The 72089-nt window shown below is 42.4% G+C and overlaps 1 protein-coding gene across 1 annotated transcript; it reads right to left on the bottom strand.

The window, feature by feature from the left end:
• Window positions 1–26016: 26016 nt before the first annotated feature.
• On the bottom strand, window positions 26017–43746 carry LOC125456479 (regulator of G-protein signaling 21-like). Its single transcript, XM_048539611.2, has 5 exons — window positions 43678–43746; window positions 34304–34361; window positions 34005–34066; window positions 31529–31695; window positions 26017–26745 (listed from the first exon to the last, which is right to left on the bottom strand). The coding sequence occupies exons 1-5, from the start codon at window positions 43697–43699 to the stop codon at window positions 26566–26568; spliced, it is 489 nt and encodes a 162-aa protein (XP_048395568.2). The 5' UTR covers window positions 43700–43746; the 3' UTR covers window positions 26017–26565.
• Window positions 43747–72089: the final 28343 nt, after the last annotated feature.

The raw sequence follows: 72089 nt of genomic DNA, 5'->3' as shown, positions 1-72089 counted from the left end.
AACAAGAGGCAAAATGATCTGATAGTCGTAGAGTTTGTACAGCAGAGAAGCAGACCTTACAGTTCACCTCATCAATGCCGACCAGATATCTGACATTAATCTATTCCCATTTCCCAGCATTTGGCCCATATCCTTATAAACCCTTCCTATTCATGTACCCATCCAGATGCCTTTTAAATGTTGTAATTGTACCAGCCTCCACCACCTCCCCTGGCAGCTCGTTCCATACGCATCACCCACTGGGTGAAAATGTTGTGGTTTGGATCCCTTTTATATTTTTCTCCTCTCAATTTAGACCTTTCCCCTCTAGGTTTGGATTCCCCTGCCCTGGGGAAGAGACCTTGGCTATTCATCATATCCATGCCCCTCGTGATTTCCTGTCTCAATGTGGGTTATAGGACCTTCGTATCACTCTGGTATGAGTCAGGCAGTGAGTTCAAGCCCCACACAGGAACTTACACTCTTAATTGAGGTTGGTAGCCCCGTTCAACATTGAGTCTACACAGTCTACAAAAGATGTTAAATTCTATCTGGCATCTCAGCTACAGGAAAAAGATCCCAAACCCTTGCACAAAGTAAAGGATGATAGCCCTGTTTCCTGATAAATATCTATCCTTCAACTTTTGTCACTGAAACAGATGTTGTATTCACTTAACTTATTGTTGTTTATGGAATCTTGCTGTACAGCTGCTTCTTTATACTGCAGCAGGGGAGTGATACTTTTTTTTAAGCAAAGCAATTCAATTTCTGGAAAGCATATTGGGAAATTATAAAGTCACGATTAGCATCTTAATGCAAGTTAAACCAAGTTGTCAGAACTCACAAGTCCCAGCACAACCTTGCTGATCATTCACTATTAATTATTGTTCGTCTCATTCTGACAGATCAGATGGATGGATGGGCAATGGAACGATCACTAAAATACTCTGGCATAAAGCAGTCATAGTCCATTTCATGCAAAAGATCAATCATTTCTGTCACTGTCACAGTACATATTCATTGATGACAAATGCCTGCATTGTGGGTGAATTCCCAAACATACAGTTAGAAAAAGCCTGTTCATGGACGAGCCTGGAAACTCTTCTTCATACAAATGTTGTGGAAATCTGTAACTCTCTCCCTCAAGAACCTTTGAGGTTAGGGGCCAATTATACATTACAAAACTGAGATTGATAGGTTTTTGAGATAATGGGAACTGCAGATGCTGGCGAATCCAAGATAATAAAGTGTGAAGCTGGATGAACACAGCAGGCCAAACAGCATCTCAGGAGCACAAAAGCTGACGTTTCGGGCCTAGACCCTTCATCAGAAAAGGGGGATGGGTTGAGGGTTCTGGAATAAATAGGGAGAGAAGGGGAAGCGGACTGAAGATGGAGAGAAAAGAAGATAGGTGGAGAGGAGAGTATAGGTTGGGAGGTAGGGAGGGGATAGGTCAGTCCAGGGAAGACGGACAGGTCAAGGAGGTGGGATGAGGTTAGTAGGCAGGAAATGGAGGTGCGGCTTGAGATGGGAGGAAGGGATAGGTGAGAGGAAGAACAGGTTAGGGAGGCAGAGACAGGCTGGGCTGGTTTTGGGATGCAGTGGGGGGAGGGGACGAACTGAGCTGGTTGAGTGATGCAGTGGGGGGAGGGGATGCACTGGGCTGGTTTTGGGATGCGGTGGGGGAAGGGGAGATTTTGAAGCTTGTGAAGTCTATATTGATACCATTGGGCTTCAGGGTTCCCAAGCGGAATATGAGTTGCTGTTCCTGCAACCCTCGGGTGGCATCCTTGTGGCACTGCAGGAGGCCCATGATGGACATGTCGTCGAAAGAATGGGAGGGGGAGTTAAAATGTTTCGCAACTGGGAGGTGCAGTTGTTTATTGTGAACCGAGCGGAGGTGTTCTGCAAAGCGGTCCCCAAGCCTCCGCTTGGTTTCCCTGATGTAGAGAAGGTTGGAGATTCCAACCTCTCCTCCGCAGAACGGGCAGCCCTCCGCTCCCTCCGCTCCAACCTCAACCTCACCATCAAACCCGCAGACAAGGAAGGCGCAGTGGTAGTATGGCGCACTGACCTCTACATCGCTGAGGCTAAATGCCAACTCTCCGACACCTCCTCCTACCGCCCTCTTGATCATGTCCCCACCCCCGAACACCAAACCATCATCTCCAATACCATCCATGACTTCATCACCTCAGGGGACCTCCCACCCACAGCCTCCAACCTCATTATTCCTCAATCCCGCACGGCCCGTTTCTATCTCCTTCTCAAAATCCACAAACCTGCCTGCCCTGGTCGACCCATTGTCTCAGCCTGTTCCTGCCCCACCGACCTCATCTCCACCTATCTGGACTCCATTTTCTCCCCTTTGGTCCAGGAACTCCCCACCTATGTCCGTGACACCACCCACGCCCTCCACCTCCTCCAGATCTTCCAATTCCCTGGCCCCCAACACCTCATTTTCACCATGGACGTCCAGTCCCTGTACACCTGTAATCCTCATGCAGATGGGCTCAAAGCTTCTTCCTGTCCCACAGGCCCGACCAGCGCCCCCTCCACCGAAACCCTCATCCGCCTAGCCGAACTCGTCCTCACCCTCAACAACTTCTCTTTCGATTCCTCCCACTTCCTACAGACAAAGGGGGTGGCCATGGGTACCCGCATGGGCCCAAGCTATGCATACCTCTTTGTAGGTTACGTGGAACAGTCCCTCTTCCGTACCTACACAGGCCCCAAACCCCACCTCTTCCTCCGTTACATTGATGACTGTATCGGCGCCGCCTCTTGCTCCCCAGAGGAGCTCGAACAGTTCATCCACTTCACCAACACCTTCCACCCCAACCTCAAGTTCACCTAGGCCATCTCCAACACATCCCTCACCTTCCTGGACCTCTCAGTCTCCATCTCAGGTAACCAACTATAAACCGATGTCCATTTCAAGCCCACCGACTCCCACAGCTACCGAGAATACACCTCCTCCCACCCACCCTCCTGCAAAAATTCCATCCCCTATTCCCAATTCCTCCGCCTTCGCCGCTTCTGCTCCCAGGATGAGGCATTCCACTCCCACACATCCCAGATGTCCAAGTTCTTCAAGGACCGCAACTTTCCCCCTCACAGTGGTCGAGAACGCCCTTGACCGCGTCTCTCGCATTTCCCACAACACATCCCTCACACCCCGCCCCCACCACAACCGCCCCAAGAGGATAACCCTCGTTCTCACACACCACCCCACCAACCTCCGGATACAACGCATCATCCTCCGACACTTCCGCCATCTACAATCTGACCCCACCACCCAAGACATTTTTCCATCCCCACCTTTGTCTGCCTTCCGGAGAGACCACCCTCTCCGTGACGCTCTTGTTCGCTCCACACTCCCCTCCAACCCCACCACACCCGGCACCTTCCCCTGCAACCGCAGGAAGTGCTACACTTGTCCCCACACCTCCACCCTCACCCCCATCCCAGGCCCCAAGATGACTTTCCATATTAAGCAGAGGTTCACCTGCACATCCGCCAATGTGGTATACTGTATCCATTGTACCCGGTGTGGCTTCCTCTACATCGGGGAAACCAAGCGGAGGCTTGGGGACCGCTTTGCAGAACACCTCTGCTTGGTTCGCAATAAACAACTGCACCTCCCAGTCGCGAAACATTTCCCCTCCCCCTCCCATTCTTTAGATGACATGTCCATCATGGGCCTCCTGCAGTGCCACAGGGATGCCACCCGAAGGCTGTAGGAACAGCAACTCATATTCCGCTTGGGAACCCTGCAGCCCAATGGTATCAATGTGTACTTCACCAGCTTCAAAATCTCCCCTTGCCCCACGGCATCCTAAAACCAGCCCAGTTCGTCCCCTCCCGCCACTGCATCACACAACCAGCCCAGCTCATCCCCTTCCCCGACTGCATCCCAAAACCAGCCCAGCCTGTCTCTGCCTCCCTGACCTGTTCTTCCTCTCACCCATCCCTTCCTCCCACCTCAAGCCGTACCTCCATTTCCTACCTACTAACTTCATCCCACCTCCTTGACCTGTCCGTCTTCCCTGGACTGACCTATCCCCTCCCTACCTCCCCACCTACACTCTCCTCTCCACCTATCTTCTTTTCTCTCCATCTTCAGTCCGCCTCCCCCTCTCTCCCTACTTATTCCAGAACCCTCTCCCCATCCCCCTCTCTGATGAAGGGTCTAGGCCCGAAACGTCAGCTTTTGTGCTCCTGAGATGCTGCTTGGCCTGCTGTGTTCATCCAGCTTCACACTTTGTTATCTCGATAGGTTTTTGTTTTGTGTAAGGTCATGCAAAGGCCTAACATATGAATCAGCTGTGATTTCACCAGCTGGTGGAACAGACGCAAGGGGCTATACTTGTTCTGGTGGACTTAACCCAAAACACAAAGTAAATATTAGTGCCTGGATCATTTTCTGACATGGCACCTATTTAGGGGCGATTGTGGCAATCTGCCCATATCAGAATATGCCCTTTTCCGAGCTTCGGAAATAAATGCTTTATTTAATTGGATTTCATAACCTGATGAGGTGGGATTTGAAACAAGGTTTGTAACTTCATTATCCTTTCCAATAGGCTCTTTAAAACCAGTAAAGTCATGATCAAGCAGATCGTGGATTTTATCACATCTACAGGGAGTCACATGATGGCTCCTTCCTATAACACTGAGTGGGAGAAAGTTAATACAGGAAAGACTAGTGTTACGCAGCCTTGCCATCTCCTGTGACAGTTTGGTCACATGCACAGCTAAAGGTGGAAACTATTCACCATGCTAAGTAAATTTCATGCAAAGGCGTTTTGTTTTGTATGCCCTCCTTAGGGATTATTAGCAGTCAAATGAGAGGAAATGTTCCACACATGTTGAATGTCCTATGGGCTCATTCCAGCAACAGGCAGCTCCGAAAGAGGTTGGGCCATGGATGTTTAACTCCTTCACTGCCAGAACAACACTAACAAATTGCAAGTATGCTGTGTTCTTAACAGAATAGAATCTCTCACATCACAAGGAGAAATGTCAAGCAACAGTTGACGGTAAACCACAGGAGATAAGAAGTCAGATGAACAAAAGTTTTGGCCAAAATGTTAGGATATAAGGAACGTCATAAAGAAGGCAGTCGAGATAGACAGGTACATGGAGGATTTTGAGATCTTATTGGCTGACAATACTCAAAAGGCCAGTTTCAAAGTAATAGAGACATCTTTATGGGTTGCGGGCTGGAGCAGATTATGCAGACAGAAAGGGGTGAGACCCTAGAGGGGCTTGGAAGTAAATGCTAATTTAAAATTCAGGACATTGCTTGACCAGGAGTCCATGTTGGTCAGTGACCGGAGTAGTGAAATTTAAGTTTATTAAGGGAGTCAAATTTGCAAAGAATAAAATATGATAGACCAGCCAGCATAGTCAAGACTAGAGGTAACAAGTTCACGAATGAATCTTTCGATAAAGTAGAGCTAAGGCAGGGGTCAGGATGAGAGATGTTACTGACTAGAAAAAAAGCTCTTATTGATGGTGCAAGAATATTGCTGCAAACTCACCATAGATTCAAATTTCAAGTCAATGACCTTTCAATTATTTCTGATGAGTATTTCTATTTTTATTAAACTAACTATCAAGATTTTTTTGTAGAGGCCATCCAGGTGCTTGACAATCTTCCCTGAACTCAGTTGGGAGGCTACACTGTACCCCAAATATAAATGCCCTGGTGATGCCCCACAGTCATGTTGTCTACATGGCGATTCACTGTGGTCACAAGCAATTAGGGTTTCTGTTGAGAAGTGCAGCAGGTTTGCCGAAATGGCCTAACATTTTTGTCTAGTGAAAGGTTTTCAGGAGTTTCTCACATACCATTCTTTGTCTAAGATTCCTGAAGACGTTAATCCGGGGATTAAAATGTAACATAGGAAATTGATCAACTTCAGATAGCATAAAGTGAACAAAAACAGTAGAGAGAGAAAGAATGAATAGCAATAAATATTTCAGTCAAGTCGGTGATAACATTACATCTGGTGCAGAATGGTACTTATTGACATCAAGGTTTCAATTGCCCTACCAGTTGTGGTTTCCTACTTCCCACTGCGATATCAGAGCACAATGAAAAACATGTTAGGCTTAGAGATATGTGGAGAGCCATGGAGCATACTTTGGACAACTGAGGAAACTACGTGAGGGGGAGAGAGAGGTTTGACCACACAAAACCTCTGACTGAACCGATTGAAGGCTGACGTCAGGTAGCAAGTTGTATTGTCTTTATGGGAAATGCTCGGTCACCTGTGAACCGTTTCACCCTGCTTTATTTTTCATCATTTACAGCCAGTGGTTTCCTGCTAGGTCCTTACAGCAGGTGCACTATGTGAAGTGGGAAGTCTAGTGAATGCCACAGAGACGTTGTTTAGTAAGAGGTGTTAACGTATGAGCGAGGTGTTGGACTGCTGAGAAAAATATCAATGAGCAGGGGAATAACGGTCACATGATGGCTTCACGGGGATTTCTTGACACGTGCTGCCCCTGTTTTGCTGAACCTTATCTTTGCAGCTGTTGGTGATGAACTGCTGTTTATCTTCAACGATGAAAAGTTTTCTTTGCCTCTTCAACTTGTATGCCATTTTCTTTCCTTCTTTGTATCTTCTCTTGTGAAAGCAACATTTTTACTGTAAAAAAACCCTCAAATTCTCAGGGGATCTTCAAAGATGTTTCTCCTTTGCTATTCCTGACAGAAATCTAACTTTAGTTTCTTCAGCTGGATCATTCTCCTCCATAATATTGTCCCTTGTTTTATTGCTGTTGGCTTCAGCTAGACTCTCAGATTGAGTGCCGCAGTACAGCACAACACATCCGTGACAAATGTGCAAATTCCTTTGAATCGGCACTAGGAGAACGAGCATTAAGAGCATATTACTGGTCCAAGTACATTTTGTTTGAAAGGCATTCTCAGGACTCAAAACAACCTTTGCCTATTTGAGTATAGTTGCTAAATAACAAGCCAGTGTAATATACCCTGCAGGATGCTTGCCTCTCAATGTGGTTTTAGCCTGTGAAATCCACTTCAAACATATTGACTTGGTTGTGAAGAGGTATGGATTATTCACTTGAGGAAGTTGAGATGTCAAAATTTCAAGTGACCACTGTGGAGATTTCACATTTAATGCTGTCCCTGGCCATTCTCCTAGTACTGTGCTGAAATTATAAGAGTGGGACTCCAAACCATAAACTTCTGACTCAATAGGAGTAAGGAGAGGGCTGCTATTGGAATAGGACTGCTATCAATTGTAACTGCATCTGACTCGTGAAAACTACAAACAGGGGCAATTAAAATGAGGTGTCTTAATGTCTTTGATCCCACTGCCACCTTGCCAGGGCCCTCAAAAGAACCTATTCTTTTGTTTGAGAGAATAGGCGGATGAACTCACTGGAAGATGGGGACACGCTATCTCCCAAATAATTGGGAGCCAACTTTGGAAGTCTGAAAGATTAGCTTAAAGGCTCTCTTTTTAGGTTTCCATGCAGACCAGAAGGAGCAGCCCCAGTCACAGGTGGAAGGATTGGAACTCTATGTTACCAGCCTATTTCATTCTCTGTAATACAGCCAGTGTCTTCCACTTCTCATAACATAGCAACCAACGCCCACCCTCCCCCGACTCTCCCTACTCTGTGTATCAGAAACTGACTATAGACAAGCTGTGCCCCATTGAAGGCTGTTGATTGGGGAGGGTGAGGTGCAGTTTTGTGATGTAAGCAGTTGAAGATTAGTAGCATAGAAGCAGAGGGATGGCACAGTAGCTCAGTGGTTAGCACTGCTGCCTCACAGCACCAGGGACCCGTGTTCAGCTCCAGCCTTGAGCGACTATCTGTGCGCAGTTTGCATGTTCTCCCAGTGTCTGCACAGGTTTCTTTTGGATGCTTGGATTTCCTCCCACAGTCCAAAGATGTGCACTTTAGGTGGATTGGCCATGCTAAATTGTCCAGGGGTATGCAGGCCAGGCAGATTAACTGTGGTAAATGCAGGGTTATGGGAATAGGTTTGGGTCTGGGTGAGACAATGGTTGGAGGGTTGGTAATGGGCTGAATAGCCCCTATCTGCACTGTAGAGATTTTATGAAAATTGACTTTTGTGTACTATTCAGAGTAGGTCATTAGAGATTGGTGTTGTTACAGAGAAGTGTCATTTGTAATTTACTATCTGTTGTTTCTTTGAGCTATTGATGGTAATCTAGTTTAAAGGGATCCATTAGCCTCTAGCTGTAATGCAGCAAACAAATGTTTCCATCCATTCCACATTGGCCCATTTCTTCCAGGATTGGCAATCCAAACAAAGGCAGCGTGGAAGTGCTAGGCACCAGGACTATTACATGGTCCCAATACAAGCCATTGTTGAAGCATTGGAATAAAGAGGAACACACTTGGTTTTATAAATCTTGAGGACGTCTGCTCAATACTAGAGCCATCATGACTCAATGCCTCCATCTTTTTAAAGAAAAAAATCTCCAGCTGCCTCTGAGCCCAGTGTCATGCTCCTCCTAACACTGCAAGAAACAGACCTACCTCCGAACATGGTAGAATGTCCCCAAGATCCTATCCAATATCCTTATATTATCATAACCCATTGGGCAGATTTGCAACCAATAGCTGGACAGCATTTGCCCTCCACTGAAGACCAATCAGCAAAGGGACAGAGTTTAAATTACTGCTCAGTTGGTGGATGCTATATTATTGCAATGTTTTTATATGTTTGCATATATAACCTTACAATATAGAAGGTAGCCATTTGGTACTTGATCCCTGTATCAGTCCTTTGAAAGAGCTCTCCAATTAATCTCACTTCCCTCCTCTTGCCTCAGACCCTGACAACAATTTTCTCTCTTCAAATATTCATCCAGTTCCCTTCTGGATATTACTATTGAATGTGCTTCCACCATTCTTCGAGAAAGTGAATTCCAGATCACAAAAACTTGTGTTAAAATAAAATTCTCCTTCTCTACATTCCTGGTTCTTTGACCATTGAGTTTAAACCTGTGCCCTCTGTTTAGCAACCCTCCAGCCAGTGGAAGCAGCTTTTCCCTATTTAGTCTGTCAAATTCTTTATAATGTTATACATCCATTCTCAACCCATTCTGTTCAAAAAGAGAAACATCAGAACCTTCTCATATAGTTTAGCTCTCAAATTTCAATTTAAATCGTTGGTGTGTTGCTTGCCACTTTACAGGTCAGCTCAATGTTTATGCTTTCAATGTCATCATGTTTAGATTTAATCACTGTTCTTATTGATGCCATTGCTGATGAGTGGAAAAAATGTCAGGATTCCTTGAGGTTACCCATGATAGAAAGTCACGCACATGACATAGTTTCAGTTGTCACTCAAGTGTGTTGAGCTATCATCTTTCATGTACACGGTGGCAGGGAGACTGTATCATCTCTGAGTCATTGCCATGATGATGCAGTAAAGAGGATATGGGCCAGCCAAGTGATAAATTTTAAGTGTAAATTGAGATTGGTTGTGGTGTGGGACTGAGGGGGGGGTTGTGACCAGGGTGCCATGTGTGAGACCACAGTCGAGGACCCAAGGGTTTGAAGTAGTCCACAGGCAGGTGAGGGTTGTGCGGAGAAGCTATGGAGATTAGTCAGGGATTGATTGTCTGCCATAAGTGTGTGGTTGGCAAATCCAAGGACAGCAAAGCTAAGGGAAGGGAAAACCTAAAGGACCCTTTTAAAATATTTTCAAACTCCATTATTGGGGTCTGAGCAGGGAGTCTTTGTACCAACATCTTTCGTGGCATTGTGTGAATTTAGGACTTCGAAGGAGGTCATTATGTCCAACAAGTAATCCAGCCAAATCCCACTTCCAGTCATTGGCCTATTGCCTTGTAGGTTATGGTATTTCCATTGCATATTTATGTATATATTGCATGTTATAAGTTAAAAGTTAAATGAAAACATTTTGCTCGTACTTTCCTCTCAATCTCCAACCCTGAATCTCCTCTGACCCTAAAGCTATGCCCTTTGGTTACTGACTCTCAACAAAGAGGAACATGCCTTCCTGTGCACTAATTTCATGCACTTGATTCTGTCTCCACTCAGACTGCTGTGTTCCAAAGAAAACATCCATTGCCTATCCAGTCTCTCCTCATGACTGAAATTCTCCAGTCCAGGCAACATCCTTATAAATCTGCTCCATACCATCTCCAGTGCAATCATAAATATCTTTAAGTATGATGGTCAAATCCACACACAGTACTCCAGCCATGACCTAGGTGCTGTTTTATACATTCCAGCATAACCTCCTTTTTTAACCTATGTTTCAGTCAACAAGAAGTCCAGAATGCCTACTTCCCACCATATCTACTTGCTCATCCGGCTGCAGGAATCTGTGAACACAGACATTCAAATGCCTTTTTGTTTCTCTCCACTGAATATGTTTAACTAGTCACATGCTTCTTGATGACCCTGAAGCAGAAAGTCATTCTTTGACAGTAATCAAGCAGAAAATGCTGGGGTGCGGAAGTGTGTGGGAATGTGACACTAATTCCCCTCCCCACCCTCACCTCTACCACAAGCATCTGGGAATGATAGAGGTATGGATACTTATGTACTTAGGTGAAAATGCAATTGTACATTATTTAATTATACATTAGTAGTTCTGAGGAAGGATGACCCGACCCGAAACGTTAACTGTTTTTATCGTCCACAGATGCTGCCAGGCATGCTGAGATTTTCCAGCAACTTCTGTTTTTGTTCCTGTGTGTATTACTTAAGTTTGACCCACACACAAGCCCTCTTTTGACTGGTGGCAGACATTGTTCCCATTAACCTGCCCAAAGCACAAACGTTTGCACATGTTTTACAGACTTAGGACTCTTAAACTGTTGATTCCTGCCCAAGTTTATTATGTAGTTTAAGAGGCACATCTGACTCACAGCAATCACTCAGATCACCTCACTTCCTCCCTTAGCACATCTTGTGCAGACACCATTGTTCTGTTTACTGTTTGGGGTGATTCTTCCTTGTGACTTTATTTGAAAGTCAAGTGATCTAAAAAAGTGGAACTAAATTGGACCATGTGCTGTGAACAGTAATTTGTTAACAATAATAATGCAAAAATGGCAAGAATCTATTGATTTACCCAATCCTGTGCCCACCAACAGATTATGAAGAAATTGCGCAAGAGTGTGAACCTGTTTATTTTATCATTGAAAGGAGAGGTAAAGGGGATTATCAGCCATGATGGAGAATGCTTCTAAAGTTCTAAAGTAGAATGAAAAGTGAAACTGCTTTCATTTACCAGATAGAAGCTGAAGTTTGATGACTCTGCAGCAGGAAAGGAACGCTAATGGGAGATCCACGGTTTTGGATTAAGGAAAGGAATGTTTTGAAGTTATAGTGAACATAAGAAGAAAATAAAGCATTGTGTAGAGTCATTGAGTCATATAGAACAGAAACAGACCCTTCATTCGGACCAGTCCATGCCAAACATAATCCCAAACTAAACTAGCTTCATCTACCTCCTCCTGGCCCTTATCCCTCCAAGCCTTTCCTACTCATGTACAGTTACGAGATAACAAAGTGTGGAGCTGGATGAACACAGCAGGCCAAGCAGCATCTGAGGAGCACAAAAGCTGACGTTTCGGGCCTAGACCCTTTATCAGAAAAGGGGGAGGGGGAGAGGGTTCTGAAATAAATAGGGAGAGAGGGGGAAGCGGACTGAAGATGGAGAGAAAAGAAGATAGGTGGAGAGGAGAGTATAGGTGGGGAGGGGATAGGTCAGTCCAGGGAAGATGGACAGGTCAAGGGGACAGGATGAGGTTAGTAGGTAGGATATGGGGATGTGGCTTGAGGTGGGAGGAGGGGATAGGTGAGAGGAAGAATAGGTTAGGGAGGCGGGGACGAGCTGGGCTGGTATGAGTGTCTTTTAAATGTTGTAATTGCATCTACATTTACCATTTCCTCAGGAAATTCATTCCACAAGTGAGCCCCCTTCCCCTCTCCGGTGTAAACTATTTGCCCCTCGTGTCTTTTTTAAATCTCTCTCCTCTCAACTTAAAAATGTGTCCCGTAGTCTTGAAATCCCCTATCCTGGGAAAAGACACCTATCATTAACCCTATCTGTCCTCCTCACAATTTCATAAACTTCTATCAGGTCACCTCTCAACCTCCTACACTCCAGCAAAAAAAGCTCCAACCTGTCCAGCTTTTCTTTATAACTTGAACCTCCATATCCGGCAACATCCTGGTAAATCTCTTGTGAACCCTCTCCAGCTTAATGATATGTTTCCTATAACAGAGTGACCAGAACTGGATAGAGTATTCCAGGAGAAGCCTCACCAATGTCCTGTAGAACCTCTATGAGACTTCCCAACTCCTATATTCAAAGGACTGAGGAATGGAGGCAGCTTGACACTTTGGCAAGAACAAGAAGTGAATGTTCAATCATTGAGATCACGTTAGTCCATTGAACTTGTAGCAGTCAAACAAATCTTTTTTTTCTAATCTTTGATCTCCAAGCGTCCAGTTTTACAAATCAACTGTGCTAGGAGGCACAGTGAAACCTGGATGTGTTTTTAGAAGGGAGGGGAGTCAGAGTAAATTAGCAATTGAATTCCCCTTATGCATATTTCATAGAGCGACACTGGTTCAGCAGAATATGTGTCAGATTTTCCCAGCAAGGGAGGGAAATACCCCAATAGTTTCCCCAGCACAATTTGTTTTAATTTTTAAAACTCGTTCACCGGATGTGGGCGTTGTTCATTTATTGCCCATCTCCGCTTCACTTTGAAAGGTAGCGATGAGGCATCTTCTTAAACCACTGCAGCCTCTTCAATTTAGGCAGACACAAATACAGGATTCCTGGCCTCTGACCCTGTTCTTTAAGCCACACGGCTGGTCCAGTTCAGTTTCTAGTCAATTGTAGCCCCCAGGATCTGACAATCGATAGATCCATTCTTAGAGATAGTTGCTATTGTGGCATTCCTGAACTAGGTGAATGGGATTTATTTTCCTCCAATCACTGAAGGATGCATGAATTGGGACAAAAAATCTCCATCTTTGAAGACCTCAGTTGGAAAACCATTGATTTCGCAGTCTCTATTGATGTTCATCCGTTTTATTGCTTTCTGATTGATGGTGACTCCTCCATGGGTTCTACTACAGTTAATCGGGGAACAACCTACAGAGTATCAGTCATCGTGGATGAATGGCTAATGAGTTGTTGGAAATGTTTGGTCCAACATTGACAGAATGCTTTGTCATCCATTAGAGGAAGACAGAATCCCATGGATGAAGGGGATTTTGTCCTTTTGACCTTTGTCTACAGATAGCCCCTGGGGTAGGGTTTAAATAAATTTGCATATCAGTATAGTGTTGAATTTTGTGAGCTTTCTCTTCCCTTCATATATCATCTGCCTTTTGGAATTCTCTATCAACATGAACCTTTAGCTGTTTTAATGCTGCCATCATGACTTGTGATGTTGGATTGTTCTGCCAGCCTATGAAAACCATTTCCTTTTGTTATACAATCGCACATTTCAGCATTGTTTCTGTCAAAACCAGTGCTGGCTTGAACCCAATGGTTTGGACACAGTTGTCTGATGACAGCTGACTTGATATGCTTCTATATTTGTGCTGGATGTGTGAAGATGTTCAAGATGGGTAGAGCGCTACACATAGAATTCCTCACTTCAGTCAGCTTGCTTTAGAGCTGAGACATTGATCTTCTTCCTCTTGGCCTTTTGGGCCTAGCAAAATCTTGGTGCTGGGTGGATGCGCATCATTGATCAATTTAAGCTGATGATTTGTCCATCAGGGGTCAGTTCCAGGATTGAGTCACTTCAGTCTTTGGCCCAAACAACTTCAATCCAGGAGGTGCCAATGCTTTGATCTAGGATGCTCCCTCACGGTGTTATATTTGTGCTTCTGGCATGTTTATTCTAATGAGACAATGCTGCACACTATTTGTCAACAGGAAAACCCCATTTGCATTGGCTTCTTCATTCTCATCCCTACTTCTCTCAATTGTTCCTCTCCAGACACAGCCTTTAAAGATGGCAGCGAGGACTCTATAAAGATCACAATGGAATTTTCCCTTCACATCTTCATCTGAGTACAGCATCAAGGCAAATGATGGTGGCATATTGATTACAACTGAGCTGGAGGTGAAGGGTCATGAGCCTTTCATTTAAACTATTAGAGATTTCTAGCCGTGCATCCAGGATCCTTCCAAATGCAAAATATCACTGTCAGACTTTCTTTTCCGGTAGAAGGTATTGACCCCTGTTCCTTCAATTTGTCCTACATAGTAAGGGAAGTCTGACTGAGGGCAACAATGTCTTGATAGGCCACTATTGCAGATCTTCTTTCTGGAACATCACTCTTGAGATTATTATTGAGTACTCAGATATCTATAGTCAATGAGCTGAAATGTCCTCCAACCAAAAACAGTGAAGCCATCAGAAGCCATGTCTTCAGTCCCAGATACAACGTTTGCTCCTTAACTAGTGACTCCAACTCTCTGTTTGGCAATTTTATGGGGCTGAACCAGACTGAATCACAACCGTGGTGACACATTTGATCTTAAGATGAACTTCCAACCATATACCCAAGCCATTATTAAGACTGCTTATTTTAACAAGCATTATTTTAACAACGATGGCTGACTCTGTTTTTGGCTGTTCTCACCTGCTATTGAAATGGTCATCCATGCCTTAGTTCCCTCTAAACTTGACTGCTCTATTGCACTGCTGGCTGGCCTTCTTCATTCCACCTTCTGCACAGTTAAGGTCATCCAAAGCTCTGCTGTCTGTGTCCTATCATGCAATGACCCCCTTCCTGTTCTTGTGGACCTACATGGGTTCCCAGTTAAGCAACATGTTCAGTTTCAAATTCTCATCCTTGCTTTCAACTTTCTCCATGGTTTCTTCCCTGCTTACATCTTTGATTTTCTTTAGTCTTACACCTCTCCATGATACCTGCAATTCTCCAGTTCTAGCCTGGTTTCACCTTTGGACACCAAGCCTAGGGGCCCTTGGCTCTGAAATTCTCAACATGTCTCCCAGTTCTGTTTTCTCCCTTAAAGCTATCCTCCACGTCTATCTTTCTGAAAACATTTTCAGTCTTCTGTTCTAAGATATCCTCGCTATCAAAAGTTGTTTCATTGTGAAGGCTCTTGGGACATTTTATCGCATTTGTGGTATTTTATAATACAAGTTATTATTTAATATTCGACTGTCAGAGATGGCAATTTTGGTGTTCTTCAAATGAAGATGGAATAAATCAACTAGCCAAAGACATATCACCAGACTTTCTATCTTTGATAGACTACAGTTTTCATTCACTGACCATCTGAGAGTGCAGTAGTTTGATATTTCCTTCTCATTTCAAACATATTTTATGCATGAAGAAATGGACTATAATAATGTTTGTTCTGTCTACATTGTGGTGATTGGTTATGCCTCAGAGGAAAATGTTAGGATACCTTGTCAATTAAGTCTATTACTATCAGGGCGACAGCATTCCATACATATCAACTTTACAGTACTCCATTGATATCAGGTTTGCATAATCCACAACTATCCTAATTACAGATCCTAGTAATACCAGGGTTAGAGAAGCCCATTGATATCAGGATTACTGGATAGCACCAATATCAGGAAGGGAGTAAACTTGGCAACTGAACACAGTTTTGATAACCAGTGCCTCATGTACAGGTGTTTCTTCTTTGTGTTCTGAAACCCACCTGTTGGACCTGTGAGCCAATAAAAGACATTAATAAGAGCACAAGTGGTGTGTGTTGATTCTGGGCATGCACAATGCATAAAGTGATAAGGTGTGGATTTTGATGAAAAATTAAATGCAGATCAAGAACAATGACCAACAATTAACTCATGGCACTACATTTCAGTCAAGTTTTTAAGGTACTGTTATGTAGAAATGTAGGTCGCAATCAGTCTGATTCTGCTTAGCAAACTGCAATTAGATTAAAATATGACAAACCTATTTTCCAACTATGCGTATAGCAGGGGTACATTGGGAAATAACTAGAATAAACAATGAGCAACATAAGAAGGCACCTCAATACCAATCAGAGTACCACGCTCAAACTTCTGGAATTTGGGTTTACTTGAGTCCCCTGTGTATGAACTACATGTCAACTTTCCTTCCCCGATGTCAAGAAGCGTGACTTGACATACATTTGAAAAGATTTTAAACTGAGTGTGAGTTTCAGTATGTACCAGAAAACCAAGTCAGAATCATAGAATCCCCACAGTGTGGAAGCAGGCCATTTGGTCCTTTGAGTCACACTGACCCTCTGAAGAACATCCGACCCAGACCCGCCCCATTCCTGTTACCCTGCATTTCCTATGGTTACTGTACAAACTCTGTAAAGACGCCCAAGTGTGGAGGTCCCTGTTGCTGTGAGGCAGCTGCACTAACCACTGAGCCACTTTGCTGCTGGAATTAGAAGCACTTGTCATTATCAGTATAAGCAAAAGAAAGGTCATGTCATTTCAGTTTGGGAGTATCCTGTTAACATTAAGCACAGCAAGAGACTTTAAGCCTCAGGGCTTTGAAAAAAAGAAAGATTTGCATTTATTTAAGGGCATTTCTGAGCCACCAGATGCCTCAAAGATGTTTTGTGGAAACAAAGCGCTGTACTGAAGTGTATACACTGTTTCAATGTAGGATTTGGGTGGAACATGTGTTTATCATGCCACACTGTGTTTCCCCACCCTTGTGAGCAGAACATTTATAAATAAGTATAACATAACCGAAAATACTATGATTGCCATGACAACTGGTGAATACCAACAACAACTGGTTTTGTGCAGGTCAGCCAATATCCTTTGAGAAGTGAAATTAAATCTAAATATCCAAAGAAGGAACATTATTTAAGATGTAGCCAAAGCAAGTGGAAGTATCTCATCCCTACTTCTCAAGATGCTCCATATCCTGGAACAAAATAATGTTCATAAATCTAATTTACATTGTGGATGTTTAACAACGTTTGGTGTATTATTGCTCCACATGAAACTTGTTAACTAGTGGTCTTGAGTTTTGCATTCTTGTACATGTGAGGAATTAGTCATCACCATCTGTTGTCTCTGATATGAAAATGTTACATAAAATGGCTCTTGAGAGAATAGCAGGTGCAAAGATTAGATCTACAGTGGCTGTCCTCTGGTGTTACAGAAACTCTCCAACATCCAAGTGGAATATGAGGCTCAGGCACATCCTTCTAGTATGATTTTTCCAGATGTTATTGTGCTGAGGGAGTTAGTATTTGGACAATGAATTTCCACAGAAAGTGTACAGAATAGGCAGATCTCGACATCGAACAATAGGAAGTGGTTAACGCTGACATTCTGGAGTTTAACACTCAATGTAATGTTATCTCTTTATGAATGTCCAGACAGACATCCAGCAACAGGAATAATGGACTTCCCAACTTCCACACCCAACTGTGTTTTCTTTTGAATAGGTCAATAACTGTTACATTGAGTATAGGAGTTAGGAGGGAATGGTGCTACTGTACAGGACATTGGTTAGGCCACTCTTGGAATACTTCATTCAGTTCTGGCCTCCCTGCTATAGGAAAGATGTTTCTAAACTTGAAAGAGTGTCAATAAGATTTGCAAGGATGTTGCTGGGATTACAGGGTTTGGGCCATAGCAGGAGGCTGAATAGGCTGGTCTATTTTCCCTGGAGCATTGGAAATTGATTGGTGACCTTATAGAAGTTTATAAATTCATCAGAGGCATGGATAGGATGGATAGCCAAGGTCTTTGTCCCAGGATAGCACAAAACTAGAGGGCATAGGTTTAAGGTGAGAGGAGGAGGATTTAAAAGTGTCCTAAGGGACAACCTTCTCATGCAGAAGGTGGTGTGTGTATGGAGTGAGCAGCTGAAGGAAATGGTGGAGATTGCTACAATTACAACATTTAAAAGGCACCTAGATGGGTATATGAATAGGATGGGTTTAGAGGGATATGGGCCAAATGCTGACAAAGGGGACTAGATTAATATAGGGTATCTGGTCAGCACAGGTGAGTTGGACCGAAGGGTCTGTTTCCGTGCTGTATATCTCTATGACTCTACAACACTATGACTACTTTAGGGTTTGTTTCCAATTGATTTCTTCTGATGCTTGCTCTGATTGTACAAGTTTGCTCTTTTTCAGATTTGCTGAAAGTTGCAACAGTCTACAGGGAGTGGTGCCGCAAATGCAGAAATACATGGCTCTGACTTCAGGATGTAGAAGTTTCCAGGTACTTGTAAGCATTCCCCGTCAAATATAGTATGAGCTGGAGAATGGAAGCATGTTCAGCAGGACAAAAAACAGAGGAGGAAGAAGAAGATTCTCAGTGGAAGACCATATCCATCCCAGTGTGTATAGGGAGCAATGTTCCTACTCAAAGGCTCAGTGAAGAGCAATGAGTGCAACATCTGTGGTTCTCAAGGGGCAACCTCACCTTAATCTATCAGCTTCTACAGCAATAAGGACAACCTCCGCAGAGTGAAAAAAACCCACATTTGCTATGGAGGTGACCACAATGTTGAAATTTTATGCACCTGAGTAGTTTTTAAAAAATTGAATTAACTGAATGATTTATTGTTGTTTGTATTTAACAAATAAATACGATGAAATGTATTACGTCGCCATGCTCTGGCACCGTTGTGAATTCCAGAAGATATTAAGATATAACTAAAATCTAAACCAGAGTTTATGTGTGTGTGCGCACATGTGCATGGTATGTGCATGAGCATGTGCATGCATGTGTGAATTCCAGAAGATATTAAGATATAACTAAAATCTACTAAAACAGAGCTTCTGTGTGTGTGCATGTGTGTGCATGCGTGTGTGTGTGTGTGTGTGTGTGTGTGTGGGTGTATGTGTGCATGTGTGTAGCTATGAGTGTACATATGCATGTATGTGTGTAAGTGTGTGTGTATGTGTGCATATGTGTGTATACATGTGTGGGTGTGCATGTGTGAATTCCAGAAGATATTAAGATATAAGTAAAATCTACTAAAACAGAATGTGTGTGTGTGTGTGTGTGTGTGTGTGTGTGTGTGTGTGTGTGTGTGTGTGTGTGTGTGTGTGTGTGTGTGTGGTTATGTGTGCCTGTGTGTGTGTGGGTGCATGCATGTGTGCGTGTGCATGTGTGTATGCACGTGCATGTGTGCACATGTGTGTGTGTGCATGTGCATGTGTGTATGTGTGCATGTGTATGTGTGCATGTGCATGTGTGTGTGCATGCACGTGTGTGTGTGCGCGCGTGTGTGTGCGCGTGTGTGTGTGTGTGTGTGTGTGTGTGTGTGTGTGTGTGTGTGTGTGTGTGTGTGTGTGTCCACAATATACGCCAGAATCTCTATGACAGGTTCCAGGTTGGCCACCATTGCCACATCATCAGCACTGCCGCCAGGAGTCCCACTCCAGGCATACGCCACCAAGAGTATCACACCGTTCCTCCTACACTGACATCATCAACATCTGCAACAACACCTTACATTGGCTCCAGGAGGGCCAGTTCACACCTACCACAATGCTGGAGCCCAGCATCTCTCATTCCGATGCTGACTGCAGATGCCACTGAAAAGAAGAAAAGAAGCTGAAAAGGAGTCAGAAAGAAAGATTCAGCTGGCTTGGTGCTCGGCAGCAGACAGGCTCAGGAGTCCAAATGTTTTATACAGGCTAGAGCTGGAGATATTTGAAGCATCTCGCAGTTTGCAGTCTACTGTTCTTTAGAGGAAGTCCCTGCAGCTCTGCAGTTGAAGGAAGGAAAATACACTGAGTATATGGAAGAGGTGTCCGTAACTGAGTGTTGCAGACTGACACATTGTAAGATCCAGGACTGTGTGACTCACTAAAATTTGTGGAATCTGCTGAGAAATGTAAAAGCCCATGAATCTTTGTATTCGTTGCAAAGTGCAACATAATAAGAAGGCTGTCCATGTAAATATACCACAGGTTATAAACACCAGGTGACCACAGTGTTGAAATTTTATGCACCTCAGTATTTTTTTTAAAAATGAATTAATTGAATGATTTATTGTTGTTTGTATTTAACAAATAAATACAATGAAATGTATTAAGTCGCCATGCTCTGGCACCATTGTGAATTCCAGAAGATATTAAGATATAACTAAAATCTAAACCAGAATTTATGTGTGCGTGTACATTTTAAATACAACCTATAGTTATAAATATTGTGAGACATCTCAGGGCGCCACAAACAGCAATGAAATAAATTAAACCGTATTGCACTCTGTGTAACAATTCTAACTTGCCAATATGCAATGTACTGCATAAAGTACATGATTAAAGTATACTTTTTTCTGGAAAGAAAAGTAGCTTCATGAAGATTGTGGGTTTTCTTGTGGTACAGGAGTCAGTGAATGACCACACTTTTGCAGGCTCTGTACGTAGGTTTCTTTGTTCTTTCAGCGCAGGGTTGGAAGGCCGAAGGGCCTGTTCCTGTGCTGTAGGTTTCTTTCTTTGTTTCTTAGTATCTTTCTATGGTATAGCACAGCCGAAAGAGATTCTACTTCCTCAGCATCCAGCTGCTTTCTCAACACAGACAGGGAATTGACATCCAGTGTTCTGGCTGTGCCCTTTCCACCTGCTGCATCAACTCTGCCATCTACGCTTGAGTACCGTGATGCCTACTTGATGACCATCGCAATCCTCTTTGACATGTAGGTACATGCACGCGGGTGCACACACACACACACACACACACACACACACACACATAATAGCAGCTTGCACAGGATGCATGGTCTCTAGATGTTGATATTTTAATAGGTGGCTGAAACTGGGTTTCTTAGCTATCACTGCCGTTTCTTCTGCCACTGTCCAGTCAATCTCCTGACCTTGGCTATTTGAGTGGAGAAAGGCTCGAGCATGTGCGAGGTCGCTGGATATTTCAGGAGGTACATACTCACACCGTCTCCAGCGTCTAATCTGAGGCTACAGCGAGCTGGTGGTGGTGGGGTGGGGGGGGGGGGCGCAAGTGGAATATGAGAAAGGGAATTAATTTTAAGGATTCCAACATTTCTAATGTTTCAATCCCACAGCTGGCCACAGCATAAGTTGCTGCATTGCCAGTGAACACTGCCTCAGTTTTTAGAGTAAAGACACATAGGTACACAGCTCCTCCTCCTGTTAGAAACCCTTGCCATTTGTTCAAAACATGTGAATATTGCTCCTCGGTCACCATTTGCCCATCCATAACTGCCTTTGAGAAAGTGGCACTGAGATGGCAATACAAGAGGGTGCAGGTCCTGTTGGTGAAGGTCTCAGATTTTAACCCAGTGACAGTGAAGGAATAGTGATATATTTCCAAGCCAGGATGGTGAGTAGCTTGGAGGGGAACTTGCAGGGGGTAGTGTTCCCATGTGGCTGCTGTGTGGTGAATCGAGCAGCGGCTGAGAATAGTGGCGTAGTTGGTGTGATTTGACAATGCACTTAGTGACATTGACCAGGCATGTGCTATCACTGAGCTTTCTCTGCACTACATGCGGGCAGACATTGTTTGCCACAGCTAGCTGCCATTGGTGTTTCTGCTGGGCCTCCTGGTCCAGTATGGATATGGCGTATCTCTCCTCTGCACCTTAATACAGCATTGGAGATTCTTAAAGACCGCTCTCTCCATACTTCCCTATTATTATGTCTTTCCCACATCAGAATGAGCTCCTCAACAACTTGCAGCCCGTTGTGGTGAAAAGATACCTTACTTGTAAGATGAAGACTGTTGTTACCCAGTGCAGGCTAGCTTTAACCAGTGCTAACCACGCACAGTTTTGGACATTCTGTTCAGGAATGTAACCACTCACTGTGTGGTTCGAGCTGACCACAAGCTGCAATCATGTTAATGGGCTCACTGCACAATGTTGCAGTGCAACAAACATCAGAGATACCAGGCGCTGCGTATCCTGCGTCACAATCTTGCATCTGTTTTCAGAAGGTGTTGAATTCAGTCCTCAGCATGTTAAGTAAAATCTAGGCCGAGCCACATAATGCCACAAAGGTTACAGAAATGAAAGGCAGACCAGAGGACAAGGGCAATATGAGGCAGCATCTTCAAAATCACAGGTCATGGAAACAGGCAGCAGCTCAGGAGACCTTTATACATACCAAATTAAAGTAAAATACTGCAGATGCTGGAAATCTGAAACAAAAACACAAACTGCTCGAGAAACTCAGCAACTCCGGCAGCATCTAGCTGGAGAGAAAAAGAGTTCACACTTGGAGTCCTGTATAACTCTTCTTCAGAACTAAAGCAGTTCTTAAGCTTTGAAGATGAGCCTTATCAGATTCGAAACGGTTTCTGTCTCTACAAATGCTCCGAGACCTGCTGACATTTTTCCATATTTTCTATTTTTTTAAGTTTTCAATAACACATGCTTTGCCTTTCCTTTTTCTGTAGGATCAGATTGTTTCTATCCATTGCAAGTACTTAGTTAAGGTGGCATTAGGGTCCTCCTGTCTCAGGCGACCACTTCATATGCCTGAAAAAAGGATCAGGCCTTTGTAAAAAGTATTGGAGTCAGAGTGGGTACTTCACTTGTTCCATTATTCCCTCCACTCCTTAGCATTGGGAGTTGCAATTCACTCTGTACATTCAGTAAAATTAAGACAAGAAATTGTGTACACCAGATGGACTGCGGCAGTTCAAGAAGGTGGATTAGATTTAACATCTCTGTGATGTCTTGTCTATAAAAACCAGCCTTATCAGCAATGTTCACGTTTCATTAATGAATAAAAACCGGTTGATAGCCCAGCATATAGGGACAGTTCACAATGCTTGCACCGGAAATTACAATCGATCAAATGCCAAGTTGAGATATGACTTCTTTATCAAAGGTGTATGAGTTAACAAAAGGAACCATACGCACTTTATTACATGTTGGCAAGTCTGAATCATGCCAAGTACCAACACTTCTCATATTACAAATGGAAGAACATTAATATCAGGACCTCTGCATAAAAATAGCTCCCATCAGGTAGAAATTCCCTTTTGTACAGAAAAGTCTAACTGTGTTCCTCTCTGTGCAACTCTAATAGTAAGCTGCTGAAAATAGCGCCTATGCTTAAATTGTGCAGAGGGGAAATTGTTTAGAATATATTGCGTTCCTGGTTGTACTTTCCACCATTTTACAGTGTGCAGACCAGAGGTGAATTAAAAAGAAAAATTTCAGGATGTGGGTGTCTTTAGCAAGACTGACATTTAACTTCCATGCTCAGGTACATTTGAGAAGCGCCCTGATCATAGGCCTTTCTTTTGAAACACTGCTGTTCTTCAGGCAACACTACTTCTAGTATGTTTGGTAATGGGTTTTAGGATCTTGACACAGCAATATTAAGGAATAGTGATATGTGTCCAAGTTGGGATGGTGTGTGCTTTAGAACATAGAACATAGAACATAGAACAGTACAGCACAGAACAGGCCCTTCAGCCCACAATGTTGTGCCGACCATTGATCCTCATGTATGCACCCTCAAATTTCTGTGACCATATACATGTCCAGCAGTCTCTTAAATGACCCCAATGACCTTGCTTCCACAACTGCTGCTGGCAACGCATTCCATGTTCTCACAACTCTCTGCGTAAAGAACCTGCCTCTGACATCCCCTCGATACTTTCCACCAACCAGCTTAAAACTATGACCCCTCATACTAGCCATTTCTGCCCTGGAAAATAGTCTCTGGCTATCAACTCTATCTATGCCTCTCATTATCTTGTATACCTCAATTAGGTCCCCTCTCCTCCTCCTTTTCTCCAATGAAAAGAGACCGAGCTCAGTCAACCTCTCTTCATAAGATAAGCCCTCCAGTCCAGGCAGCATCCTGGTAAACCTCCTCTGAACCCTCTCCAAAGCATCCACATCTTTCCTATAATAGGGCGCCCAGAACTGGACGCAGTATTCCAAGTGCGGTCTAACCAAAGTTTTATAGAGCTGCAACAAGATCTCACGACTCTTAAACTCAATCCCCCTGTTAATGAAAGCCAAAACACCATATGCTTTCTTAACAACCCTGTCCACTTGGGTGGCCATTTTAAGGGATCTATGTATCTGCACACCAAGATCCCTCTGTTCCTCCACGCTGCCAAGAATCCTATCCTTAATCCTGTACTCAGCTTTCAAATTCAACCTTCCAAGATGCATCACCTCGCATTTATCCAGGTTGAACTCCATCTGCCACCTCTCAGCCCATCTCTGCATCCTGTCAATGTCCCGCTGCAGCCTACAACAGCCCTCTACACTGTCAACGACACCTCCGACCTTTGTGTCGTCTGCAAACTTGCTGACCCATCCTTCAATTCCCTCGTCCAAGTCATTAATAAAAATTACAAACAGTAGAGGCCCAAGGACAGAGCCCTGTGGAACTCCACTCACCACTGACTTCCAGGCAGAATATTTTCCTTCTACTACCACTCGCTGTCTTCTGTTGGCCAGCCAATTCTGTATCCAAGCAGCTAAGTTCCCCTGTATCCCATTCCTCCTGACCTTCTGAATGAGCCTACCATGGTGAACCTTATCAAATGCCTTACTGAAGTCCATATACACCACATCCACAGCTCGACCCTCATCAACCTTTCTAGTCACATCCTCAAAAAACTCGATAAGGTTTGTAAGGCATGACCTACCCCTCACAAAGCTTTGGAAGAGAACTTGGAGCTGATTGTGTTCCCATGCAGCTGCTTCATTGAACAGAAGTATTTAGAAAATGGAGTGTGATTCAAATGAATCAAGTAAAGGCAAGATGAAAATAGTAAAAAGTAACCCTTTATAGAAAGCACATGATTAGGAGGGTATGTTCAATGGAATGATATACCCAAATGTCTTTATGTTCATTTGGAATTACTGTGTAGACTACTTTGACACATTAATTAAATTGTTAATTGAAATTGAGATAAAAATATTAAAGTAGAGTGTGCAATGGTTGCAATAATATTCACTTTCAGTGTGAATATTGCCAGGTTGAATTTCATTCCATCCATAACAGCCTTAATCACAGTGTAAAATACTGTTTACATTGTGTAACATTTCACAGCTTCCTTTTAAGATAAAGTTTGCTTTGAAATTTTCTTCAAAACCAAAAGAGCTGCAGATGCTGTAAAACAGGAACAAAAACAAAGTTGTTCGAAAAGCTCAGCAGGCCTGGCAGCATCTGTAAATAAGAAAACAGGGTCAACATTTTAAATTTTCTTGTCATTCATGTGTGTTATTTATTATTAAAAGCATGAACCATAGTTGAAAGGAAGGAGACTACACAGCTTTGAATGTATAGAAGACAAAAATCAGACAATGAAGAAGAAACATCCAACCTGAATATGCTCAGTGAAATGAGATGTGGATAAAAATGTAACAAAGACTAGCAGGACAGTTTTGGTACAGTGTCAGTAGGATTATTGGTAACAGTACACCTCATTATAGCCACCAGACCCGGTTTAGGCAACGCATGCACAAAGATAATGTGAGGCAGAGCAATGTACAGAAGATTTTAACTCTTTGGACTCAGCTGCATTGTGTCCTGCATAAACTATTAACATTTCATTGCAATTCAGTGAACATAGTTTAAAATGCTGCTACCAATTGCAGACCCTTCTGACGAAGTCAAATACTACTTAAAATTAAAACACAATACAACAGTCTGAGTTTGCAGCAGGATTTTATTCTGTTTCCAAAGTTATAAATGATTTAAGAGTAACAGTTACAGAGTGATGAAATGAGGAAGGATGACAGCAGTTGATAACAGCAGACTAATAGTTGGTGACCAAATAAAGGGATTGAGTAGCCAGTGACAGTTGGTAAATGATGAAAGAGTATGTGATAGTCCTTTATTGGTTTTCCTTATCAAATAGAAAGATAATTCAGAGAGTAGTTATGCTATCCTGAGTCATTTACAGTGCAGTCTTGTCAAATTTGAAGCAGATGGCTTCAATCCAATCCTGTAGATCATTGTTTATTATAAAGTGACTAAAGTTTATGTAAATAAATTATTTGAGAAAAGAATAGTGACATATATAATGACTAAACCCTTGGAAAACAAGGCTAATTATGACATCAGTCTTTAAAGGTAATGACAGAGCCTACATAAAAGGCACAATAAGAATGTTTCACTGCAGATCCCCCCGAATTCACTTCAAGGACAATATCATCGCCTCATTACTTGGAAGAAGTTTGGGTTCATGCCATCAGTTAAGTAATCAAATCGTATTGTTCTAACTTAAGCAATTATAGACATTTTGGTGTTCCCTGTTAAAACCCTATTATGTTCAACAGCCAAGCTAAAATTTCAACCCAAATATGGGCAACTCATCTGGGAGGCCCACAACATTAGCAATGACCAGGTTTAACACTTTACCGCACTGTGTTCGGATCAGCCTTGGAGAATAACACGGACCTTAAAATCTTCTGATAATAACTAAGGAACTATATGCACTGGGAATATTTTTCTTTAGGATTACAGCAATCTGAACACCTGGGAATCTTTCATTAATCACTTTTGTCATTCATTATTTCAGATCAGCCTGAGCAATCCTTATCGTCTCAAAATTACTGACAATATTCTCACTGTCATCCCTATTGACTTTTGTCTGCATTCGTTGCCAGTTCCAGGTAGTTGTTGGACCTCAGGAATCTGGGGTAACAGTCTTTCGCCATCAGGCTGTAGATTAGTTTCTGCGCCAGGTCAAAGCTGGAAGGGGTAGGATCACCGATGTTTTTGGTTATATTCTCCCTTGTTGTAAAGTCAATGTTAATCTGTAAGAAATAAGGTGAAGCTATGAAAATTAAACTGGGTAATGTTCCCTTGCTATACATTTTCCAGTGGCTTCCTGAAAACATTTTATAATAAAGGTCTACAACTTCACAGATTAAGCGGCATATCATGTGGCTCTGAGCTAAGGTTCAATCTGAGGCTCTGTTGTCCTAAGGAATGGAAAAATGGACATTAGCATACACAGGCTGCTCTGGAATTGCCAGGAATTAAAGATTAACCTGGAGGATCCTGCTGTGAGTCTTGTCAATAATCCATCCAGACTAATTCCCAAAACAGAATATAATATGAGAAAGTTTGGGACACCACAGTGTAATTGACTGCAGAGCTGGCACTGTCTACAGTTTGGCAAAGTTTCGTTACCTACAGCTTTCAAGGAGAGCTCCTCTCTCAATGCGAGATTGAGTGAGTTTTCTCGCATTACAATCCCATTATTGCCTCATTAACTGCCTGCCATGCCTCTGTAATATCACTTTCATCCAATGCCAGCCCAAATCTCCCACTCGCCACTGCTCAATGTATTTGTGACTGTTGGGATGTTCTGGGATCACTCATGGGTGACACGGCGGCTCAGTGGTTAGCACTACTGCCTCACAGTTCCAGGGAACTGGGTGAAATACCAGCCTCAGGCGACTGTCTGGGTGGAGTCTGCACATTCTCTCCAGGTTGGCGTGGGTTTCTGTTGGGTGCTCCGGTTTCCTCCCGCAGTCCCTCCAAAGATATGCAGACGAGCTGGATTGGCAATGGTTAAAAAAATTGCCCTGTGGTGTCTGGGGATGTGGGGGTTATATGGGCAGCTCTGATACAAACATCATATGGGCTTAGTGGGAGGCTACTGGATGGGATCCACTTCCGAGGGTCGGTGCATGGGTTGAATGGTGCCCTTCCGCACTGTAGGGATTCCATGATTCCCTTGTTCCAGTGCTGTCTTTAAAAGGCCAATGTGCATCCGGATGAATGCTGCCAGTCTGGAGCTGCCCATTGTGGCTTGTGACATGATAGATAAGGGAAAATTCGGTGCCCTGTTTTGTGAACAGGGAGCTAGAGGTCCCGGTGGACAGGGTGCTGCAGCACATGGATGCTGTCTTCCCAAAGGATCAGCAGAGGAGGCAGCGACACCAGATCCTTCCAGCCTGGCCAGGGTCAGGGTGGCCTCTGCCATCTGGGAAAATGTCCATCAGTGCAGGAAGAAGGTCAAGGACCTTCTCCACTCTGCCAGGATAAGCACCAATATCTCCTCTTTGCAGTCTCCCACTCATTCTATCTCTGCTACTGCACACACTCTTTGTCAAGGCTCATGCTCTGCCACTTTGGGTCTTTGTAGCTGTACATTAATGATCGATGCCAGTGCACTCTGGAGTGCAACATTAAAATACAGATGTGTACTGTGAGTGGACTGGAGACAAGCCATGGTGGTGCAGAGAGGCTGGCACATATCAGATGCCAGTCCCTGTGGATGTGGGGTGCGTGCGGCCTCTGCCCAATGAATGCGCAGTGAAACATTGGTGCTGGCCATCCAAGATGGAGGTCCAGAGGAGTAAGTGGTGAACTGGAGTTGCCAATTACCCACTCAGTTTCTAATTGATGGGTGGTAATATAGGAGAGCAGATAATAAAAAAGTGATATGTAATAGAGAGGGTGATAATGAGTGATAATCCTGTTAATAGGTCTCTCACCACACATGAGTGAGAATCTCAAATTGATGTCCAGAACATAGTTGTAAAGCGCAACTTAATGTTCTCACAATCAAGAGATGCCTGGCTAAGCTTCTCACAAGATTCTGCCAGATTCCTCACTAAAGCATACCTCCAGGAAATCAGCATCAAATCAGCTGGTAGGGCTGCGTGTTGTTATGCTAATACCAGCTCAGAGGCTGTTGGTGTTATCAGGGAATACTTTTCCAAGATGGTGCAGGGGGGCACCAGGCAATTCAGTGTGCCCCATTTGGATGAGCTTCAGCTTCCATAAGACCATCTCCAGTCATGTTTGGAGCTGAGCATTACAATCCCCGTGCTTTTATTCCTTACCAAAATACTGCAGAAAGTTCAAATAAAATGGCCACTTAATTGAGCAGGGCTTTGGAGATGAGAGGTTATGTGATGAAATATCTAAACCACATCCAATGAGAACAAGAAGGGAGGTAGAATGGGACCACTGACAAGAAAGATAGATTGGGCATGTGCACATAGACATAGACTGTGATCTCTTAGAGGTGGGGTGGATTGGGACTGATGAGAGGCAAAAATGTGGATCTTTGAGGTGAGGTGGAATGGAGCCAGTGGGAGGCGAGCAATCGTCCCTCCAACATGTAAGTGAGTACAATGTGCAATAATCTGGAATGCACTGTGCGTTGAAATAAACAGGCCACTCACAGCTTTTGGGCAGGCCAGTTCTTTGCATGGACAACAAAGTAACACTCAGAGGATTTTGTAGCCTGCTCTGGCTAAGAAAATTTTAAGGGAACAAACGTGTATCATATTCAATAATTGAAGTTAGTCCCAAACCAAATTGTTGTATTAAAACATTTGAAACTTTTAACTTAACTGTAATTATATAATGCAGTGTAGCACACTAAAATGCTACGAGTATTACTAATCAATGGAATACAATTTACAACTTCAATTATAGCTTCCTAAGATCCCGTGAGAGAGTATTTTCCATTACATATACATTATATATCAACCCAACACTTAAGCAGCACATAGAAAGGCTGACTTGAAGAAAAACTTTATCAATGGGGGCAATTTATATTTTCTGCATTACACTATTCTCATTTCAATAAAATATCTCTGACAGTTATGAAACACTTCATCCTGAACTACTCCTTCAGTTCACAAACACAGATATCGATAAAGTAACAGTAAAATATCACAGTAAAGATCTTGAATTCATGCAACAGAAAAATTACTTTGCAAAAGAAAATTGGACGCAATCCGATGAACCAAAGTAACGTTTTATGATCCTGTATTTGACTCCATTTTGAAGTCATACCCAGATGAATTAAAGCACAAATCTGAAGAAAAGAATTAGATAATGAAAATGACCAAAACTGAGTGCCAAAATTAGAAAATTAATTTCTCTCTCTGCATAAATCACATTCCTTAGTTCAATTATTACAAGGAATAAATGAAAAAGAAATGACATTTGTTGCCAAATTTTCTGTTTGCCCCTTTCTACAATTTAGTGATGAAAATAGGATAACATTTAATCAGAGAAACAATATATTGTAGGTGCAGAAAATCTGAAATAACAAAAAATGCTGGAAAGGTCAACAACTTGCAACATTAACTCATTTTTCTCCACAGAAGCTGCCAGACCTGCTCAGGAGTCCAGGCACATTCTGTTTTTATGAAATATTAATCAGTATGAATTTCATTCATGACCACATAATCAAGAACACAGTACTCTTGTTCACTCACAGGCCAGAATATAATTCTCTCCCCTAGGAGCCAGGCAGGGAGCCAATAAATTTAAGAAGGAAAAAGGGGAGGGATGCTTCTGTGGGCTTCCCAATTCTCAATTGCCTGAAATTCACTCAGGGGTGAGGAAAGTTGAGGTGAGAAAATGGGTTGAGGCCAGTTAGTAATTTGACTAGAGACAGAGAGTTGGGCTGTCAGATTGTCTCATACCCGAAGGCAAAACAGAACACCAGCTATAGCCATCGCATGACTGCTGTTGAAAGCACTTATTGTGTCTTTCACTTCATTCCTGATGATTACTTATAGGGCACCACACTTAGAATCATGGATTTGTCACAGTGTTTGCCCCCTTTTGTGTTGCACTTCCCTGCTACAAGCCCTTACCCCCTGCCTGGTATCAACTTGTACCACTCCATCCCTGCCGAATACAAGAGTAGTAATAACCCCAACTCTAACAGCCCCAGCAGATAGTGGTGTAAAACCAGTAGCTCCTCAGTAGGGTTGTGGGTTCAGGTGGGACCAACCTGGTTGCTCACTTTAGCTCATGGAGGTCCATTCCAGGGTGGATGCTGCCTGCTACTGAAACAGCCACCCCCTGTCCACAGTAATTACCCCACCACCCCTCAAAAGTGTATGCAGCACTGTGTGGATCTTTCCCTCAGATATACGTGGCTGATTCCTTGGGAACACTGTGGTATATATCTCCTTCCAATCTGAAAAACAACCAATAATCACTAAGTGTGCATTTTCTATACCTCTTAGGAAATTTGGCGTTGATGCTACACCATTCCTGTAATCCCAAGGGCTTTAATTTATTGATAGCTAGTCTATTAGTGAGACTTAATCACTTTTAAAAACTTATGCCCACATCAACCCCACACAACACTCCTACCACTGCAGCAATATGTTCAATTAAGTTCAATTTACATGATTTGCTTTGAATAAATCTCTGCTAAGTTTCTTTTGTTATCCCATATCACTTCAAATAACAATTAACTTTGATTATGATAACACAGTGTGGAGCTGGAGGAACACATCAGGCCAGGCAGCATCAGAGGAGCAGGAAAGCTGACCGTTTGGGTCAGGGCCCTCCTTCAGAAATTCCTGCTCCTCTGATGATGCCTGGCCTGCTGTGTTCCTCCAGCTCCATACCTGTTATCTCTGACTCCAGCATCATCAGTTCTTACTATCTCTAACTTTGATTGTGGCTCAGTGTCTCAATTGGATGGGACAAGGCCATGGAGAGAGTTACTACGAGACTTTGTAATAATCTGCCAAAGAAATTCTAGTTTTCATTTCGATGACAGCTACAATCATGAAGTCAATTTTTGAAAAGAAAAATTCATACCTCTTCAGGTGCCTCAACTTTTATAAATTTAGCGTAAATCTTCTTGGCCTCATAAGCTAGTTTGGTAGGACACTTGATTTTCTTGTAGTCCTCACAGGCCAACCAGAAATCAATGTTCTCTTCACTGAATTCCTTCATGAGGAAGCTTCTGAAGGCAATCTGGCCAGCTGCGTCAAAGGAATGAACTTTCAGGAGAACATTGAAAACGTATTCATAACAAAACCATGCATTGAAAAACAGAGAATGCTGGAAATACTCAGCAGGACTGGCAACAAGACGGAAGCAGAGTTAGCACTGAATAATGTACTCTGGGTGTGATGATCCCCTCCCTTGAAGAGGCAAGGAAGATGTCAAAAAGGGCCAATAGTTGGGTGATGTAGCCCCAGAGAGTTTCCTTCCTGCCACCTCAGCAATGAAGTGTTGTCTTAGAAGGTCGACAGATGACCATCTTGACTTGCCATTAGTTAAGAGCTTTAAGTGATCAATAATGGCTGATTAAGGCCTCAGCTCACCACTGGTTATATGGCAAATCTTCACCAAACCTCAAGTTGGTGGAAAATACATTTGGTTGATTTGCTGTCACCATCCCATAAGACCATAAGACATAGGAGTGGAAGTAAGGCCATTCGGTCCATCAAGTCCACTCCACCATTTAAATCATGGCTGATGGACATTTCAACTCCACTTCCCTGCATTCTCGCCGTAGCCCTTGACTCCCGGTGAGATCAAGAATTTATCAATCTCTGCCTGGAAGGCATTTAACGTCCCGGCCTCCACTGCACTCTGTGACAATGAATTCCACAAGCCCACCACTCTCTGGCTGAAGAAATGTCATCTTATCTCCGTTTTAAATTTACCCCCTCTAATTTTAAGGCTGTGCCCACAGGTCCTAGTCTCCCCACCTAATGGAAACAACTTCCCAGCGTCCACGCCTTCTAAGCCATACATTATCTTGTAAGTTTCTATTAGATCTCCCCTCAACCTTCTAAACTCTAATGAGTACAATCCCAGGCTCCTTAGCCGTTCATCATACGTTAAACCTACCATTCCAGGGATCATCCGTGTGAATCTCCGCTGGACACGCTCCAGGGCTAGTAAGTTCTTCCTGAGGTGTGGGGCCCAAAATTGAGCATAGTATTCTAAATGGGGCCTAACTAGAGCTTTATAAAGTCTCAGAAGCACGTCGCTGCTTTTATATTCCAACCCTTTTCCTAATAGGGATCTATATGGTCAGCTTGATCTAGTGTGGGAGAAGAAAACTACCAAGCAGTGTAATAAGAGGCGCTTGCCTTAAACAAGATGTAGTTTATCGCTTGATATCATCTATGTAAAAGTTGCATCGATGTGACAGACTTTGTTGCCAAGATGATGAGGGCGATCTCAAGATTAGGTACTATTCTTTCGATGTCCAAAGGGGTTTACCCCACTTAAGCCCCTGTCATATCAGATGGTGCATAACACACCCCTTCACCTTTATATACCTGCTTTCCTAACAGCTGAGACAACTGCTCTTATTTCAGATTTCGCTGTTGCAAGAATGGATAAACTCTAGAGATACTCGACAGGTTAGACAATGTCTATGGAGATAACAGGCAAGCGAGAATATCAGATGCCAATCTGGCATCAGAAATGGAAGGTAGCACAGATGAAAGCAAGGGGGAAGGAGGCAAAGAAAGAGGCACAACCACACAAACAAGAAAGGAAACCAACCCATAGAAGTGGCCAACAGGGGCTAATTAAATAAAGTGATGTTTGTGTGAAACAATAGAAATTATAATGCTGGTAATCAAAGTAATGGAAGATCCGATGTGAGATGCTGTCTGCGGCTGATGGAGGAGGCTTAATCAGGTATTGACCGATATTTTTCCTGCTCCCAAACCCCCCCCCCCACCTCAAACCCGTTACTCTCTCTTTTGGAAGTAGCCAAAATTGGCCCAAATTACACCATTCCCAGAAGAGTTTCCGATGGATATTATGGGTCTGTGAGAGCGGGAGTGGGTGCAATGTGGAGCCATCATGTTTCATAGCAGCATGACTGTATGGAAGAGTTTTGATGAAACAGAGGGTCTGCTCCTGTCTCTCTGTATAAGTGTGTGTTTCCCCACCCATCCAAACTCTCACTGCCTTCCCTTTCTTTTAAAACGCTGATGTTCGCAGCAGGGATAAATCAACTACTCTGTTTTTTTGTCCACAGATCTGTTGAGTCCACTCTATTTCAGGCTTCCTGAATCTGCAGTGTTTTGCCTTTCTATCATGTGTGGGATAAACAGTCGAACATTTCCACAGAGGGATCTAGATAGTGGTGGTGACTGGGGGAGTGGGGCTGGGGTAGGGGTAATGATAGGAGACAAAGTAGAAGAAAGTTACCTCCATATCCATCAAGCAAACGCTCTTCAATAACAAACACAGCGTTACAAAGCATAGATGATTAAAATCTATTTTTGGAACTGTATTGTGCATTTCAATGGGACTTTACCTTTGTGAGATAATAGTTTATCCATAGATTCAGACCACTGCATTACTTCTTCACGTGTTGGCCTATAAAAATAGTGACAATACCTTGAAAATAGTATTGGCCGCTTTCCAGCATTTCTTTTGGAATAAAAGCAATTTAAAATGACTAACTTCCATCAGCGTGTCTCTCTGACTTATATTACTGTGTATCTGGATTATATAACTTAGTCACAGACTATTCCATAGAAAAATAAAATCATTCATTTCTCAAGCCATGGTTTCTAACGATAAAGCCTCCTTAACAACAAAAAGTTAACTCACTTTATTGGCATCTTGACCTTTGTCCTGGCTCTTGAGGTGAGGAATGTAATCACCGGTACTGTTGATGAAAAGTTCAATTAATTTAGTTTTCAGTTCTTTACATCACTAATATTAAGCTGCCTTGTTAGCAGCAAAATGTTGTACATGGCGTTTTCAGATTTGCCTGAAGGAACAAGCTTTGATTAATAGGATTTTGAGCGACTTTGCAAATCAGTGAGTGTTTTGACTTCCTAAACCAGATCTATGATTCTTTCTTAATGTAATAGTCAATGATTGCATGGAGTTAAATAGAATTTCAGTGCAGAAACAGGCTACTCAACCCAACTGGAGAATACTAGCATTAATGATCCTTACTTCATCTGACCCATTAAAGGAACTAGTACTGAGGCCTTAACTATTTACGAACTATATCGGATGAAGGGATATTGTTGCCAAATTCACCCATGATAAAATGATAAGTTGGAAAGCTAGTTGTGATATAAAAAAACAAAGAAGAGAAGCAAAGGTGAAAAGACCGGCAGCTAACATAAAGGGGAATTCCAAAATCTTCTATAGGTGCATGCACAGTAAAAGAATGGTTAAAAAAGGTGTAAAGCTGATTAGAGACCAAAAGGGGATTTACACATTGAGGCAGAGAGCATGGCTGAGTTGTTAAATGAATACTTTGTATCTGCCTTCATCAATAGGAGAATGCTGCCCTGGTCATGGTGACAGTTAAGAGAACTCTGTCACAAGAAGGGGTCGAAATTAATGTGGAAGACATCTTGGATAGACTGTTGGTACTTAGAGTTGACAAAGCACCAGGACCGAATGAGATGAATGCAAGGATTTTGAAGGAGGTGAGGATAGAAACTAAGAGACACTGGTCATAATCTTCCAGAAATAAATACAGAAATTGCTGGAGAAACTCAGCCCTTCTGGCAGCATCTGCGGAGAGAGAAAACAGAGTTAACATTTCAAGTCCATCGTCCTTTCTTCGGAACTATAATCTTTCAGTCCTCACTAGACTTGGGGGAAGTGCCAGAAGACTGGAGAATTGCAAACATTACGGCTTTTTTTTAAGAATGTTTTTAAGCCCAGCAATTATAGAGCAGTCAGTTTAATCTCAGTGGTGGGGAAGCATTTGGAAACAATTATTTGGCATAGAATTAGTAGTGACACGGATAAAGTTGGGTTGATTAGGATGAGTCAGCATGGATTTCTAAAGGAGAAATTCTGTTTAGCTAAATTGCTGGAGTGTTTTGAAGAGGTAACAGAAACATTTGGTGAGGATGACACTGTTGATGTGTTATAATGGATTTCCAGAAAGTCTTCATACAATGTGGCACAGCAGATTTATGAGGAAAGCTATAGATCATTGGTATAAAAGGGGCAGTAGCAATGTGTATGCCAATTTTGGCTAAGTGATTGGAAACAGAGTATTAGAAATCTTTCAGGCTGGGGTAAGTTTTGTAATTGAGTTCCCCAGGCATCCTTGCTTTTCCTGATATATATTAATGATCTGGATCTTGGTGTGTTGGGGACAATTTTGAAGTTCGCTGATGATGCGATGCTTTGAAGAATCGTAAACTTTGAGGAGGACAATTTAAAACACCAGAAGGATGTTAACCTGTTGCTGGAGTGGTCAGATAGATGGCAGATGAAGTTCAATACAGCGAAGCGTGATGCAATGCACTTTAGTCAGAAGAACATTTCAAAAAACCCATATGAAATAGGGGGTACAATTCCAAATGAACTTAATGAACGATTTGTTGTCACATGTATTTTGTAGTGAATAATACAGCAAAAAAGTGAAAAGCTTCAACTATCGCCTCTGACTAGTGCCATTTTGTATAGCTTCAGAATAAAATAAAAGATACAGCTAAAAGAGCGTCCATCTTCATTCCACCATCCCACCATGAGTCCTGATGGGTATAGCAACGATGCATGTATCATCACCCGTCCTCAACTGTCTCAATGCAGGATGCAAGAGCAGTGGGACCTGGGTGAATATGTGTACAGATCGTTGAAGACAGCAGCAAAGGTGGAAAGAGTAGTTAGCAAAGCATACACTGATTCGCAGCTTTATTAATAGGGGCATAGAGTACACGGACAAGGAGTGACGTTCAACCTGTTTAAGACATTGTATATTGTTTACAGTTGTGTGTGCCACCTGATTGAAAGAACATAAATGCTTTGGAGAGAGTGCAGAAGCAATTTAACTAGATTGGTTTCAGGATTGAGAAACTTCAGCTCTGAGAATAGAATGAAAAATTTGGGATTGTTCTTCTTGGAGAGAAGGGAGCGAGGAGGAGATTTGATAGCGGTTTTCAAAATCATGAGTTGGCAGGATAGAGTAGATAGGAAGAAATGGTTTCTACTCATAAAAGGAACAAAAATAAGTGGGCATAGGTTTGAAGCAAGGGTGATTTGAACAAAGACATTTTCTCTCTGGGAGTAGTTAGGGCATGGAATGCCGTGCCGGTAAGTGTGGCAGAAGCAGGTTCAACTGAGGCATTCAAGAGGGCAATGGATGATGATTTGGATAGAAATAGTGATAGAAATAGGGATATGGTGGAAAAGCAGAAGTTGCCATTAAGTAATAATGTTTGTTTGAAGACCTGAGCGGAACAGTGGACTGAATGGCCTTCTTCTGTGCTATCACAATTCTGTGATTCTAACAGGACATTACATTCTGCAAAGGGATTAATTAAGATGAAGTAAATGGGCTAAAATGTGACAGATTGAGCAGAGGGAAATTTGAAATTGTCCACATTGGGTGAAAGGATCTAAAGCATTTAATTATTGAAATGGCTGGGTCTTTGTTTTCTAAATTCTTTCATGGGTCTTGTTGCCAACATTGATTGCCCTTGAATTGAATGGCTTGCTCAACCATTTCAGAGGATAGTTAAAGATCAGCCACATTGCTGTAGATCCAGAGTCATACCTTGGCCAAGCCAAGTCATAACAGCATGTTCCATTCCCAGCAGAGCATTATTGATGGGGTTTTACGGACAATATGTTATATTTAAATACTATATGTATCAGGCAGCTAATGTAGTAAATGTTCAAGGTGCTACATAAGAAATTTGATTCTGATATACATACGGAGAGATTAGGATAGATAATGGAAAACCTGGTCAAAGAAGTGGGTTTTAAGGAGCACTTTATAGGAGGAAGAGGTTTAGGGAAGGAATGGCAGCTGAAAGTAGTCTTCAATAATGGAATAATGAAAATCGAAGATGTGCAGAAGACCAGAATTGCCATTGTTATGTGAAATAATTGCTTTAGGGTTGCAATTAGTGATAGGCTGCTCTATTCATACAAGTAACAGGCAACTCAGAGAAACAGGCTCAATGCAATTTCCATTCAGCTTTGTAGATATTCTTGTAGCAAACGCCTGAACTCAGAAAACTGACACTGAGAGGTAAACCAGATTAAAACTGACCATTCTCAATAGCATTTTAAAAACTAGTTCTACCTATGTAAAGACATAGAACTTGAATGATGTGTGCATTGGCGAATCAGGGGGAAAATGAGAGAAGATTGGAAGAAATGAAATTCTCAATGCCGGGAACAAAAATTCGAATTCTGTAACCATATCTTGAACAATGAGATAAGAATCTCACTGGGGAGTGATGATTGGCTGATTTGTATCCAACTACATGACACTAGTGCTTAATCTTGCCTTGCTGATGCCTTGCACATTCAGCTGACCATTTGTTTCTCTGGGCCTCTACCATGGACAGCAGTCCACAGCATCTAAGGACACATTCCAGAGGTACCAAGTGCCTGCACCCACAGTCCATAGCTGTTAGCATCAGACATGAACCACATTACCACTTCATCATAGCATATTTCCAACCCACTTAAATATAGTTCTCCACTTCAATGTTGCATGTAGGAGTGCACCAACACCTTTTATCGTAATGGTATTGTCTGGACATTTTGCATTTTAAGATCTCGTAAGCTATACAAGAGCACAGATCTGATTTCCTCTCACCTTGAAATCTAATTGTTTGTCAAAAAAATGTACCTTATGAAACGCAACTTTCTTGGATGATGTAGGAGGAAGGGATGAGGGGTCGCTAGTGATCAGTAATCCTACAAGATATTCAATCTCCTGCTGTGATGGTATGACACATCTCGTACTGCATACATCAGTCAGATCCCAATGTCGCCATTCATGTAGAGACATTCGATGGTCCTCCCTGTCTCGCTTTCTGAAGGATTATGTTAAATCTCCATTTGCAAGTGGTGCGGGCACTGACTGCTCACATTACTGTGGATCTGTTTTGTTTCAGATACTCCCCACTCAATTTCATTGGAGCAATGACCAATGGATCCAGCGAGAGTTATTGTTGATGTGGTCACAGTGCTATAAAGGTGCAAAGAAATAGAGGAGGAACTGATGCACCGGCAAGTCGAGGACAAGCAGCAACCTCGCGCCACTGCTAAACAGCCTCCACTTGAACAGATTACAGCTGAAGTTTCTTTCAGACTTCGGAGGAAGTACAGAAGGCCCAGAGTCTATTGTCTTCAATGTTATTTCCTCCAGAAGAGCGGGGCACGGTGTAGCTGCAGATTGAGGATGTCCCGGTACATCCATTGTTGAAGTAGCACCTGGAGGGTGTGCCGGCATCCTTGCCCAGTAGCTGCCAAAGTGACAGCAGCTGTGAATTTTCATGCAACTGGCTGCAAAGAGTTTCTGTGGACCTGTGTATCATCTCACAACAATCAACTCACAAAATGATCAAAGTCGTTAACAGATGGATCACGCCTCTTCATCTTGATTCTCTGTGACAAGGTTAGTACTATTGCTTGGGTAGGGTGTCCAGGAAAATTAGTTAGCTTCCCCCAGGTACAAGGCACAAAAGACTGAACAAGTTGCGTGGACAGGCATGTCATAACGTGAAAGACTTCATCTACAGGGGTCCATTCCATCAATGTGCACATCATTTGTGATCAACAGCCAAGAAGACTGTGCTAGACATTCGGGAAGCTGTCATGATGCTTATATTCTTGATAACTCTCAGATTCATGCTTTTGCTTCAAGGGCTGGATGCCTTACCAGGATGACTGCTGTGAGACAAGGGATACCTTTTGTGACCATCACTGATGACTCCATGACTGAGGCATAGTCCATTCTTCAATGAGGACAATGATGGAGCAGCTAATTGGCCCGATGAAGATGAAGTTCTGATGCTTGGATGGGTTAGGGGGTCAGGTAGTGTGAGGATCCTTGCAATGCATTCCTGACATAGCAAACTGCATAATCCTTGCATTCTGTGCTCCACACAATTGGAGCAAGCAAAGATGGGATGTGATAGATGCTGAAGAGCTGGGACAGCAGTAAACATCTTTCAATGCAGAAGCTGAGGATATTGACCAGGAGGAATACCACCTTCTGCATGACATGTGCTGGCACTGGGGGTCCCAGCAGGGGTGAATGCTTCCATAATAGCTGAGTGGAAGATAGTCTGGGTGGGGTTCCGTAGACACTTATTGCCAACCAAATAAGACGAGCCACAAATAGTCTTATAAAACTGGCTAGATGTCACGGAGAGGAACTCTCCATGAAACCTCCTGAAATTGATACCCCAGCTGATTTCTTGTTAATTTCAGCCTATTGCTACAAAGTAAGTAAATATTGGCACAAGGCCTGGGCAGTATTCTCTCAAAGCATATGAGACAGTAAACTGAATTTTTAATAAAGAATGAGTCATTTCATCATAAAGATTCAATCTGGATGAAATTCTGAAAAGTCTCTCAGTAATGGTTGGGATATGAACTTTTGATTTTACAGTGCAATAACTTTGGATAATATCTTGTTATAATCAGTGGAAATGCAAATTGTAAATTCTGCGAGTTTCACTATTTTAATGAAACACCATAAACCCATTCAATTCGAAAAATATTGGGTCCAATATTGAGATTACGAAATGAGTACAGTGGTGAGCCTGGATATTTCATTAAGGCAACATTATCACAAGGATTTTTGATGCAGAATTCTTCTTTTGACCATTTTAATGAAATGTTAACCATTTGAAATTACTTAATTCCAGTCTTCTTTAAAATATCAGAGTTGACAAAGGGATAAGAACAAGTTCATTCTTTGTACAATAATAACAGGTTTTACTGAAGCCTTTGTCGTTGGTTGGCTTTGCCTCTGCACTCTGTACAAAATATGTACGACGTCAAAGTGAGAAAAGGTATAAAACTGGTAAATTTTGCAACGGGGGAACAGGGCAAACAACAGAAAATCACCCTAACCACAAGATTGCAGGGTTGTGAAATAAACGGCACAAAGATGACATGAAAATTGATGGAGTTATGGGTAGTGAGGAAGATTATCAGAACAATACAAATCAGTTGGGTAGAGAAATAGCAGTTGATGTTTAATCGGTACCAGTGATGCATTTTGGAGGTCAAATGCAAAAATGAAAGTATGCATTCAATGGCAGGACTCCTCAGAGCATTGACATTCAGAGGGATCTTGTAGTGCAAGCCCATAGCTCTCTGAAAGTGGCAACATAATGGACGCAGTCATAAAGAAGACATACAGTATGCTTGCCTTCATCAATTGGATCATTGGGTATACGAGTTGTCAAATAATGTTGCAACTGTTTCAAAATTGAATTAAGCTATGTTTGGAGCATTGCGTGCAGTTCTGACATACAATGCTTAAACAGGAAAAAAAAGCAGAAAAAGAATGAATAAAAAAAAGACAGAATGGTAATGTTAAAAAAAAACCTAAATATTTTTAAACTCTCCTTAAGCAATTCACAATCAGAATGCGTGTGATTCCAAAATTGTAAAAGCTTTTTTTCTGTGGTGGAAGGGTTGTAATTTTTTGCAAACATTTTACCACTAAAAGCTACTTATGCTTGTATTTGCTAGTTCTTAATTTCTGCAGCAGTTTTATTTATCAGTATCCAAATGCAGAAATTCATGACGCTCACTGTATGTCGACATAAAGGTAGGCAGCCAATGTTGTTTTTGCAAAGCTAACAGCAGACCCTCACAATTTGAGCTGCAACTTTTGGATATTCCCATTTAGCTGCACATCTGTCCCTCATTGAAAAGAAAGAAAATTTTGCATTTACCCTACACTTTTTAAAACAATCCAATGTCTCAAAGTGTTTTCTCTACACAAGGAAGTATTTCTTAGCGTGATCACTGTTGTGATGTAGAAAATGCAGTATGTAAATTACGCACAGCAAATTTCCACAAACTGCAATTGAAAATGACCACACATGCCAATTTATATAGATTGAGGGACAAACATCGATGCAGACACTTAGGATGACTCCTTTGCTCGTTTTAAAACATTGCCTTTTGCATTCACCTGTGCGGGCAAATGAGGCTTTATTTCAACTTCCCAGCTCATAAATTGCACTTCCTACAGTACAGTGCTCCTTAATCACAGCATTGGAGTGTCAGCTTTGATTTTTGGGTGGTACTTGAGCATGAGATTATGTAGAAATGAGAATGGTGATGCTCTCTGTAACTAACACTGCACTGTTTACCCAGAAATAATAGTGAGCACCACTAGGCCTCTGTCTTATTTTAACAACAGAAGATGACCCAGTATAACTCTGTAATTTCCAGCTTAAGACACTTAGTGCCATCTTGTATTCAAATATAATTAAGAACCTTGTGTCTTATTCTGTAATGTGTGTTCAAAAGCCCAACATGCAATGCAAACTGATAATAATTCAAACATTTTCCCAACAACAAATAAAACAGACTTATTCTGAGAAGCAGTACATCAGAAGCATATGCAGTATTTAGTGATCAAATTAATTTTATGAAAGGATTCTCCTTTAAGCAGAAAGAAAAACAGACTTTTATATTCGAAAATAAGCTTATTGCATGTTTAATATCTATTTGTCAATGCCTCTAGTTTTCCAGAGTAGTACAAGAAAATCAGATCGTTGATGGACATGCTAACATTACATTTGTCTCCATAAATGCTGCCTTACTGGCTCCATTTTCTAGCATTGTCAGATTTCCATAGTATTATATATTTTATATTAGTCAGTAGGGCTGTTTTGACTTATATAATTTTAGCTTGTACTATCCAGTGTGTGTTTCATAAATTGGTTAGGAATTCAAATTATCATTTACCTTTCTTTCTTGGCTTCATGATAATTTCTTCAAAAGAAAACTAATTTGAAAATGTGTTCTCAATATTCATTGAAATTACATTAACACTAGAAATAAAGTTAAATAACCTTTGTATGATGATAGAGGCAGGCAGCTCATTTAAACCTGAAGCATTGACTGCGGACTTGAATCAGTTGAAAAATCTCCATTTTTTTGAATTCTTTAAGGTCCACCTTGGCTTTTGCGTGTTATAGGTATTTACGTTTCATTTGAAGTAACTTTCCATGTTGACCAAGTTATTGATATTTGGAGATACTGTTCTTTTCTTTAAGTTTAAATGTTTCAATCAGCTTTAGATCTTAGATTTTATTGAACAAAATACTAAGTGGACAAAGTTCCACCATGTTTTAGCAGGTCCACTTGCAGCTTTCTGCATTACTGAGCCACATCAACCTGGGATATCTCAGGTTTGTGCTTCGTTGGTTTGACTTGATGATGTTAACTGGGATAACATTTGTGATGCTCCTCATTGCCTGTGGGTTAGGGAGGCAAGAAATCTGACAATGCTTCTATTACTGATGGAGCTCAAATGTTGTAAGTACCTCTGTGGCCAATGTTTCAGTAATTAGGCTCAGATCTAAATAGTATCAGCAGCATAAACTGCCAGCGTACGTCTCTGTGATATGCGAAGAACATCCATTTGGGCAAGTGAACAGGAAATGGCTGACTTAGTTAGCCACCATTTCAGGCGAATATGGGATTGATCACGGGGAATAAGGGAAAAATCCAGTGAAAATATTTTACCACTAGTCGTACTCGTCTAACACACCAACCATACAAAGTATAATTTACATTAGTCATGAAAGCAGCAAATTGAAAGACAAAAGAAACTGTAATCTTGCAGAAAAAGGCTTTCAAACTATGTTTATGGAAAATCCCACTTCTATTGTAGAGACTTTTGATAGAAGCAACAAATGTGCAGATGCCAAGCCTTAAGACATTCATGTAATTGCCGTACAATTGTGGGTGTGCTTTACGTGTATTGCAAAATCCCAACGGACATAGAGTCCAGGGTGTTCTGTAGCTTTTCAAAACCTGCATAAAGTACTTTGAAAGCATATAAAATGTTACTTATAATATGTTGAATTTTAAAAAGCAATTCAAAATCTTACACAATTTCATAACCAGTATTAGGAACATTTTGTTTTTTGGACATTGGAAGACTTTCTTAAAAAATAACTAACACAATTATAGGAGATAGTGGAAACAACACATCCAACACTTACAAGATCTTCTCTTGCTTTGCATCCGACCTGCTGGGAGATAGTACTGCTCTTAGCTTAGGTGGACTTGGTATGGGTGGAATGTTGATCTGTCCCTTTGCTAAGAGAGGCACCTCTCCATTTAACCCCTCCATGTGTCAAACAACAATAGTTTTCCATGACATCACCAATTAATGTAGCACATAAAGCAACCTTAGCCTTTAGATGTTAGCTTGGGAGGAGGGGTTTGGATGGGGATGCTGATGAAAATCATGGCGGAAGTAAATCAGCACCCAATGAAATAGTTTTTGTGAGCATAGTATCTCAGAAGGGAAATACACTGATTCAGATTCAAGGTCAAATCCCTTCTCTAAAATCACAAAGTGTACAGATTAATTTGGAAACATTGCTGCTTTTGCCATGGAAATAAGTTTTCCTGTAAACAGAATGCAAATTTTCAGTGGCATTTTTAACAAATTCAGCTTGATGGAGTCACGGTTAAATGCTCCAGGAAATATTTGGTTCTTTGGCTATTGAATCATATATGAAAATACGCTTCCATTTGCACTAAAGACCTACATCATCTTGGTTGCATGCATTTGCAACTCAAATCTGTGAATTGGAGCAATTACGGCCTCCCTGATCAATCAGATCTAATGTCAAAACGCTAAACTCTTCACTAATCAGTTTGGATACTACCAGCTGTGTGGGTATATTACTTCATTTCTGGAAAAATCTGAAGGAAGTGGCTTTTATTGACTTAACAAATACTACAGCCTTGTAGAAATTTGGCAGGAATTCACTATGCAAATAGTTTGGCGAAGCATGTTATAAAATATGTTTAGAAGCATTCAGTGTCTATAATCCATCTTGTTGGAACTAAAAACATTCAATATCAATGAGTAAAACATAGGGGAAGCATTTGAGATCCTTGTACAAATAACAATTATTGCCCTTTTGCAAGTTGCAAATGGAAGAGCTCAAGTATGCAGTTGTAATAGAGCTTTCATTGGTTATGTCTGTAGTCATAGTACAAATTGGATGTCATGGGAAGTCTGAGACTGAGACATAATCTCCAGACAAAGGCCCATAGCTCTAACAGATTTGGTACCGTTTGAGTAAAAATGGCATCTCTGTTCATTGTAAATACTAAGACTGTGACAAGATAGATGATCCCTCATTATCCTTTTTGACACATCTGTAGCCTACACAACGGTTGACCCCACCTGTCCTCCTCCAATGCTTCTCTACTGTTGTCCCCCTTGACACTTACAAGGTTTTATTTTTATCTATCCAATCGTGACCGGAGGATCAATAGCGGGACTGTCATATGTTGAAAGATTGGAGCGACTGGGCTTGTATACGCTCGAGTTTAGGAGGATGAGAGGGGATCTGATTGAGACGTATAAGATTATTAAGGGATTGGACAATCTGGAGGCAGGAAGTATGTTTCCATTGATGAGGGAGTCTAGAGCCAGAGGACACAGTTTAAAAATAAGGGGTAGGCCATTTAGAACAGAGTTAAGGAGAAACTTCTTCACCCAGACAGTGGTGGATATATGGAATGCTCTGCCCCAGAAGGCAGTGGAGGCCAAGTCTTCTGGACATTTTCAAGAAAGAGATAGATAGAGCTCTTAAAGATAGTGAAATCAAGGGTTATGGGGATAAGGCAGGAACAGGATACTGACTATGAATGATCAGCCATGATCATAATGAATGGTGGTGCTGGCTCAAAGGGCCGAATGGCCTACTCGTGCACCTGTGGTCTATTGTCTATTGTCTATCACTTGCAATGGCTTTACTTCCTACTCTTGAATGGATACCTCTGGTGTTTCCTGTAGGTTTCTTATTTTACTTGCCTAACACAACATGCTTGGGCCCTTTCTATTTTACATTTTGCTATTTCCCATTAGATCATGAGGCATAAGAGCAGAAATAGGCCATTCAAACCACTGAATGACTCTGTCGTTCAATGAGATCATAGCATGAGATAATCCTCTACTCCATATCCTGTTCTTTTCCCCAGCCTTGAATATAGTAGATACCCCACCTCAACAGTCCTCTGTTGTAAAAAAATTCCACAATTTACAGCCCCTGAGTCGCGATATTCTTTCTTATCTCCACTAGATGCTTTCTGAATTTACTCTACCTTCCCGCTCTTTCCCCATCACTTTCGATTCCCTTAAACATTAGGAATCTGTCTATCTCAACCTTAAATATACTTAATGACCCAATCTCTAATGGCCTCAGTGGTAAATAATTCAAGAGATTCACAACCCTCTGAAAGAATAAAATTCTTCCCCATCTCTACCTTAAATGGACAACCCCTTATTCTAAGATTATTCCCTTTGGTCCTAGAATCTCTCTCAAGAGGGAAAAACCTTTTTGCATCTACTCTGTCAAGTCCTTTAGAATCTTGTGTGAATCACTGAGGTCACCTGTCATTCTTCTATATTCCAAAAGGTGGGGGTCCAATCTATTTGACCTCTTCTCATTAGGCAGTCCCTTCATACCAGATATCAAGCTTGTAAGCCTTTCTGGGCTGCCTTCAATGCCAATTTATCTTTTCTCAGATACGGGGCCCAATACCAGTACTCCAGTTGCGGTCAAACCTTGTATCGTTTTGGGGAAACTTGTTTGCTTTTATACTCCGTTCCCTTTCAAAAAAAAGCTAACATTCCATTTGACTTCCCGATTACTGACTGAACTTGGATGCTAGATTTTGTTGATCCATGGATGGCAACACCTGCTTAAAAATATCTGAAGAAGCAACATCACATTTTCACGTGTATGCTGATGACAACCGACACTAACTTATCACCGAATAAAAACCGAAAGAACTGTGGATGCCGTAAATCAGGGACAAAAACAAAGTCGCTGGAAAAGCTCAGCAGGTCTGGGAGCATCTGTGAAGGAAAAAGCAGAGTTAACGTTTCGGGTCCAGTTCTGAGGAACGGTGACTGGACCTGAAGCGTTAACTCTGTCTTTTCCTTCACAGATGCTCCCGGACCTGCTGAGCTTTTCCAGCGACTTTGTTTTTGTTACTATTTTACCATTACCTCCCTCAACGTTCCACCAGAACTGAACTATCACCATGTCAAGATGACGGCAGTGGAGTAGTCAGAGTCTGGGCTCCTATGCCCGGGGGTTCATTCATTCCGTTTGGTTATCTTTTTTACTCTTTGTGCTGGAATCATGGTGGCAGTGGAAGCTTTTCACTGTATTTTTTGCTGTAAAATACATGTGACAATAAAATAATTGATTGATTGATCGATTCATTCATTCGTCCATTCACTCACTACTTGTCTGACATCCAGATCTGGATGAACACAAGTTCCAGCAAATGAATATTGGGGGCAAGGAAAGACAAATGGGAAGAAGTGGTAATCGAATTGTATGTTACCTACTGACAAATTATTGTCCCTCAAAGAAAAGAGAGTGATGTTGGAATTCCCTTCCAGGGTGTCCTTCCAGTCTCTTGTTTCTGTCTTAAAAACTTTTGACTAGTGATACTTTTAAAAAATGCTAACTGCTTGTGCAAGGGTTAATCACATTTGAACTGGCTCCTTGTTGCGATTGATAACAAGTCTGTCGGGCTGGTTGAAGAGAATCAACAAGGCATGGTAACATGATTCTTAGAAAACTATTTTTAGGTGCAATGTCTATTTTTAGAAGACCAAATAAACCTTATTCATACATTAAATTATAATTGTAGTCATGACTGTCTTGGGCCTGTCTGGAAGTGTGGCCGAGGCAAATTGATTGAGGCATTCAAAATTGTATTAGATGATGCTTCTTTTTCAATAATGTTCAAGGACATGGAGAAAAGGCAGGAGAATGGCTCTGAGTCATAATGCTTGTAGCGCTTTGTTGGCGAGCCAGTTCAGACACAATGGGCCAAATAGCCTCTTTCTGCACCACAATACCTCTGATACTGTGATTTAACTGTACCCCAAGTCTTTCTGAAACACACAAAAATGCTGGGAATGTCCAGGAGATCTGACAGAATATTTGGGGGAAAAGTGAATTAATATTTCAGCCTGATGTTAATGATAGAAGATTATCCACACGAAATGTTACCTTTCTCTCTCTCTCTCTCACTCTCTCTCCACAAATGCATGCCATAGCTGCTGACTATTTCTAGAACATTCTGTTTTTATTTTGGATTTCTACATGTTGCAATGTCCTACTTTCGTCTCTTTAGCCCACAACTTCCATTATTTAGAAACTTCCCTGTCCTATCATTTTATTAAAATCTACTTTCCTTCAGAACAGAAGGCTTAAGAGCAGAAGTAGGGCAATTACCCCATCAAGTCTGCTCCACTATTCAATGAGATCATGGCTGCTGTGAATCATCAACTCCACTTTCCTACCTTTTCCCCAAAACCATTGATCTCCATACTTATTTTAAAAGTTCCACAATCTGCCCATACATTTAATTTGTTCAAATATTTTTAACACATTTATACCTCTGTCCACACTACTGATGGCTAGAGAGCCTTTGGAGCAGTAGAACTCTTGATGCACCTGATTTCAAACACAACTTGCATTTTCTGATGAGCATTATCCTTGTCTCCGGACAATCCGTTAAAGTCCTAAAATTCCAACTTAGTTAAGCCAGGAGTAACCCAGGAAAATAATTGGAGGATTACAAACCTGTTTTAACTCTTGGGTCACTATTAAAATTGAATCACCAAGTCATCACCGACACCCCTCTCACCATCCTGCCAAACCTCAGACCCCCAAAATACGCCAGGTGTGGCCCTGCTGGACCTGTCATGGCTCCCCCTGTCCCGAATCCCCCTATCAGATACCCCTTCTCCTCACTGCCTACCCCATGCCAGTGTCACCCTGCACACCAGCCTTGCTAAATCCCCACCCCAGCCTAACGTGGTCTGATCTGACATACCCACCACCTCTACCAGCCTGGATCCAACATGTTCTTGCACCAGATCTGAAATCTCTGGTATGACATCTCCCCACATTCAAACTCCAGAAAAGGGGAGGGCAGTTTCAACAACGATCTTCTCCACTGTTGGACTTGATGATTCCTGGATAGGTTTGTAGCAGGAGACCCTTGTCCACGAAGCGCCATCAGAGGTTCATAAAAAGTTGAATGGCTGGCATTTAATCTGATCAGGCTTGGAAATAGGACTTGTTGGAACAAAGGGTCAATGTAACCCTATCCCTGCTTTTGAATCAAATCATAGAACGTGACAGTACGGAAGAAGCCATTTGACCCATCCATGCTGACTCCTTACAGTCCTGCCCTGTGTCCACATCCCATCCTTGTCAGATGTTTCATTGATAATATCCAACAAGTGACTTTCCGTTGCATCATCTAAATTGTTCATACATATGATGAATATTTAAGACTCCAACACACATTCCTTCAGATAACAAAGTGTGGAGCTGGATGAACACAGCAGGCCAAGCAGCATCTCAGGAGCACAAAAGCTGACGTTTCGGGCCTAGACCCTTCATCAGAGTAGACATTCCTTTAGGATACTTTTATTGTACCTTTCCAATTAGAGTATCTGCTCATTATCTCTAGCTGTTGTTTCCTGCCATTCAACCAATTTCCTTACAATGTCATTGATCTTCTTTCAATTCCTTGAAGATCAACTTGTGCCAGCTGTCTCTTTGTGATTGACCTTGTCAAATGTTCAACATTCAATTCCATCAAATGTTAATTGTGATGTCGTGGTGCTTGTTAGAGGTTGTTGCTGGGTGAGTGAAAGAGGAGGACAGTGAATCAAGAGCTCTATTAGGCTGGTGATTATTGTGAGGATACAGTTACGAAGGTGCATTCACTGTTGCAATATATTTACACTTATTTCTGTAGGTCTATCTGTTCTTCTTCAGCCACTTCCAGTACTTTCCACAAGCATCTGCCTCTAAGCAGTTCAGAGATAATGGGAACTGCAGATGCTGGAGAATTCCAAGATAATAAAATGTGAGGCTGGATGAACACAGCAGGCCAAGCAGCATCTCAGGAGCACAAAAGCTGACGTTTCGGGCCTGGACCCTTCATCAGAGAGGGGGATGGGGAGAGGGAACTGGAATAAATAGGGAGAGAGGGGGAGGCGGACCGAAGATGGAGAGTAAAGAAGATAGGTGGAGAGAGTATAGGTGGGGAGGTAGGTAGGGGATAGGTCAGTCCAGGGAAGATGGACAGGTCAAGGAGGTGGGAAGAGTTAGTAGGTAGATGGGGGTGTGGCTTGGGGTGGGAGGAAGGGATGGGTGAGAGGAAGAACCGGTTAGGGAGGCAGAGGCAGGTTGGACTGGTTTTGGGATGCAGTGGGTGGGGGTGAAGAGCTGGGCTGGTTGTGTGGTGCAGTGGGGGGAGGGGACGAACTGGGCTGGTTTAGGGATGCAGTAGGGGAAGGGGAGATTTTGAAACCGGTGAAGTCCACATTGATAACATTAGGCTGCAGGGTTCCCAGGCGGAATATGAGTTGCTGTTCCTGCAACCTTCGGGTGGCATCATTGTGGCAGTGCAGGAGGCCCATGATGGACATGTCATCTAGAGAATGGGAGGGGGAGTGGAAATGGTTTGCGACTGGGAGGTGCAGTTGTTTGTTGCGAACTGAGCGGAGGTGTTCTGCAAAGCGGTCTCCAAGCCTCCGCTTGGTTTCTCCAATGCAGAGGAAGATGCACCGGGTACAGTGGATGCAGTATACCACATTTGCAGATGTGCAGGTGAACCTCTGCTTAATGTGGAATGTCATCTTGGGGCCTGGGATAGGGGTGAGGGAGGAGGTGTGGGGACAAGTGTAGCATTTCCTGCGGTTGCAGGGGAAGGTGCCAGGTGTGGTGGGGTTGGAGGGCAGTGTGGAGCGAACAAGGGAGTCACGGAGAGAGTGGTCTCTCTGGAAAGCAGACAGGGGTCGGGATGGAAAAATGTCTTGGGTGGTGGGGTCTGTTTGTAAATGGCGAAAGTGTCGGAGGATGATGCGTTGTATCCGGAGGTTGGTAGGGTGGTGTGTGTGAACGAGGGGGATCCTCTTAGGGCGGTTGTGGCGGGGGCGGGGTGTGAGGGATGTGTTGTGGGAAATACGGGAGACGCGGTCAAGGGCGTTCTCGATCACTGTGGAGGGAAAGTTGTGGTCCTTAAAGAACTTGGACATCTGGGATGTGCGGGAGTGGAATGTCTTATCGTGGGAGCAGATGCGGCGGAGGAATTGGGAACAGGGGATGGAATTTTACAATCCGATCTCCGACCCCACCACCCAAGACATTTTTCCATCCCCACCCCTGTCTGCTCTCCGGAGAGACCACTCTCTCCGTGACTCCCTTGTTCGCTCCACACTGCCCTCCAACCCCACCACACCCGGCACCTTCCCCTGCGACCGCAGGAAATGCTACACTTGCCCCCACACCTCCTCCCTCACCCCTATCCCAGGCCCCAAGATGACATTCCACATTAAGCAGAGGTTCACCTGCACATCTGCCAATGTGGTATACTGCATCCACTGTACCCGGTGCGGCTTCCTCTACATTGGGGAAACCAAGTGGAGGCTTGGAGACCGCTTTGCAGAACACCTCCGCTCAGTTCGCAACAAACAACTGCACCTCCCAGTCGCAAACCATTTCCACTCCCCCTCCCATTCTCTTGATGACATGTCCATCATGGGCCTCCTGCACTGCCACAATGATGCCACCCGAAGGTTGCAGGAACAGCAACTCATATTCCGCCTGAGAACCCTGCAGCCATATGGTATCAATGTGGACTTCACCAGTTTCAAAATCTCCCCTTTCCTTACTGCATCCCTAAACCAGCCCAGTTCGTCCCCTCCCCCCACTGCACCACACAACCAGCCCAGCTCTTCACCCCTACCCACTGCATCCCAAAACCAGTCCAACCTGTCTCTGCCTCCCTAACCGGTTCTTCCTCTCACCCATCCCTTCCTCCCACCCCAAGCCGCACCCCCATCTACCTACTAACCTCATCCCACCTCCTTGACCTGTCCGTCTTCCCTGGACTGACCTATCCCCTCCCTACCTCCCCACCTACACTCTCTCCACATATCTTCTTTACATTCCATCTTCGGTCTGCCTCCCCCTCTCTCCCTATTTATTCCAGCTCCCTCTCCCCATGCCCCTCTCTGATGAAGGGTCCAGGCCCGAAACGTCAGCTTTTGTGCTCCTGAGATGCTGCTGGGCCTGCTGTGTTCATCCAGCCTCACATTTTATTATCTAAGCAGTTCAGGTTGGTTTTCAGCAGCACAGCCTGGTGTGAATTGGTGAGAGCTTGTAGCATCCTGGCCCCTGAGCATGAAGAGACTGTGCAATGTGTTTAGGAGGCTACGCAGCAATTATTTACGTTACCAGGCAGCACAGCATTTTCATGCCAAATGACAAAAAGCTCCTGCATGATTGCCCTTTGTGATCCATATGCCATTGTCCTATTTTTCAAGAGGGCGCTTTAGCAAATTAACTTACCAAAACAGAAATGAAAGCTGAAGAAAGCTTTTTTTTGAAGATTTGGAATGAATCCACTTCTCAAGAACACTCTCTAGAGTTTTTAAGCTAACCAACTGTTTTTAAAGCTTCTCTCCTGATCTGAATTCTTTTTTGAAAATATTAAACACTGCGCTCCCAATGTAGAAGTATCAGTCATGCTTTTTGTGTTCTGAGGCTGTGTCCTAGAGCAGTGATACATATCTCTTGAGTCATCTAAGTGCATTTGGAGGTGTGGCAGTATAGAATTTGTACAAGTAAGAACACCAGAACATGTGTCAAGTCATGCTGTTTAAGAACTTTAATTCAGTTTATAAATATAGAAATAAACACTGTTGTCAGTAAAAAGCAATCGTGAAGCTGTCAGATTGCTGTAAATACTGAATTAGTAAAATCTGAATTGGCTTCTCTTGCCAGTCCTGCACCATTGGAGACTCCAAGGACCTATCCATTCTTATTTCTCGTTATCAGTCTCCAACAAGATCATCCAAAAAATTTCAGGTATCATATGCATGCAGATGATATCCAACTCTAATGCTAACCCCAATCATCACTGCTTCGGATGTATTGTTCTGCCTGTCTGACATCCAATGGTGGATTAGCACAAACTGCTTCCAAAAAGAAGATACGGTCAATTCATTAACCTCAAACTTTATCCTTCTCCCTGGCCACTGTTTGCACCTAAGCCAGGTTGTTGGCAATCTTATCCCAGATATGAGCTTCTGATCCCATATAAACCTGATTACAGCGCATACATTTGAACAGTTCTGAAAAATTCCACAGGCTGTCCTGAGGTTTGAGAGCTGCTTCATCAATGCAATTCTCTCACTTTCCATCATTGATCTCTCATCAAAAGTACATACTTTTGCCTTTGAAACACTGCCCCCACTCATCTTCTGTTGAACTCATCGTATACATGTTTTTTTACATTAAGATACGTCAAATGCATGAATGCTGTCCTGGCTAGCCTCCTAGCAATGACAAACTTGTGATCAGCCAAAGTTCTCTTGCCTTAATCCTAACTCACACCAAGGTCTGTTCATCCATCACGCCTATGTTCACTGACCTGGCATTCCCATGGTCTGTCAAAGTTGTCAAATTTGGCATCATATTTGACGCCGAGAAATGATTTCCATCACATTGACATTGAGACCACCTATTCCCAAATTGTAATATCACTGGTTTCTTTCCCTCTATCCAAAAAGCACCCTGATATTTTTATCTCCAAATTTGATTAATCTGTGCTGGCTGCTCTCTCATAAACTCGAGGTTATCCAAAACTCTCCTGTCTGTTCCTAGTTTGTGCCAAGTCCTGTTCACTCATCATCCCTGTGCTTGCTAACCTACATGGGCTCCTGCCCAAGCAACATGACCTTTTTAAAATTCTGAAACCTCTTCTCAACTCCCTCCAACCTTCACTTTTTTCCCTCTCTGCTCCTCCTCCAGCCCTATATCATCCATGTTCCCCAGTGGTCTTTCTACTATCCTTCATTCCAATTGCTCCATTACTGGTTCTGTGACTTTTGCTGCCCAGATGTTAAGCTCTAGATTCCACTCCCTGAACCTCTGTGTCCGTGAATTGTTCATGAGGAGTGGATAGTTAAACATTGCTATTGCAGCTATTATAGTGAATGTCAGTGGTAGAGTAGGCATTAATAGTTGAACAATTTTGAAATGCTTGGTTTGTAGGTTGATTGAAAACTTGTCCTGATTCCTTTGCCGGTGAGTGACTTGCAGCACTGATTGAAAGAGACGTTCCCTCTTTCTTTTAACTGTAATGCAAGAGTGTTTAAATGACTGTTCTCTGAGCTGAGGCCCTTACTGAATCCTAGTGGACATTAGAATGTCAGGCCACTAATATACAGACATGTATTGCAATGTTTTTTTTTACCTGCTCTTTGTGTATTCCTAGAAGGCCAAAGTCCTTACTGCAATGGATGATGGGAACTGCAGATGCTGGAGAATCCAAGATAACAAAGTGTGGGGCTGGATGAACACAGCAGGCCAAGTAGCATCTCAGGAGCACAAAAGCTGATGTTTCAGGCCTAGACCCTTCATCAGAGAGGGGGATGGGGAGAGTTTCTGAAATAAATAGGGGAGAGAGGGGGAGGCGGACTGAAGGTGGATAGAGGAGAAGATAGGTGGAGAGGAGAGTATAGGTGGGGAGGTAGGGAGGGTCCTTACTGCAAGAGGTGGTTTAATACTGGGGATAGGTAGTCGGCCTCCTTAACTTCTCCTGTTAAAATTCGTTCTCTGGTTGAAGTTTTCCTTACACTCTACAGGTGCGCCATTCTATTGATCCCAAACAGAACTTTTACCAGACCCCAACCAAATTTATATTTGCATTCATTAACTGGCTGTGGCAGATTCCTATTAAAAGACATTTCAGGGGTTAAAAATTTAACAATGCACGTAGAATTTGTGATTCTGACCCATCATCATGGCAGGTAAAAATAGGCTTTCTATAGTGATTTTCTTCCCAGCATGTGAGCAATCTTGTGACTGCCACTTAGCAGCTTTCCCTAGTAGCACTGCTAGCTGAGAAGCACAAGGGGTTTTGGAACATAACTGGGATTTGTCATATTGCAGGTCTATGCTGGGATGAGTACAATCTATAAGGTCAGCTATAAACTTAAAGCGTGGATGAGTAAAAGCACAGCCTGGAAGGAAGTGGACTAGCCTGCAGAATTGAAAGGCTAGTTACCAACCTGGATGACCTGACCCTCAACCCTATTATGGGAAATGTGTCTGTCTGAAGACTTCTCTGCAAAACAGCTTCCCAGAAGAATATGTGGTCTGAGTGATACGGTATCGATTCTTCCCTAAACTAGAACAGATGTGACTTTTCAGATTTGCAGCATTATTGTGAGTTTAACATCTCAGCTCCCATCCCACAAATTCTCATTTCCACAAAGACAGGCACTCACTTCCTCATAGACAAGCGAGAAACTAGTTCATTTCACATGCACAATGAGTTCAGTTTGAATGCTTTGCATACAGGCAGAGAAATTTTGACTTGTAATTAAATTTTAGTAGCAATTAACCCACAATCTAACAAACTTTCATAGTTTGCCAATGATAATACTTATTACTGAAAACTCCAGTTAGTTCAGAGATAGTAGGAACTGTAGATGCTGGAGATTCTGAAATAACAAGGTGTAGAGCTGAATGAACACAGCAGGACAAGCACATCAGAGGAGCAAGAAGGAAGCCTCCTGCTCCTCTGATGCTGTTTGGCTTGCTGTGTTCATCCAGGTCCACACCTAGTTAGCTCAGATACTTGGATGAGGAAAGAATTTCATAATTCTAGCTGAGATAGAACCACAGCTTTTCAGTTACTCTCCTAAATAATATAGCGTCCGAGGTGTAAATGCTTCCAGAATACTCTCCCTCAGGTCGCTTTTGCTCTAGATATTAGTTCTCCAGATATATACATTATGATGTTGATGTTGTATTGTTGCAACAATTGCATAGATATTAAATAAAAACACAATGGTGATTTATGTGAGAATTTAAACTGTTCTGTCCAGTTTAGATTTTAATTTTAATTTAGTTTATCACTCTTAAAAAAAATCAAGCTTCAAAGAAAAGTCAGGAGGGTCACAAGGTTACTAAGGGCTGAGACAACATCACAAGTAGCAATGATGAAATAGCAGAAACATTAATATGAACAAAATTACTTTGCCTCAGTATTCACTAAGGAGATGGATCAGATGAATATGATGCCAGAGGTTTTTTTTAAATACATTTATGCTTAAAAAGGAGAGACATTAATGAAACAATTTAGTTCCCAGTAAAACGTATATTTGCACATTTTAAGAGGATAAAAGGAAGACTTAGCACAGACACCTATTACATAGACAGGATTAGTAGGCCCGAGTTATAGGGAGAGGTTGCCCAGGATAAGGCTGTATTCCTTGGAATGTAGGAGAATGGGGGCTGACCTTATTGAGGTGTAGAAAATCATGAGGGGCATAGATAGGATGAATGTAAATAGTCTTTTTGCAGGGATATGGAATTGAAAACTAGAGGGCACAGGTTTAAGGTGAGGGGGAAAGATTTAAGAAGGACCTGAGGGGCAACTTCTTCACACAGAGTGTGGTGCGAATATGGAATGGGCTGCCAAAGAAAGTGGTTGAGGCAAGTACAATAGCAACATTTAAAAAAACATTTGGATAGGTTCATGGATGAGAAGGATTTAGAGGGATATGGACCAAATGCGGGCAATCGGAACTAGCTGAGTGAGCACCATAGTTAGCATGGACCAGTTTGGGCCAAACAGCCTGTTTCCATGCTGTATTATTCTATGACTCTATATAGTTAATAATCATTGAGAACGGTACAGTGCTAGATGACTGGCATATGCTAGAAATTTAAAGAGGTAGATAATGCCTAAGAAACCATAGATCAATTACTTCACATTGATATGAAAGGAAACAAAATTCTACAAGAAGCAAAATAGGAAAAACATACTAAAACCAAAGATATTCCATTTCCGGCCTTTGGATTTGCAGGAGGGAAGAGTCTGAATAGATCACAGTGTCACCTTCAGCTTACCTTCAATATGCCCACAATTGCGCAGGCATAGTCTAAGGCAGCCAACAGGTCCTTGTCCTGGCTGAGGTCCGTAAGCAGAAAATTATTAGCAACACACGGCTGCAGGAGGAATTCAGTCATGGGGAAGGGGAAAGTCAGCAGATTATTCTGCCCTGGCTTTGGGCAGGAGAGGTGCTGGCAGAGGGAGATTTGTTACAGGCCCCCTTTCTGGATCAGATGCTCCCCCCACCCTCCCCCAATCCCCAAAACACTTAGTTGTCTCCCATAACAGTCCGACCCCACCACAACAGCCTGACACTCCACTGCTAGTTTAGTTCCTTAACTTCTTCCCTGGCATTGTCATCATGATCTCCACCACCCTTTCTCCAGAGCCTCCCAATGGTCCTCCCTGACACTTAATTTCATTGTGGTCTTGTGGACTTGGGGACTGGGGACTGTTTGTATTCTCAGCAATGGCCTCTGTTCTCAGTTGTGTTATTGGAACAGTGTGTTATTGTATCAGGACTTTAAGTCACAAAAGTTTTGAACTGACAGTTTCCACCACTACAATCTGCTTTCCTGTTTCTCCTGACACCGGTGATCCTCTGCCAGATCTTGAAATCAGCTTTGAAAACATAGAGTGGCAGGAAAGTGACTTTATTCCATATCCTTCCTCCACATCTATCAGTGTCAGGTGCCTCAAAGAATTATAACATAGAACATAGAACAGTACATCGCAGAACAGGCCCTTCGGCCCTTGATGTTGCGCCGACCTGTGAACTAAACTAAGCCCTTTACCTCTACACTATCCCATCCCATGACAATTAGTTATGGAAACATGTTGTATAATTGACCAAAGCATGTCAGCTTGCTGATGTGAGGGAAGGGCACCAAGGAAGCAGTCAGGAAAATGTGGAACATGATTGATCCATTCTACTTGATGGAAATCTGATGAGGAACCTGAGCTGCCTGCTTTTGGGATGACCTGTCAAATCACCAGCCAATCAGATGTCAAGGCTACTGGGGAGGATCAAGACCCTGGGATGTGGGGCCGGGGAGGAATCTGCATAAATAATGTCTGAGGTCACTTTGGTGAGGTGATGGCTTTTAGGTTCAGGGTTGGGTAATCTATGTCCTGTAAAGCCCACCTCATGGTGACCAGAACTGTGGTTGAACTAATGTATATTTGGCATATCTTGTCTACTTCTCAATTCTATCCCTTTCGAAAACTGCTAATGTGTTATATGCTTTTGTTTTATGGTCTTAATAACCTGAAATACAATAATCTATAATCTTCTTTTATGTGGATATTACTCCCCATTCTGAATTCATCCCCAGTGTTCAGTTTCTATTTTGTTTCATAGTCTAGTGAGCGAGGTTTTTCTTTCACTCTGTTGAAATTGAGCTCAACCCATTCAAAGTGATGGGTCTAATTATATGTTTATGCATTCTGATGAGGCTAACGGTGGCTCTATTTCACAAAATCCTCTGCTTCTGCTTGTGGTCAGCTTCAATGCAGAAAAGACTATTTAATTTGTGGGAGGGTGAAGTATCTAACCATGTCCCTTGCCCTGGAATTAAGCTCTGGGTGGATGGTTTGTGATCAAGCCTCTAGATCTGTAGTAAGGTAAAACCAAATGCTATCTTATTTATGAGTCACCAAAATATTAACTAGGGAATTGAGAATAGTACAATCTTATTGTAGGTAATTATACAAGGAGAAGGAAAAGTAAGGATTATGTTGATGGATTTACAAGAGGAAGAGGTCCAAGTGTAGCCTAAATATTGGTATGAACAAATGGGCTGGAATGGTCTTTTTTTCTTGTGTTGAATACTTTGTATAATTCAATGCAAAACAGTTGATAAGAATCTTATGTAACATAGTATGAAATTTGTAAGTTTTGTGTGTTGTCTGGTTGTAAACCTGAGGAAGGAGTCGAGATATTTTGAATCAAACACAGACATTGATTCAATGAAGAGTGCAGGAAGGCATGCCAGGAACAGCACCAGGCATACCTGAAGATGAGGTATCACCCTGGTGAAGCCACCAAACTGGACTACTTGCACGCCAAACAGCGAAAGCAACAAGTGATTGACAGGGCTAAGTGATCCCACAACCAAAGGATCAGATCTAAGCTCTGCAGTCCTGCCACATATAGCTGTGAAAGGTGGTGGTTGATTAAATAACTCACTGGAGGAGGAGGTTCCACAAATATCTCCATCCTCAATGACAGAAGAGCCCAGCACATCAGTGCAAAAGTTAAGGCTGAAGTATTTGCAGCAATCTTCAGCCAGAAGCGCTGAGTGGATGATCTGTCGCGGCCTCCTCCAGTGGACCCCATCATTACGGATACCAATCTGCAGCCAATCTGATTCACTCCACATGATATCAAGAAACAGTTGGAGACACTGGATACTGCAAAGGCTATGGGCCCTGACAACATTCCAGCAAGACTGCTGAAGACATGTGCTCCAGAACTTGCAACTCCTCTCACCAAGCTGTTCCAGTACAGTTACAGCACTGATATCTACCCGGCAATTTGGAAAATTGACCAAGTATGTCCTGTACACAAAAAGCAAGACAAAACCAACGCGGCCAATTGCCGCCCCATCAGTCTCCTCTCGATCATCAGTAAAGTGATGGAAGGTGTCATCGACAGTGCTATCAAGCAGCACCTGCTCAGCAATAACCTGCTCAGTGAAGCCCAGTTTTGTTTCTGCCAGGGCCACTCAGCTCCTGGTCTCATTACAGCCTTGGTTCAAACACGGACAAAAGATCTGAATTCTAGAGGTGAGGTTAGAGTCATAGTCCATGACATCAAGGCTGCAGTTGACCGGGTGTGGCATCAAGGTGCTCCAGCAAAACTGGAATCAATGGATATTGGGGACAAATGCTCCGATGATTGGAGACATACCTGACACATAGGAAGATGGTCGTGGTTGTGAGCGGTCAGTCATCTCAGCTCCTGGACATCTCTGCAGGGGTTCCTCAGGGTAGTGTCCTCGGCCCAACCATCTTCAGCTGCTTCATCGATGATATTCCCTCCATCATAAGGTCAGAAGTGGGGATGTTTGCTGATGATTGCACAATGTTCAGCACCATTCATGACTTCTCAGATACTGTAGCAGTCCATGTTCACATGCAACAAGATCTGGACTATATCCAGGCTTGGGATGACAAGTGGCAAGTAACATTCACGCTGCAGAAATGCCAGGCTATGACCATCACCAATAAGAGACAATCTAACCACCTCCCCTTGACATTTGATGGTGTTACCATCACTGAATACCACACTGTCAACATCCTGGGAGTTACCATTGACCAGAAATTCAACTGGACTCACCACTTTAACAGAAATGCTAGAAGAGCAGGCCAGAAGCAGGGAATACTGTGGCGAGTAACTCACCTCCTGACTCCTCAAAGCTTATTCACCATCTACAAGGCTCAAGTCAGGAGTGTGATAGAATACTCCCCACTTGCCTGGATGAGTGCAGCCCAACAACACTCAAGAAGCTTGACACCATCCAGGAAATAGCAGCCCGCTTGAATGGCACTACATCCACAAACATTCACTCCCTCCAACACCGACACTCAGTAGCACTGACTTGGAAATATATTGCCGTTCTTTTAGTCTCACTAGGTTAACACCTGGAATTCCCTCCCAAATGGCATTGTGGATCAACCCACAGCAGGAGGACTGCAACGTTTCAAAAAGGCAGCTCACCACCACCTTTTCAGGGGCAACTAGGGCTGGGCAAGAAATGCCGGCCAGCCAGCAACGTCCACGTCCCACAAATGAATAAAAACAAAATTAACACTATAATATTTTTCGGTTACATGCATGGCAGTCTGACACTTTTTGTAGCTGAATACTCCCTCAGTAAATTATTTCACAAACTGTGGAAAAGAAGAGGGGAAATACAATTGTCATTCTCCCTTCAATAACACAGTGTCGAGCTGGAGGAACACAGCAGGCCAGGCATCACCAGAGGAGCAGGAATGTTGAAGCTTCAGGTTGGGGGCCCATCTTCAGAAATGTTATCTTGCTATCTCTGTCATTTTAACTTGATTTGCCGGTTCTTTTCGTTTTTCTGCTGAAGAACAGTCATACTGGACTCAAAGAATTAACTCTGTTTCTCGCTACAGATGCTGTTGAATTTCTGATTTTGTTTTTCTTCTTTTGTATCCATACTCCACCCATCCTTTCCTGCCTTGCACAGGGTTTGGACCCAAGGAAAACATTACTTCTACTATCTGCGGATAATTGGTCATTCCAAGCCTATACCAGAACAAGAAGTATTCTCCTACAACAGGTTCCCGAGTGAGATGCCCCAAAAAACCATAAAATAAAAAGACAAGTTGTATGGTTTCAGATGGGATATCTCAAACTAATGAATTCTTGAGTGAGAGGGTAAGAAGGTGTAAATTGTCTGCCCTTAGCTATTCAGCTTTCCCTGCATTTGATTGGAATAAGGTTAATTTATAAAGGATCCCACCCCTTGTGGATGTTTCCACCAAGCCAAATGAATTTGTTTTATAAGGAACCACTTCAAAAATGTTGTCTTGAATTGACAAAAAAATGAATTTATTATTTACTAAGTGCAAGAAGAAATAGTAAATCATATGGACATAAATTACAAATAAGGGGTGAATACAAAAAGCTAATAGTTTAAGATAAAATATGAATCAGTCTCTGAATTATTCATGAAGAGTGGACAGTTGAACATTACATTAAATGGAATGAGGTGTTGGCGGTTGATTTCAAGATTTTTGGCTTTGTAGGAAACTCTTTTGCCCTGATTCCTTTTGGCAGTGGCTGGCTGTCAGCACTTAGTGAGACAGTTTTAGCATTCTTCTATTACACACTGTGCAGTGGTGTTTGATCGGCAGTACGCAAAGCTCTGACTTTCCCTTAGTACACAACTGCATGCATTAGGTCATTACCCATTATCACACTGCCTGGTTTTGCAGTCAGCCTTTAACCTTTCTTTGGTGTATTCCAGCAAGGCCAAAACATACAAACTGTGTAAGAGGTGGCTTTCTGCTGACTGGGCAGAGATGATCAGCCTCATTGTTATCCCATCCTGTTGCATTTCTCTCCTTTGAATTTTCCCTGACTCTATACAGGTGGAACATTCCAGGGATCCCAGACAGCAATTGAATTTACATCTGTATTCATTATTTGGCTGGAGCAGACTCCAATTAAAGGATAAATCTGGATTTAAAAGTTACCAATTTCCATAGTGCTTTGGTGTCCTGACTTGTAAACATAATACTTCTTATATTTTTAAAAGCCATTTTGTGATTTTTCAAGATGAGGAATGTTAACTCTGAGGAATGGAATATTGTACTACCAAGATTGGCTACTTTTGAGAGGCTAGATGCAAATGCAAGATCTCAACCACATTCATTATCCCAATTTCAAGAGGGAGGCATGGAGAATGTCAATGGAAAGCAAACCAGAACCTCCGGTAAATGTTCTGGGGACATGGATTCAAATCCCACCATGGCAGATTTGAATTGAAGAAAAAACAATCTTGAATATAAAGGTAGCCTAATGGCAATCAAATTACCACTGGCAGCTGTCATAAAAACCCATCTGGTTCACTAATGCCCTTTAGGGAGGGCAGTCTCCTATCGTTACCTATTGTGGTCTACATGGGGTTCCAGACCCACAGCGATGAGGTTGTCTCTGAACTGCTATCTGGGCAATTAAGGATGGTCAATAAATGATGTCCTCACCAGTGATGCTCATATGTCATGATTGAATTTTTAAAAAATTCTCACTTTTCAGTTTGAGAATTTGATATTATCAAGTGAGTATCAAGGGGCAGTTATGGAAAATGTGCAACCACAAATTGAAATTGTTTCATTCTCAGAATTTGTCTCATCAGGATGTACACCAGCTTGCAATCTGTCGCTCAGACAAAACCACATTAAAAAATCATTGATGGGAGAACTGGAAGGGGGCAGGGTGAGAAGCAGAATTTTCTTTCACATAACAAGTTAGTACCTTTAATATAGGGCCGGAAGCGTTGGTGGAATCAGATTCAACAAAAGGAATTGAACAAAAACTCCCAAAGAAAACATGTGCCAGAACAGGGAGGCTGGTATGGCAGGAGTATGGATTTAGTCATTAAAAAAGGTAATGTTGCCAAAGTCCTACTGAACCATAGGGTCGGTGGTGGTTTAATCTAAGGGTCACCACATCTCTGGTGAGGGAGAGGGGTAGAGAAGTAGAGTTCTTAATGATAACCTCAGTCTGTTTGGAAATTAGAGCCATATTATTGGTATCAGCTCTGCATTGAAAACCAGCTGTCTAGCCTACTAAACTAATCATGCCCCCACTTATTATGTATGCTAATGAAATGTATATTCAACATTTTCTCTTTTGACATGACAGGCTGACAGTATTTGCAGTTTTTCCTTTTTTCATTCTGTTACTATTCTCTGCCAGCATTGCAGAAGTTAGTCTTGATTTCATTATCTAACTCATCCTTTTCATTCCAATGTCAGATGATTTATTTTCCACCCTTACGTTTAGCCTTTCTGTTTTTACTGGCTTGGCCTTTTCTCTCATTTTGCATTTAGTTTTGACAAATACTTGAAATGCAATAACCCATCTTCTCTATTTATATGCAAATAATCCTCCCACATTTTGCTATCATTCCATACTTCTGGTTTTTGGAGTTTATTTTTGTTTTATAGGTTAGGTGAACTGGATTTGGCCTGCATCACATTAAAATTGAGGTCAAACTACACAAATATGGTAATCTATGCATTCCAGTGAAGCTGACAATGGCTCAATTGCTTTGTAAATAATAGTTTTGTGACTTTCCTATCTGTTTGGCATCGATTAAGCAGCAGAATTTTTTTCCATTACACTGTCATGCTAACACGCTGTTCCCTTGGGCAGGCAGTCATCTAACATGCCCATCAGTCATGTAACAATTCTTTGAAATGCCTGACATTGGGTGTAGAGGGAGTATACAAAAGGGTCATTGTGTTGACACAGGTCTCTCAGTGAGTTGTTGACAGGTACAGCGGGTGATAGGGTGTTGGGTGTTGGACTGATGGAAGTTGTAAATGTAAACTCGTTGTGACTCAAAGTCCTGATACACCATCTCATGAACCTACTATGTATTTAAAGGAACAGGCCACCTGAATGAATACTGTCTTTCTTAGAGTATTAGCAATGCCTCCAACTATTCTTGGAACAATATTCTGTGGTGCATTTTGCTGAAGAGATGCCATATTAAAAGTAGAAATTTAGAATTGAAACATAATGGGGGACTGTGATCAGAAGAGCATAGGCCCTTCATTCTGTGTTTTCCAAATCCTTAATAATGCGCATGTCATTGAATCCTTACAGTGTGGAAACAGGCCTTTTGGATCAGGCATGAGCCTGTTGAATGGCAGAGCAGGCTCAAGAGACCAAATGGCCTTCACCTGTTCCTATTTCTTATGGTCTTATCTTTGGGGAAACATTTTCCAAACTCTCCTGACGATTTCACCCCGCTCATCCATTCCATCTCCTCTCCACAAGCCCTACCATTATACCCTAAGAGAAAGACCCTCGCAATGTATTAGAAGCCCTGGGCCTAGTACCTACTGTCAACTTCCAAGGCACAGTTCTACACTGCAGGCAGGATCCTGGATAGAATACAACTACAGAACCAGTAACTCTCACTTGCAATAACTGTTGATCCCAATTGACCGTATAAGTAGGGATATTATGTGTCAATGATGTAGGGTATTGGTGAAGCTATACCTCTGTTCAATTTTAAGGTCTTCTTGTTTTAAAGACAATGTAAGCACATTGAAAGTGGTCCAAAATAGGTTTACTAGATTGATACCTGAAACTAGCGGTTTATTTTATGAGGAAATGTTGGATGGGCTAGGCTCGCTTTCACTGGAGTTTTAAAGAGTGATGAGTGATTTCACTGAAATGTATCAGGACAAGGTTACACCTCACTGGGCAGTGCACTGGCAATCAAGCCCCATTGTGTTCAATAAAGGTTTTAAAGGCGCACAATATTTCTCAATTTACCTGACTTTTTGGACCCAGATTGGGAGAAAGCATAAGTTTCTGCACTGAATGAAAATCACAAATAATTAGACTCGAGCTACAAGTAAACAGGCATAAACTTTCAGTACATTATATTACTAATAAAACACTAATTCCACTATAAAATCCCCCTTACACACTGACAAACAGACAGAGTTAATCAGGTTCTGGGAAGAGGGGAAAGATTGTTGTTTTTGTTCCCAGGTTGTGTGGTTGAAATATTCTTTACAACTCTCCTTCTGGCCAGTACATTGTTTCAATCTTTTTTCTTTGGTTTCTTCCTCTGGTTGATGACTACAAAGAATAGACCGACTGCTCCTGAGTTGGGGAAGAACTGACCACTTCACTCTCCCTCACTGTACATTGGTGTCTCTTTATTCCTTTCTCTTTCATACCTGTTTTCTGTCTCCCTTTATCTCCTCTCCCTCTGTTTCTCTCTTTCTTTCTCCCTCTCCCCCCCTTTCCCTGCACCCTCTCTCTCATTCCCCTCCCCCTCTCTTTCTATCCTCTGTCCGTCTTTCTCTTTCCTCCTCTCCCCCTCTCTTTCCCTCCCTGTCTTCCGCCTCTATCTTTCTGCCCCGCTTTCTCCCACCTGTCTCTTTTGCCCGCCCCCTCTTTCTCCCACTCCTCTCTTTCTCCCACCCCTCTCTCTTTCTCCCACTCCTCTCTTTCTCCTCTCTCTCTCTTTCTTCTTCCCTCTCTGTTTCTCCCTCCCTTTTCTCTTTCTCCCTCGCCTCTCTGTTTTGTGGTCTTTCTCCGCCACTCTCCTTTCTCTCTCACTGCGCCTGCAACATTGGTGTTTCTTTTCTCAAGATGAGGCAAACTCACAATTTCCAAGATTTTTTTTGTTTCTATGTTGTAAAAATGCACAATCTTCTTTACCTGTAATTTCTTTTATGTGAGAGATGAATGTATGACATAGCATTAGGCTTTTGGGGCAAGTATGTGAATAAGTAACCCTTTGCTTTTTAAGCCCATGAAAGCTTGCTGTTGGTTCATCAAATGGTCCTCAAACTCCTGGTGTAAGAAACACACACCTTCCTATTCAAAAAAAGCACATTGATCATTAGCAAAATGAGGAGGAAAACTGAAATCCTTGCTCCTCTCATTCCTGTTCATAACAAGTGGGAGAGGGATTTTAGCAACAGACTGCCTGAGGAAGATCTGGAGGTGGGAGTAGGTGTAGCAGTTCAGTTTGGCATTGTATAGGACAGTGAGGATCTGAATCAGCTGACTGGGGCTGATACATTTGCTTCAGAAGTTGGAAACTCTGACATGGATATGAAGATTGTGGTGGGACTTAGGAATAGTGGTTCCGTCGTTCCCAATCTTTAACTGGAGGAATGTCCAATATTGCAAGTCAGACAGAGCAATGGAGGGGTTGAGAGGGATGCTGGAGAGGTGAAGCTTGATGGCACCAGAGTATATGTGGAAGTTGATCCTGGATCTGCAGATGATGCTGCAAAGGGGCAGCAATTTCATGGGAAATAATGGAACTAGCGGTCATTATTCAGAGACAATGATATAGCCAAGTGTCAAGACTTCTAGTCGTTGAAAGATTATCCCATTTCTTGCTGGCCCTACAAAAAACTGGATTCCTCAAGTTTACTCTCTAAGTCAATCAACCTTAGTTTTGAAATTTCCTGCCAACTACTACTCTGTCTCTTTCACGCTTACTCTCTCTTACACAACCTGCCTTGTGTGTGCCCTCTCTCTCTCTCTTTCTCTCTCTCCCCCCTCCCCGTGCCCCACCCCCCAAATCCCCCACCCCCAGGCATTCTCTCTCACTTTTTAAGTAATTGCTTTCTGGGCTGCATGGACTCTGTCAATTCTACATCTGAACATTTCAGTCTGGGGTCGTCTTCTCTCTGACTAGGGCATCAGACCCCCATAATTAAGCTTACTTCCAGCTGAACAGGATGCCTGCCCATTTATAGGTCCAGCATAAAATTAGATGCGATAAAACTGTGGGTATCAATGAGTAGAATGAAGTCACCCTTCATCCCTGCGCTGACCCCGGCCCCCGCCTTACCATCACCCCTCTAGTAATCAAATGCTAGCCATTCAATTCTCAGAAAAATCATCCCCCCTTACCTCTTAGCCAAATGTAAAGAAGCAGATGGTATCAATACAAACGTTGTGGAATAGTGGGAGCTAATCATATTCCTATGGAATATATGAACGCAGAACACCGCTAATGAATGTCGCCACTTGTACTGTTGCATCAATGACACGATGACAACAAATAAATCTACTAAAATTAATGCAAACACATGCTTTTAAACTAATTCTTGTGGTGCAGTGTCAGTGTTCCTGCTCCTGAGTTAGGAGCCCTGGGTTCAAGCCCCAACCTTCTCCAGTGGTGCGCCATTGCATCTCTGAGCAGGTTGATAGAAAATATCTAAAACTAATTCTTCTACTGAAGGTAAGGGTTTGCTTAGTAAACATTTTTTCTTTTCCCAACTCAGAGAAAAATAGTGAGCGTTTGAATCGTCGTTCTGCACTTTTTGTTCGAGTTAAGTGTTTTGGCGTCTCTGTACATCTGCAGTGTTTACTTATCTTCACTGTTTGGTAACTTCCGAGGTTGTGGATGATCAGCAAGCAGATTAGATTTGTGATACAGAAATGTCGTCAGAATCGCATGTCTCTTTTGGCTGACAGACATTGCAGTACATTTCAGTTCCTCCAGTATGTCTGTACATATAAACCTCAGAACAGCCTTGGCCTCACACCATTTTTGCAGCAGTGTTAAAAGTCATTCTAATTCAAGAAGTTCACCATCAGTAAGTTCAGGCGTGACCATCAGCAGTGCACTACAACTCACAACTTGAGAGCTTCATTGTAACACAGGATTGTTAAGATGCAGAAGGAGGCCCTTCAATCCGTCATGACTGCACTGTCCGTCTGTCTGAACGTGTTAATTTTGTGCCCGTCTCCTGCCTTTTCTCTGGGACCCTGCAAATTCATCCCTATCAAATGAGCATCATTGCCCCTTTGCATCAACTGACCCCACCTGCGCCACACCAACTACACTCTATTCCGTATTCTAACTAGTCGCTGAGTGAAAAAGTTTTGTCTCAGTTCGCATTTGCTTCTTTTGCAAAACACTTTAAGTCGGTGCCCTTTGTTTCTCAACTCAATTACGAGTGGGACTAGTTTCTCCCTACTCGCTCTGACCAGAGCCTACCTGATTTTGAAACTTGTACCAAATCTCCTTTTAGCTGCCTTCTCTCTCAGGAAAAGAGTCCTAAATTCTCTAACCTTCCCTCAGGACTGAACTTCTCTTCCCTGGAACCATTCTAATAAATCTCTTCTGCATACTCTCCAATGCATTCATATCCTTCCATTATCACATTGCCCTGTACTGTACACAATCATTGTCTTGTATAATATCATCATAACCTCCCTGCTCTTGTACTCACTGCCCCTATTTATGAAACTTATGTATGCTTTGTAAACAGCTTTCACTATGCATCCTGCCATCCAAGATACTCATGTTTACATATAGTCCCTCTGCTCCTGCACACATTTTAGATTAGTGCCCTTTATCAAATATTATTGCTACATGTTCTTACACCATATTGAACTTCATCTGCCAGCTATCCACCATCTTGTCAATGTTCTTTTGAAGTTTCACGCTACCTTCCTCACAATTTGCAATTCTCCCAAGTTTTATGTCATCTACAAATGTTGAAATTGTCTCCAGCACACCAAGATGTAGATCAATAATACATCAGGAGAAGCATTAGTACTGGGTCCCAGTGTCCAGTCATCTAAAGCCCTTCCTCCTGTACAATTCTTCTGATGATGCAATCATCTATCTTCCTATTTCTGTACTCACTTGGGAGTAATTTGGGGACCACTTCTTTAGAAGAGTTGCTTACTAATTTTCTACCTAGCTCCCTAAATTCAAAGTACTGGGCCATCACGCTGTTCCTCAGCTATCCCGTTTGCACCAATGTGGACTATAACCTCTGGCCATTCAGTGCCTGCCCCCCCAGAAGAGTGCCCCACAGCTATTCAATGACACCTCTGACCTTAGCACCAAGGAGGTAATAAACCACCTTGGAACTCTAACTTGTGTAAACTTACAGCACATGGGCCAGGCTAGGTTGTGAAAAATGTCCACGACATGCCACAGGAAAGGCATTACACTTGGCCAAGCTACCCTGCCATACATTAAAGATAATGGGAACTGCAGATGCTGGAGAATTCCAAGGTAATAAAATGTGAGGCTGGATGAACTGTGAAGGGTCTAGGCCCGAGGCGTCGGCTTTTGTGCTCCTGAGATGCTGCTTGGCCTGCTGTGTTCATCCAGCCTCACATTTTATTATCCTGCCATACATTAAGTTTTGTTACTTGCTGTAATTTTGATTATTTTAACTTATCTTAACGTTACAATTCTACTATCAACTAAAAAACGGAGGTTAGTGAAAGCAATAATTCTTTCACCCTCACTCACAAATAAACATCCTTTTCTCTATTTATAAATTCTTTCTTTCCCCATGTCAGTTTAGAAATTTGTTTTCCAGAATTATCAGAATTGAAACATATTCCCTTTTAGGTGCTGCTGACTGTCTCTGGGACTTTCACTCCTCTCAAGCATCGTCTTGTATTATCTTTACTCTATGGTAGCATGTTTGTGATAAGAACATGGGAGTCAGATTAAACTGGTGATAGTTAATTGACTGTGAGGTACACTGGGAAAGAAAATCATCGGGTACATAAAACAACCTGCAGATTTGCTAATGCCTAATATGCCAATTCCATCCACCAGGTTCCTGTAGCACTGCTGCCATGAAGAGGCAGTGCACTGCCACATGTTCAGTCTTTCAAATGTGATATTGTGTTGAACTTCTGTCTGCTTACTCTGCTCAGAGATCCTGCAGCATTATCAGAAAAATAAGGCAGGACAGTGTCTCAGCAATATTCTCATACCAACCAAAAGTAGTAGAACAGCGCCTCCAGCAGCAAGTGGTGATAGTGAGGCAGTGCAGCAAGCAGATGAGTGGATCCTTTTTGCAAAACAAATTCTGATGGAAAGACAGAGAGAAAAACACGTTCCTAATCAAAATGAACAACAGGCTTAATTCCATGAAAATTCTCCTTATTTAACCTTGAGTTTTCTTCATGTTTACAAAGACCAGGGCTAGTGGAATAAATAATTCCTGCTTCATGATCTTCCCATGGTCTGTGTTTAAAGCCTGGCTAGAGGTAGATTATTTGGCCTTTCCATAATTTGTTGCTTTCTGGGATCCTGTTTTGTATCAAAAGCCGATTTTCCGATGGAATTGCTGCTCAAATGTAATTCTTTTATTATAAAGAGCATTCCGACAGATTAGGTGTACCGGAAATATAAATGTTGTTTTAGGTTTAAGTTGTTCTGTTTATTTATTTTCTCCACTTGGTGGATATCTGTTTTCCCTTCTTCATATAAACAGGCAGTTTAGGCACACCATTGGCATGTTCTGTTGTTGAATTGGGCAAAAGGAAAAATCAAACGGTAAAGCTTGGCTTTATAGGTCTACGTAGCAATCCAGCAGCTGAACCACACCAGACCAGGAAGATCCCAGTTTTGTTTACTCAATATCTTAAACTGCCTGGTATTGGATGGAACACTGTAATTGCCGCATGATTAGAGAGTCAAAAATTGTTTTCTTGTTATTTCCTGCAGTAAGTTATGTTCCCTCTCCCTCAAACCCCTACCCCTGTGATCAAATATTCTGCAGATAATCTCCGAGCAATAATGATCACAGGAACAATGTTGCTTAGTAGAACAATACATCGTGGAGTGAATGAGGAGGGAGAGAAATTGCAAAGATACCATGGTGTACTAAATGATACCAGGGGTAAATGGGTTCCATATCAGCTGTTGAGATGGCCCACAGCAATGTGCCATAATATTAAAATTCTAGCTAGGCTGCTGGGGGCTTATCAAGATGCACCAAGTGATGATGAATATCTTAAATATTCTCCACAAAAAGCTTGTAGAACTGCAGAAAATTTTAAATCAGTTAATTTGTTCTGCAAGGATATTAAAGAAACAAGCCGGTAGAGTTAAGGTACAAAACCAAGCCAAGTTTTGATTGGAAGACTATTAAGAGTGTCAGGGGGCTGAATTGCTTATTCTTGTTCCAGTATCTTTCTCTGCAGTTTGTTGACATCAGGTTGTTTTTCTTCTTTCACAGGAACGGGAAGCAGCATTTCTCGCCCATTTCTGATTCGCCTTAAAGTGGTGATATGCCATCTTCTTGCATTGCAGCACTGCACCTTGGTAAAGGTGCAAAGGCAGTGCTATTAGGAGGGGAGTTCTAGAAATTTGATGGGCACCTCCAAAGAATTTATTATACAGTAATGAACTCTGTGTGATCAGATTACACCAAAGTCTATTGGAGCCTTCTCTACCTGTTGGCACGCAAACTGCCTATCTTAATCTGCATGGAATGTTCTGAACACCTGACATTTTTGAAGTATTGCCAAGGACATTTTCTTCATGTTATTTTGTTCAAATGCCTTCACTGAATAGAAGTCTTTTATCCAAGAAACAAAAAAATGTGATCATATTAGATTCCAGTCCAGATGCTGGTTGCTATATGTTGTACCACAGCCAGATATTTGACAGCTGCTTTGCGTGTCTTCACATTGTGTTCCCAAGAGATGGGATGACACCTCAGCGGGGGCAGGCTGGGCGGTAATACGTAATTGTGTCCCCTGTATGTTAGAAAGTTTAAGTATGCATTCGTGTGGAATGGCGTGAAATGTAGCCAAATTACTAGCCGTTCTCCTCACAGATTTTCGTTTAGGAAGTATAAGATGAAAATATATGCAAATTTTGTTTTGTCTGTTTGCCCTGCCAATGAATAGTAATACTTGTTCTTAATTTGACTGCTTTCCGCCATTGTGTGTCCTCAATTCACCTCTGTAGTATCTGCTGTCTTGTAATTGTACTCTACTTGTCCCAATATAGTCCCAGTTTTTCATTGAATGTCTTTCAATACTCCATCCCTGCTTCATCCTATGTCTACTTTGACTTACCAGTTACCGTGCCAGCAAGCCTTAGACCACATTGTTTGCAGATATGGTGTCAGCTAAGCGAAAACGGTCAACTTTTACCTCTTCACCCATGCATCAACTGATTACAAAACGTTGGGCTTTGGTTAGCCCTGTTGGGTGGTCAACTGGTTTGCGACGCAGACTGACGCTAGCAACATAGGTTTATTTCCTGTACCAACTGAGATTACCATGATGGTCCTAACTTTTCAACTTTGACCCTCGACTGGGATGTGGTTAACCTTCAGGGAAACCACCACCAGTCTCCCCCCTCTCTCTCTCTCTCTCTCTCTCTCTCTCTCTCTCTCTGTCTCTGTG

The sequence above is a fragment of the Stegostoma tigrinum genome, chromosome 8 (genome assembly GCF_030684315.1).
Source record: "Stegostoma tigrinum isolate sSteTig4 chromosome 8, sSteTig4.hap1, whole genome shotgun sequence".
In the NCBI taxonomy this organism is placed as follows: domain Eukaryota; kingdom Metazoa; phylum Chordata; class Chondrichthyes; order Orectolobiformes; family Stegostomatidae; genus Stegostoma; species Stegostoma tigrinum.
This window is presented reverse-complemented; position numbering and strand designations above follow the sequence as displayed.

Bases quoted from the DNA above. Each gene is read 5' to 3' on its own strand.
- LOC125456479 (XM_048539611.2), bottom strand. From the start codon at position 43,699: ATGCAAAGCAAGAGAAGATCTT. The intron at 31,696-34,004 runs GTAAAGTCCCAT...CCTTTGACGCAG, and splicing joins TAAACTATTATCTCACAAAG to CTGGCCAGATTGCCTTCAGA. The intron at 26,746-31,528 runs GTATGAATTTTT...TATTTCTTACAG, and splicing joins AAGTTGAGGCACCTGAAGAG to ATTAACATTGACTTTACAAC.